The following is a 72089-nucleotide window of genomic DNA, read 5'->3' on the forward strand; positions in this document are numbered from 1 at the left end:
ACAGGAGCAGCGGTATGTATCTCGAAAACCCATGTGTTGAATTTCATGAATTTTGATGGCTTACGGGACATTGCGGGGATGAGGAGGACAGAGGGAGCACCCAGTGACAGAGGCACGTACTCCTTATGACAGACAGTGGACATTATGTAGTTTGCCATTTTGTAGTCAGCCTGCGGGTCATACTTAGGACAGACAGTCCGATTTTGTACTCCGATATTATTATGATATGTGATATGATATGCATCGATATGATGGGATGCAATGTGTTATGACTGATGTTTTTTTTTTGCATGTATGAATGACTTATGCACTTTGTATGAACATGTATGGATGTATTTTTATGTATTTTTTATGGATTTATGAAATGAAATGGATAAAATGCTTGATGTAATATGTGTGATGGAATTGTACTAACCAAATGGATGCAGGATGCAGCATATGTGCTTGGATATCGGAGCACTAGACCGAACTGACTATCCGACCGGATGGAAGAAATGTTAGTAAGAAGAAATGAGATAGAAGACAGTTAGAGATGATGAAAATTTTGCTTTCAGTAATGCACTTTGTAGGTGAGAACCTTTATTTTTATTTAGCAAAATGGATGCGTAACATCATGGCATTGAAGGCCAGAGCTGAAATGCAACCCGATTTGCATAAGACAGACACAGTATAAACAAACGACAATCACAATCAAAAAAGAAAAGGATCATGAGCCATCTCGGTCACTCTAAATCACTCAGTGACATCATCGAGCAACATAGGAACATGATCGAAGACAAATCAATAAAAAGATAAGATGTGCAAATTCAAACAAACAAACAAACATCTTGATCTTCATTGTCAAAATTTGAACGTGCTGATAGGACGATCATGCTGTCTAGTTTCAGGAAATGTGGTACCCCGTCTAAGACAGGACATAGTCTGGTTTCGAGTATACCACACCCTGTATAAGACCCATGATAATGTGACAAGGACAAATGATTTTTAATGCGGATATTTGATTGATAAGACAATTTGGATTAGTTTGAATGCTTGGTTTGAGTTGAAAAAGTTCATCTGTTAATGCGTGATTTCATTAAAGCACAATGTTGGATGGCAAGTGTCGTTGGATGAATGCTCAGTGATCTGTCGATGCATAAAGGGAACACCTTATTGCAAAAATGCATGTTTTTGGTTTTTGGAGTTTTACAATTTTTTTGTTCGTTCATTCTTTTTTCAGGACTTTATTTGATTTTTATGAATTTTTTCAGGACATTATTCGATTTTTTTATGGATTATTTCAGGACAATTTTCAATTTTTTTGAATTTTTTTCAGGACTTTTTTGAATTTTTATGAGATTTTTTTCAGGACATTATTTGATTTTGTTTTTGGATTTTTTTTTAGGACAATTTTCAATTTTTATGGATTTATTCAGGACATTATTCATTTTTTTTGAATTTTTTTCAGGACTTTTTTGGATTTTTATGAGATTTTTTTTTTTTCAAATTTTGCCCCCAGTGTCTAGCAAGGCAAGGAATATGACAGGTGAATAAATAGGCTTGCTGAAATGATGGTGGATAGAGGGAAGACAAAGGCCTTTTATTATGGAGACAACGCAGATGCAATTTCCAAGAGCTATTGCGTGATGGGACAAGAGACTGGATATGACAATGTAAAGCAGTGACATGGCATGAGGGACATGTCAAGAGGTTTTTGAAACCATGTTTAAATTTTGCGTCCTTATGTCAGATCAAGATCAAGGGACAAAAAGAGTGTATGGATAGCGATAAGATATGGATAGGATAAGCAAGACCAAGAATGGATAAAGGACATGGACTGAAGGTCGGGATTGGCTAAGGGATAGTGGCAGAAAGTTGCAATAAGCTAGGGAATATGGATGAAAGGTTATAATAAGCAAATGGATAAATGACCAAAAGCTATGATGGACTAAAAGCTGCAAACAAGATGCATGATGCTCATGACTATTCTCAGCCTTGTCAAGATCAAAGGTGGAAAGAGGAAATTGGACATGAGGGACAATAGGATAATGGAGGAGTATGACATGCTATGATAGGATAATGAAGGGCAATAGGATATGAAGGAGGAAACCTACCCCCAAGTGTGGTGTGCAAGAAGTTCATAAATTACGCATGACGCCTGTTTGCCAAGTTTTCATCACGGTACTTGCCCAAGGCGCCTGTTTGCCGGGTTTTCACCGGTGGACGAATTATTTTTCTTTATTTTTTTTCACTTTTTCACTTTTTTTTGATTTTTTGACTTTTTCAATAGAAGATGGACACATGATAGGGGATGGAAGAAGGACTCAAGCGTCTTTTTGTTTGGATAGTAGCCTTGAAAAAAAGAAAAAAAGAAAAAAAGACCATGACCTTTAAAAGTATGCTCAAAGATGTTGGTAGGATAAGGACATGGAAAATGACATGACACTAAGGCAAGGATTTATGCAAAGGATTGGATGGAAGGAATCGAAGGATGGAAAATATGCATTGGATAATGGGTAGGGTATTGGAAGAATTGGGCTTGAGTGGATGGAAATGAAGGCAAGATCAACATTGGCACACACCTTGAGGGGTGATGGACTGATGGAGGAAAGACGTATTTTGGATATTGAGATTTGGATGGAAGAAAGGCTTGGGATTTTGGGACATAAGGGCCCAAAATAGATGAAGAAGGTGATGGAGGAATAGACTTGGATGATTTGGATGGAGGAATAGCAATTTTGGATGCCAAGTTGGATGTTTCTTTTTGTGCTTCAAGGAGCTTCTTAGGGATCCACATGGTTTTTGATTTTTCATGCTTTTGTGGTTCCTTGGAGTGCATTGCTTGCACAAGGGATTTAGGAATCCATATATATTTTGACTTTTCTTTATTTTGCTCAGTGGGCCTTTGTGGCCTTTTGGATATTTCTTTTTCTTTATAGATCATATTGTTCTTTGTTTTGACATGTCGATTATATTGGACATGTTGATCCTTGAATACGTGTGGATTGCTAGACTTATGACTTTTATGCTTGTACTTGGCATTCAAATTGCTTGGAAGAGGGAATGAATGTCGGTGTGGATGGGAATGATATGGAGGCATGTGGGATGGATGGAAGGTTCTCCAAGATGTGTGCCTTTGCTGATGTTGCATAGGAGATGGAGGGATATAGGGACCTAGAATGGATGGAAGCGATGATGGGGAAGGTGGACATTTGGATTTTGACTTTGAAGGGATACCAACGCCTTGAGTGATTTATTGAGGCCATGACCCTTAATATTTTCTTTGATATGGAAGGGTTCTTGCTTGTGAGGGTCTACTCCTTTGCCTTTATCAATATCTTGACTTGTAGGATACTCTTTTCTTTGGGAAGAAGACGCAAGTTCATTATGAGGTGGATGTGATATGAGAGAAATAATGAGATCTTGAAGTGGATCGGATTGGACCAAAGTGGAAGAACCCATTGTTAATGTCAGGGGTTCATGAACATCTTGCACTGCCACGTTAGAATCATGAGGGGGATTAGGATCATGAGGGGGACTAGGATTGTGTAGTAGACATGGTTCAATGATAGGCTCTTCAAGAGATGGAATGGAAGAAATAATGGGATCGTCAAAAGAAATGCAATCTTGGAGTGGATATGCGGGATTAGGACGTGGAGATGGAGGGACAAGTGGATCTTGTGGAGGATCTGAAGGAATGATTTGATCTTGACAAGGAGGAAGATCATTGGAATCTTCTTTAAAGGTGCTTTGCTCTTGACTTTCAATGGGATCATCGGAAAGGATGGAAGGGATATCTTGATCTTTCTGAGGAAGTGGAATGTCAATGGGATTTGAAAGGACATTTTGCTCATTAAATGGAATGGGATCCTTTGGGATCGAATGGACTGGGATATCTTGATCTTGCCTGGGGAATGGAGTGCCAATAGGACTTTGGATAGGATGTACAATAATAGGGGAATCATTATGAGTGTTTGGGGAAATGGGATCTTGGTCAACAATTGGATGGGGTGATAAGGTTTCAGGATCTTGATCTTGATTTGCTTTAGGACTCATTTCTTTGTGCTCTAAATTATCCTCTTGACATGAGGTTGGACTTTGGATATGCATGGAGGATTCTGACAAGGAATCAATGCTTTGGCATGAAGGGGATGCACTTTGAACATTTGCGATGGATTCTGGCAAGGAATCAATGCTTGAACATGAGGAAGAGGGACTTCGAATGGGGTCCTCTAAAACAGGTAATGGCAATAAAGTGCATGGTGGCATTGGGTCTTGTATTTCTGAAACATGACAAGGATGTGCATCATGAATTGGATTATCTTGGCAATCAATTATGGATAGCTCTTGGATAATTGCAGCCTTGGGTGTATTGTTTAATGAGGACAATATGGAAGGTTCTTGTGAAACTTTTAAAGGTGTAGGGATAGATGCCACTGGAGAGTCAATTTTCTTGCGGGGGGATGAGGCATTGCTAGACATAAGTGTATTATCTTTATCTTCCTCAAAAGACTCACTTAGTCGTTTCCTTAAGAGCATTGCAATAAGGCCACCCTTCTTTTTAGGTTTTGACATGATTGGACTTGGAATTTGAACTTGTTTTTGATTTGATGTCATGTTTTGATATTGGACTTGATGTTGATCAGATTGGTTTGACATGTTTGAAACTTGGGTTGGTGTGTGTTGCAACCTTTGTTTTTGAATGTTTTGTGGCAGTTGTTGACATTGATATGTTGATTGAACTTGAACTTGTTTTTGATTTGATGTCATTTTCTGATATTGAACTAGATGTTGATCATTTTGGTTTGACATGTTCAAAATTCGGCTTGGTGCATGTTGCAAGTTTTGTTTTTGAATTGGTGATTGTGGTTGTTGACATTGATATTCCACCATTGGTTGAACCATTTGTTGACATTGTATAGTTGGTTGGACATATTGTTGAAATTGAACCATTGGTTGTGTTGGTTGCATATGTTGAACAATTGGTTGTGTCATTGGTTGTGATGGTTGAAAATATGATTGATAGTAAACACCTTCTTGTTCTTGTTGTGGAGGCACATAATGTTGAAATTGATGTTGTCTCCTTTCTTGTAATTGTTTCATCATCTCTATTTGGGAGAGGAGAGCTGGTATGTCTGATCGTTCAAGAAGAGATCTTACATTAATTGGCTCAAAATTTGGATTTTGACCTAGAAATTTTTGAAACATTTTGGACATTTGAGATCTTATCTTCTCACTGTTTATCACTTTTTGCTCCAATATCTCCTTTTCTTGAGCTAGTTTCTCCTCTAGTTTTTGTATTTGGACATTTAAATCATCATGATAAGTTTGACCAATATTGCCTTGTTGTTGGGTTGGATATAATTGTGATTGCCTTGGATTAAAATTTGATTGCATTGTCGGTTGATATGTCAAACTTTGTTGCATCATTGGTGCTTGGAACCTTGTTTCAATAGACATGTCACTATGCAAATGCAATATTTTTGGAATTTTTCAAGTATAATGTATGATATGCAATTAAATGCAACCTAAATAAATGAAAATGCAATCTATGTTTTTGGTGTTTTTGAAGATTTTGACAAACTTTTGGAATGCAAATCTAAGAGAGACCCTTAGGATATTGGAATGATGTCTAGACCTCAAAGGACAAAAGGACTTAAATGGCAAAGGACAAGATGACAATGTCTCCCCTATATGCTTGGATACTAAGCTAGGTTTGACGAAATGATATTGATGACAAAAGGACAAAAGTTTGATAATGTCTAGACTTCCCAACAATGACTTAGGGTTTATCAAAGATTTGGATTACTCAAGGATGACAAGACCTAGGTTTGACACTATATGCAAAAGGATAATTAATATGCAAATGATCTTAATATGATATGATAATGACTGAGGTTTAATGAAGAGACTTGGGATATGCTAATGCAAATGTATGACAATGTCCACCTAAGATGAAACCTAGGGTTTAATTATGAAATGATATTGCTCTTATGCAAGAGGACATATGCAAATGGATGACTCTTATTGGTATGCAAAAGAAGTATGACTTAGGTGAAACCTAAACTTGATACTTGATAATGACTTTGCAAAATGCAACCTAGGATGAACCTAAATGTAAGTGACATAAGAGTTGAGACAAGTTTTTTGACCAATGTTGGACAACCATGCTTGAAGTATGATCTTTGAATCTTGTTGAATGTTTGTTGGATGAATGTCTCTTGTGCTTAATCTTTATGTTATATCAATGTGTTTGCTCTTGAAATGGTATTCAACTTTTGACAATCAAAGAATACAAGATGTTATAACTTAGACTCAAGACAATCATGCTCATTTCCACATTCCCTAGGGTAGGCAAAGACATTAGGTACTTGAGAGGTAGACTCATTATGGGATTCAAGGAGAATACATAGATGCTTGACCCCACGGGCTCCCCTCCACGGCACTCACTTCTCAGGGCAGCCAATCATCAGTCCCCATGGAATCTCCCCATGGCGAACTTAGTATCTCTTCCAAGTATCCGAACTTGTCCTTCTCAAGCAACTAGAAGGGTTTTTGGCCTCTAAAAACAAGGTATGTAGTAAGGATTTCTATTAAGCGTTACTCCTTGATGTCATGCAAGCATGATTGAGACATTAAGCCCATCAAGATACCAAACAAATGTAGTCGCGCAAGCGCGATTTAGACCAAGAGGCCCTACTTAGATGTTGATATGAGAAAGAGTTTCAAGGGGCATCACTTCCCAAGTAACTGCAATTCCCACGTAACACTTCCTTCAAAGCTTTCGCCCATCAGGTATTTTTTTATAGTGAGTTAGAATGCCAAGGAATTCTAGCCGTACTCACTTTGGGTCGTCCCCTTCTCACGATTATCACTCGCTTGCTAAAGCAAAGTGGTCGGGAAGGCAGGCCCTCTAATGGAGACAAACAATCAACAACACAAGCATGGTATTGAAGATCTGGATTTCTGATCACCCTATAAAGAATGAGAGCATACTCTCCTACTCCAATGTCATACTTGACAAACAACGCAAACAAGGGTTCATTTCCACCTACTTAAAAAATCACTAAGTGCCTAATTAAAAATCTCAAACACACGGTTTGGTTGTTTCTCCAAGGCAACCTACAAAACACATGTCAGAAGTTTGATTTGTTGTCTTTGACCATCGAATCTGCATAACACATGTTAGTAATTTGATTTTTAGTCTTTGTCATGCATACGCCAAGATCCTGCACAAATAATCAGTACCAAAATCCAAAGCATAGAAAACAGAATGCAAAAAACATCAAAAATTTCAAGTAAACTGCATTTTTTTAACCTCTGATCTGGACTTTACACAGGCGCAGAAGATAGGACACAAGTGCAGGATGTTAAACACAAGTGCAGAAGTCTTCAACACAAGCGCAAGATGCTTCAACACAGGCACAGAATGCTTCACACAGGCGCAGGATGTGTCCAGAATGCACTGCACAGCTCTGTTTTTGAGTTTTTGACCTGCAAATCAACTTAGAAGCACTCCAAAACACAGTAAGATGGTTAGAAGGTTAGTATTCACGTCGAGTTCACCATTTAATGTAGCGTAAGAAATTAGGAATCATCACAAGATAAGTAGATCAATCAAAACACAAAATATGATAACATAATCAAAAGAATACTCATGAAATGAACCTAATTCCAAAGCACATTCAATAGAGGTATGGAAACAAAGCATTCAAAATGAAAATCATGCAAACCATATAACAATGCGGATGCTTCTTCCATGCGGCTCCATTTTTGTTCTTTCCTCTTCAATGGGTTTGTGGATCTCACCTACAAGTGCTCACACAATTGAAAGCAAAAGGCTCAAGAGTACTAGAAACGAAAATTCGGTAGTTTGATAGAAATTCGGGGTTCATGAAGGAGTTGAAGGGGTTCGAAGGATTCGAAGGATCAAGGATTCGAAGGGTTATTAGCTTTGATTCAAGAAAATCATCCAATTTATAGAAGAATTGGATAAGTGACAAGATTGGCATGATGCAATTCAAATAGAAATTGCAAATCAATATGACAAATTATGACAAATTATGCATTTCCATGCACAATTTGATTGATTGATTATGACACATTTCATGTCAAAATTGATTGATTAATCAATTATGACAATTTCATGACAAATTGAAATGCCACTCCCATAGAATTAGGAGATGAAAAAGGAGGAAATTGAAATTAGAAATTAAGAAAAATTAGAAAATTGAAATTGATGAAAATTAGGAATTTGAAATTAAGTAAATTAATTAATAATCTTTCATTTATTAATTAATTCACAAAGAGGAATAATTAGCCAATTAAATAAAGATTTAATTGTAATGAGAAGACCTAGGATTAATAAATAATTTAGTAATCCTAGAGGAAGAAATGACAAATTAGGTTAAATGACTAAATCATAAAACCCTAGAAGATGAATTAGAAATGCGAAAATGACAATTAGGTCTTGATTGAAGATAATTAATGTCATGATTTTGAATTGATAAATGATCAATGCAACAAAATGATTTGATCGATAAATGCGCCAATTGACGAGGAACAATGACAAATTGATCCAAATTGACATAATTGAGACAGACAACGATCGATGACAAATCGGTCGCAAAATGACAAAATTGATAAGAGGACAACGATCGATGACAGAATATATTGCAAAACGACAGGATTGAAAATGACCACGATCGATGATAAATCGATCGCAAATGACAAGATCGAACATGACAACGATCGATGACAAATCGATCGTAAAACAACAAGATTGATAAACCGATCGCCAGATGACAAGATTGAAAAGAGGACAAAACCCTAATTAGGATTGACGATGTCCAAAATGATGACAAATAAGCACGCACATTGATGCAATAGGATAAGATCGATTAAAATCATGACTAGATAGTGTTGTCGACAAGACCAAATTTGAGGACGAGATGATTGAAGAATGTAGAAGAATGACTCGATGCTCGCAAATGATAAAAATCAAGTGCGTGACATAGGAGAAATGTTAATGCGACGCAAAAACCTAAAATGAGGCAATGCGTAAATGTTAAAGTATGACCTCGCAAGCGTTGACCATTTTTGGGTGTCTACAATTTTAATAATAAATTTAATGAAATAGTACCATATTCATTGTGATGCTGTATGAAAATGTAGAGACATTTTAGTGATTATGTAGATAGAGAGCATTCTTATGAATATTTTGAGACCTCAACATTTTTTTCTCAATTATCAATGGATTCTATTGATGCTTACTTGTGATAATGTATAGATTTTGTATAACTATGTAGATAAAATTTATGATAATAAACTCAAAAATTCCTTTAAGAGCCTAAGGCAGTGGTCTTTGATTTTAATGATTTGGCAGTTGATCTTTGGGTTTTTGGGCCTTTTGGATGTGATGGAAGGGTTTAGTTTTGGCCCAAAATTCTCCATAATTAAATCTACCTTTTGGATCTAGCAACCATCTCCCAGCTCAAAACCCTCATAGATTTAGCCTCTTATGTCCAATTTGGACAAAAAAAGACAAAATTGACTTTCTTCGATGCTATAAATTAAATGGTAAGGTCCACTTTGCACCAAAGTGCACCCCAAAAAGACCAAGATTGATTATCTTTTAGATTTGAGAAGGGGATTACAAATTTGAAGCTTTGGTACTATGTTAGAGTCATCAATAAACTTGAGCCTTTAGGATTATCTACAAACCAAAATATTCACTCAAAGAGAGAGTAATAAGAGCAACAATGTTACTTGATTATGGACAAGATGAATTACATTGATGGTGAAATTCCAAAATGTACATATAATACCTTGCTTAAATAGGCAAGGTTAAGAGATATGACAATACAAGATATGTTATGCATCTTAATCCTATGATACGAGTCAACTAACATGGCAATATTAAGATCTAAGACACAAGAAGTAAATGACATACGATAAGATAAGATATAGTGCTAATTAAGACTTTTAGAAAGATTCCTAGGACCTAAGTAAGCTTAACATATGAATATGACCCATTAGGTGAACTAGTGATGTAAAATAACTTATTCGCATCAACACTTATATTCTCCTTATGTATTCCTTTTCATTACATTTGTAGTCTAGTGATATACTAATATAACTTATCTGCATGTAAGGACATGTCCCTATTCATCTTTAATCATTGGGAGATACCATGTATTACCTAATACATGACTACAACATACTTTTTGGAACTTGGGATAATCTTTAGTTTGTCATATTTCATGGAGAATTATCTTGATAAGGAATTAAATTTTTATTGTGTGACTTGGATACATTTCACATGCATGTTTGTGAGTGTTGCATACTTAGAGATGCACAATGCATTTAAGATTCACATGTACCTCAAAGCACAGGGTGAATGTAGTGGTGAAAAATGCAACCTAAATCCCTTTTCCATTTAGTTTGTGCTAGTAAATTGATACTTGTAAATGATGCCATATGACACATTCTCGCACAAAGTCAAACCCATTTACATAGCTTTTAACCAATCCTTGTTTGCATACAATTTAGTGCATGCTTACATTTCTTACTTCCATACAACATGTTCTTATTCATTTGGATTATTTATCTATCTGTAGCATCATAAAATTGCGACCTTGCAATTTTCGATCGCATTTGGGTCTTTGCATTGGCGGATGAATCCCTAAGCCTGATTGGAGACCCGAGACATGCTCAAACATTAGAAACTTGCATTTTCTGTTGCCCCACACTACCTTTCTGTCACTACTTGCCTTAAATTAGGGTAGAACAGGGGCGTGGTGCCCCTGTGACTACCCTATTTTGGGCCTCCCTTGACCTAATCTTGCATTGGGCTTGTCAATCATGAGCGGGAAAGGTTTTCCTATGTCGGCATAAGATGGAAAATCAGTTAAAAACCCCTAACTGGCAAGTATATACATATCATTTCCCCTCCTATTTGCATAAGTTCGGAAGCGAAGTCCAATAAGGGAAAATTAAGTTCAAGAAGTGAACTCAAGCATAAGTGATCATAAGGCAAAATTTCCAAGCGACATTGTCATCAAGCATTCAAGCATTTAATCATCCCTTCAAGCATTGAACATTTCAAGTCTCCTTTTAAGGCTAGGTGTTGCATTCAAGTCAAGGATTCAACCATTGAAGAGGAGAACTCTACCTATCCTTTCAATCAATTCTATCAACATTTCAATTGTATCCTCTCTTGAGGTGAACTTTACTTCAGACATTTCCTTTCATTTACTTGCAAGTATTTTCAATCACTTGGTTAATTCTAAAATGGGGTTTGACCTGAAGGCAAACCCCCAATCCTAACAACATTTTCTCTCTTTTCTGTGTGTAGGTTGCAGGTGCACAACTGTAACTATAGGTTTAGACTCCATTTTCAGAGATGGAAAAACTCTTTTCAACGCGCGAATTTTTCAGAGGACCAAGTACACTTTCAACCCGGTCCTGACAAATTTTGCTCAAATTTGCAGGGGAGCTTCGTCTCGACATCTTACTGCTAATTCTAGGTGCACAGCTTCATCTCGCATCTCTATCTCAAGATATAATCATTTCTTTGTCATCTTCATGCTTAGTTTCAATTCACTTAATTCAACTTGTCTATTTTAAAAGAGGGTTACTTTACTTTCCAAATTTATTGTAAATTCCCTACAACTCACTTAGCATTCAATCTCTTTCCATTGAGATTGGATCTAGTGAATTCAACCCCCTCTTTTAAATGTAATGTGCGTGAGAAGTTGAAGGGAATCCTTTGTGAAACTTTCTCTACTTTCTTGAGGAGGGTAAAAATTTCCACTTGATCTCCTCTCATCACTTTTCACCACATTACACTATTATCCATGTTGAGCTATACATTGATCTTTGAATTACTTCTCCATATCATGATTAATTCTTTTTATTTGATCTCGGGTACATTCTATCATCACAAGATCATCTTTGATAGCGTGAACATGTCTTGCCTATATTTATTTTTTGGTTGATTGGACCCCTTCATCTTTCCCACCTAGAGTTGACTATGCACACGTTTGCATGCTCTATTGTCACATGCTTATATAAAAATATTCATTTTCTTTCATTTTATTATCAAAGAATCAAAAGAACTCTCATTTGTTATAGAACATTTAAAATAACAAAACAATATGACACATTTAGATTTGATGCTTAAAAGGAGTAATAAATATGATTTCTACAATTTTTGTTGTTGTCTTTGATCGTTTAGTTAAAATTATCGATTCATCATCTTGACATGGTCTGAGATGATTTAACATGTTGGAAAACAATGGGATCTAATGAGGTGCAAACCAACAAATCTAATTACCCCTTTTTATTATGATAAATTAGATAATTTGGTTTTTAGATTATATAGAAGGTAGAGTTCAAGGATTGTACTAGAGTTCGAGGGTTTAGTTATAGTCTCAGTTTGCAACTACAAATTAGTTTTAGATTGGTAAGCTTGATCTAGAGTAAAATAAAGAAGACTATTCTAATTTTAAATCATATACTCAATTATCAAGACCACAATTCTTAAAACGACAAATTCTAAAATATTATATAATTGAAACTCATTCTTCAATCATAAACCTAAACAATTTACCGTTCTTATTTATTTTTTAGATATAATAAATATTTCTTCAATCATAATACTAAACACTTTACCTTTCTTTTTTATTTTTTAAATGGAGAGGGATAAGGAGATCAAGATAAAGAGGAAGGTAGAGATATAGATGGAGAGGGAGAGATAGAAATGGGTGAGATAAATATATAAACAAAGAAATGAAAAAAAGAAAGAATATAGAAAGATATTTTTATAAAAAATATCTTAGTCTCATTTATTATTATTTAGTCTAAATCAATTATACTTATATTTATACTTTTTGAAACCTTAAGAAAACTTTATTTTCTTTTCATAAAGATAATAAATATCTCGAAAAAGAAATGATTTATACATCTATGCAATAATCTCAAAATTAAGCAAGTCATGCACAATAAAAAAAATAACACTCTATCAAAATAACCTAAAACCATATGAATAGCCCATCTCCACCACCCATCGATTTCCAAATCTTGTCAATCAATTTTATTAAAAGGGCGATTATAGGTATCTTCCTACCCAATTCATTCAAGACCATTGCATTTAGCACTATGCCATAAGAGGAAGTTTCGTTGGTCTCTCATTTGTGCCAACACAACACCATTAAAAAACAACTTCATTTGGCAATCTCACATATAGATTAGAGGATAGGGCCCCAACCTAACCATGAGATAACATGGCCCCAACATGGTGCACTTATGATTGATTAAGTTGATTGAAATCATCCTTATCATACCCCCATTAAATACTGAAATCTTCATTCTTGTTTTTATCTTTTTCTTCACACATTACGTCTTGCTTGTATGTTTCACGTCCCTTTTTTCCAACCATCTTTACCAAATTGTAATACAGGACAAGCATGAAGCCCGAATGTCTCTGCTAGTCAATTAAATTTGTGGCTTTCTATCACTACCACAACCAGAATGTTGGGTGCACACCTCCTCTGGACTGAGCATGACATAACCCAATCTATTCCAATTGCTTACAGAGGAGGTTTTTACAGATGAGGATGTTAGATCCATTCTATCAACCTGATAAAGGAAAAGCTTGCAGTGGAATGTAGAAAGCACATCCTCCTAACAAAGTGGGGAGGACCCACCAAGAAAAATGTCACTTTAGTCAAGAATGGGTTGGTCACCCATCTGGTAGTCCTTGTAAGTCAGCCATGATTGACACAATTAAATAAGTTTTTTAAAAAGGTGTGGGAAGCAATAAGGCGGTGGGGCTGCACAATTAATACATTAAGTAATGCAATAGATAATATAATCGATAGTGGTACTAAAATAGGGAGATAAGAATAGGATATATGGAAATAAGAAGAAGAACAGGTGGGACCTTGGCCTGGTGCAGCTGCGTTTGCTTCGCATTGGGCCCGTGCATTGCAAGGGGAGGAATCACATGACAAACAACTCACTTTCCTTTCACCTCTATTTTTGTATGCCAAGGCACGTTACAACTTACAATACACCGCTGCCATTAACCTACCTGTTTGCTTGCTTTGTTTCTTTACACTTTCAGATTGGATTGATTCTCGAACAGATTCAAAGTGGGCTCTCGGGAATCGCCGTAGTTGCAGTCTTTTCGGCATTGGGTATCCGTTTATGTGATTGTTTTTAGCACCGAGAAAGGATTTGAACCAGTGGACGTTTTTTTCGATCTTCCAGCCCTCGTACGTCGTTAAATGATTCTGAGTGGGTGCTCGTGAAGACTCTTGTGGGGATTTTTTAGGCATTGGGTGTTTGGCTCTGTGATTTTATTAAATACCCAGAAAGGATTTGTACCTGGAGGCCCTTTTCTCAGCTCCAAACCATAGCATGACCCCGTGGGGGCTGGGCCCTCACGTGTGCAGTGGTGTGGAAATGGGGGCTCGTGCTCGTTCACAGAATGTTGTTGTTGTCATTGACATGATTGTTATGACATCGGTTCAGCTCGCTACAGGTCTGTAAAACTGCGGTCTTACAATGTCGTCTTTTAGGTAACTGTGAAAGCAGAGCAATGGGGAAACTGACTAGCGATGGGGTAGCCAGGGGTGAGAATACTGAAGAGCAGAATAGCGGGTGCTGTAATGCTTCTAGGGTTTGTAACAGATCGAATCTTAAAATAATTGTTGCAGTTGTTATTAGTGTGAATCTTCTGCTTGTCGGCATATATAACCTTCCCATGTTCAGAAAGCACAATGGAGAGAACACAGGAGAAAATCTGCAAGGTAAGATCACTCAATTGAAAATGTGGGCTATGTATTTCTGTTTAGAAATACGGTACATTGATTCCTCTTCATGGGTTAGTTTCTACATTTCTTTCATAATGCCAACCTAACTGTAGATCGGTGAGTTAGTAAAGCAGATTGCAGTTAAGATAATGCATCACTTGGGTCTTGTCCACCGTTCAGATCTAGATCCCCTAGTTTTTTTTTCCGTTGCGGCCATCTTTCTGTAATTTTAAACTGATATGCTAGCTATTGTGTTTGACTGCAATTTTCTAGATTCGCTGCATATTCCTGCAGCTGCCTAAATTTTGTCTTAACCCATCAAGAAGCACAAATGCCCAGAATAGTGAAGCAAGGTTATGGTTTCTCCAGTTGCATATTGAGAAGCCATCAAAATAAAAATTGCGGAAGCCACTTGAACCAGGGTATTTTTACATCAACAAATTCTTCTAAAAATGTAGATTTTACAATTGTCAAATTTATTCCCAAAACATTTTCACGAGTTTGTGTACAAAATGTACATGATTTTTTTTTTTGATCAGTGAATTGTGGTCCAGGGGTCCGCTTCTGAATATTGATTTTAACAAAAACGAATACATGGTTTTCTACATACGGGGGAACAAGAGAATGATGCCAAAAAAAGGCTTCCTGAACCTACATTCCCAAATAAGTTAATAACTGTTTTGTATAGTTATCTACATTATATTTTAAAGGCAAAACTAAGGCCCAAGATATGCCCAAAGATGCACAACCCAATGCGAAGCAAACGCAGCTGCACCAGGCCAAGGTACCAGGCACCTCATCAGCTAATCATCCGATGCAAGACTCAAGTCCACTACATACATTGCGTAGATTCCAGTGAGACCTTCTGTAAATGCAACAGCTTTAATAGCCTTCTTCCTACGTGCCTCCTTCATCTCTTCTGTGGTGTGCAGAAACGGAGTCTATGGGCTGAATAGTTTGCTGTCTTTTATCAGAGCGTCTGTTTCTGCACAGGAAATCAACACCTGCAATTGCATTTAATCAATGTTTCTTTAAGCCCTCCAAACAGATTTTTCTTGAAGAAGGAATCTATCAGAATGCTGACTGCCTTCTTCTTTTCGCTGAAATCCAACACACCCACAAACATTGAAGCAATGTTGGCATTCATCTGATATCTATGGTTGGCCCACCATATACATAACTATGATGATTCTGGCCTTACTGTATACATAACTATGATGAAGCAATGTTGGCATTCACCTGATATCTATGGTTGGCAGCTAAAAACTCCTCCGCTAAGGCGGCCCACCATATACTTGAGCACCTTCATCTGGCTCTCAATAACTACCCCAAGAAAAGCTATCTGTCTCTTCTTCAATATTAGCCTCACCCTCATGTCCATAGCATTTGCACAAGAACGAAGGGGATAAGACAGTTGTAGAGCCCAATTTGCATTATCAATGCTTTCTACTCTCTCAAGATATATTGTGATCTGCTCATGCCAATTAGCCAAGTACCAGTTCTCATGAGATGGAGAGTGTTAGTTTCAATTCAGTCCATTTCAGCTGGCAACTTCATATAATGATTGTTATATAATTAGTGTTTGGCGATGCTGCCATCCTTAATTGTTAGCCTAAAAAGCTGGCCTTATGTAATATACATTGGGATCTTTAACACTGATCAGAGATCGAAAGAAATACCAAATGAATTCCATTCCTTGACTTTATTACTCATGGTTGTAGCTTCTTTGTGGTCTATGGTGAAGTTGGCAACGAAGGCTGCTTCCTTATTCACCTCTCTAGACACATGTTGGATAGAGTACATTGTAAAAGATTCGAGTAGTGGTCATGCCTCTTGCAGGATGTTGTTAATTTTCCAATCAGGCAGTCTTTCCTTCTCACAGCATTAATGATTAGCATAGAATCTCCTTTGAACTGTATTGTATCTGTTGCACTTGCCTTGCAGATCTTTAAGCCTAAAAGGAGGGCTTGGGCATCTTCTTTATTGTTAATGTCTACCTTAAGTTTTTTGAAGCTGCATAGAATAGAATCCCTTTTGTGTCCCCAATGATACTTCCTGCATCTGAAGGGCCAATATTACCGGTGGTAGCCCTATAGAAATTCAGTTTCTATCAACCTTCAAGGGGTGCTTTGCACTTGATACCATCCCTCAGAGTAATGGAAGATTTAACTCCGGCTCTTCTTTGAAATGAGGTAAATGTACATCAATTTATTATTGTTTATGGTTTTCCTCCTATAATTTGTAAAAATAAGCCCATTCCTTATTTTTGAAATAGGAAGTCCTGCAAATCATTGAAGCAAAAATCGTGAAAAAATTGCATTTAATAGGAAAAATTGGAAATTGGCAGGTTTGTCGATTTCAAAATTGGTTTTCATGTGTAAACGTATTTAAATCGGTAAAAAGTTGTGGTAAAAAATGCCAGGTTCACCTGCACAATTTCACAGTATTTGGTCCACGATCGGAGGAAGCATGTTGTGGGTTGAGGGAGTGATGGCATTGACTTATGGTTCTTGTTCCATGCTAAAACGAACCAAAGAGCCAGTGTATGAAGGCATCAGTTAAAGGTCAAAATGGTCAGGGATCAAGAAGTAAGTCCAGCCATATTCTAGGTTAATGAGGTGTCCAAAATTATGTTGAGTTTGCTGTTGTTAGTTTTTACTTATTTATGTCTTAGTGATATAGGTAAATTATATCCCCTTCTAAAATAAACATTACTTGATGTTAGTGATATGATAGATACCTCATTATATCCACTGGACCACTGCAAGTGCAAGGATAGACTCATCTCTTCTGCTTAGTGGTGATGATGGTATTTCCAAGTTATTGCTTCACTTTTGAGAAGTGATCGGGCATGATAAAAGTGGAAGGAAAGCATGCCTCTGCACAAAAAATATTCTCTTGATTGGTTCACAAGTGTTGTGGTGTTTTTGTATTGGTGATGTGTCACTAATTCAAGGAAGCATGCTATGCAAATACATAAGCAATAGATTCATACAGTTTTACTGTACCTTAATAAGGAAATAGGGATATCTATCCACTATTCTATTCCCCATTAAGCATTATCCACTATTCTATTCCCCATTAAGCATTATTTGCAGCACTTTGGTTTTGGTTGCACTACATTTTCTCTTCCAACCCGCACAAGTGCATCTAAAAACAGATTCACTAAATAAAATATTTAGTTGGAGAATCATGCCTTGCCCTTGGTTCTCGTCTCCTGCATCAGAAATTTGCCTCCATCTTGGAGACATATGGTGACATCTTCACCTCAGGATGCTTAAGATGAAGTTTTCTTGCATTTCCATACATCTCCTAGAAGTTTCCCTTGAATATTACGTAGTCCAACAATCATGACATCAGAATGTTGATAGTGAGTTGATGGAAGAAATTAGGAAATGCTTTGAACGAGGTGCTTTATCGTCAAGACCTACAACCCTCTGGTATAGCTCTCTTTATAGTAGCAAGAGTCATTGGTACTTAGTTTGTAGGTTGACCTTTTTATAAATTAGATTATAATTGAAATTTTTTCAACTGTCGGCATCTGGTCATTATTTATGCACTATGAAGTATGTTTTGTGCAATGCAATGTAATCAGTGATATGAAAATAAACAACAAAAATCTATATTCGACAATTAATGAGCTAAACTCTCAATTTTATTTGCTCTCTATGTCTCTAAACTATGGAAATGCTTTTAAATTTCAAACACAAGAAGTTTATAAATTTTATCCCTTTTTTAACATTTTTTATGTTTTTTTAATTCCAATTTTTACCTGTTCAAATCCTGATTTTTTCAAAATTAATCTTATACTTTTGGTTTGATGTACTTTTCCCTAAAAGTTTTTGGCTGCTATGCTGCAAACTATTTTATATTCATGTAAGGCAACTATAGCTTCAAGTTTTCTCTGTTTTGAACCTACTAGAAGGCCTCTAGTAATACAAATTTATGCACACCACTTATGAAGAAATTTATTAATGCAAACTTATATTATAATTTATAAGTGAGAAATGTTTCATCCTATTACTAAAGAATGTCTGTCTGTGCCACCAAGCGGGCTTATCTGTATGCATACCTTTTAAAAGTCAGAGATGCATTTGAGTGCACACATTGATGACATTGTTTCTGTTTCAGGTGAAATATTTATTGTTTTTGGAATAATAATTTCAAGAAATATAATTCAGCAGGAAAAAATGTTGGAATGCCTGAAATAAAAAATTACTTTTCAGCTATGTGATATGTTTGGCAATTCTTGAAGAAAGCATTGTGATATTTTCTGTATGGTTCTTAAATGAATGTATTTGTTGGACAATTTCTTGCATCCATTTCTTTAGAATGTGTCTCTTTAACTTACGGTTGGCATCTGCAGAAACTTTTGTGAAATGAAGTATCAGAAAATGCACAATGGATTTAGTAATTGGTGTACTCTTTCTCACCAATGTCTTCTTGAGAAATTATAGTTGAAGTTGGGAGATCCAAGAGTTTTTGTCTGCACCTATGCCTAGTATTAACTTTCATGAAATCTCAATAACAGTTCATGGATGATGGATTCATTAATTTTGGCACCCCTGTAAGATGGATTCATTGATTTTGGCAGCAGCATCAAAAAACATCGATTTCTTTTGTCAAATAAAATCTGATTATTGAATTGTACACAAGGAATAGATCTTTATTAGTAATCTCCAACTAGCATTTAAGATGGATCGGGTAAGACGTGGTAGCAAATTTTGTTGAGAAACATGCTACTTTCAAATAGCTTGAACATTGTAGCATTCTTTTATAAATGAATCCATATTCAGTTCATTTATCATAAACTAGAGGAAACATTGAATGGCTTAAGTGAACTCATCTTATTAGATAGGAATTGAAGAGTTTAAACTGATGTGATCTCCAAAATTAGGATGAATTCCTTCTTTTTTAAATGCTCTGATATTACTTATATATATCTATTCCTTGTGTACAATAAATATGATACCATGTAGTGACATCTATTTTTAGATCATAAAGAGCAATGGAGAAAGAAACTTAAAATTTATAGTTAAAGGGAAATTTAAATTTTACTGTTAAGGAACTATTCTTGGTTTGTAAGGAACTCTGCCAAATTTTTCTGGAAAGATGGTTAGTTTTTTGAGTGTTTGTTTTTTACTCAAAAAACCAAATTTTAGGCTATAGAAAGGTGCAAATATTCAGCTGTTGAAACCTCCATCTGGAAAATGGAATATTGGAAGATATGTGATATTGCTGCTCTTGTTATAAAAGTTCCGTGTTATGTCACTAATGCCTGCCTTGTTGGTAATAAGGAGCTCAAATTTCAAATTTGCTAGAAAAGGTGGTAAGCATAGAATAAATGCTATTATTTAGACACTCCACCATCACACCATGAGAAACACCATCTGAAAGACTACAAGCCTATGTTTTTTGTACTCACACAATGAAGCATCTTTAAAATGGATAACCCATTTTGGTATGATGGAAAGGTTAATGAGGGATACTAGGATTATTTGGAAGTAATACCCCTTAAAAGTAACTTTAAACAAAAAATCTGGATACCCAAAATATGGCATGTGTTTATATTTTGTCTGATTCACTGGAACAATGAACTTGTTCAGCTACATTGTAAAAAAAATAAAAAAATTGACCCCAAGAATCACCTAATCACTTCTTGATAGGTTAACTTATGACATATTTAACAGTGAAAGCTTTCTGCAAGATGTTCAAAGTTAATTGGTTGAAGGACAATGTAGATAGCACACATTGGGGAATATGCCAAAATAAAAGCATTGAGGAATATGCCAAAATAAAAATCTTGCCTCTCATTATGAAGACTTTCAATCTTTTTTAAGGTTGAATTGTTCTCAAACTATGGTCATAGACACTGAAGGAACTGCCAGTTATAATTTCAATCTGAGGTTTAGTTGTAAGTTAATAATGTATGCATCTTGCCTCTCCAGAATGCTTTTCTTTGGATTATTGGATATATAAGTTGGATCGGGGCCCACTCCTGTTGCATCAGGTCTACAACAAAATGAACTCTACACAATGTCCTATATCTATACTGCTGCTACTCTTCCATCTGTGATCACAGCAGGACTACTGCTGCCACAATTTTTCCATCTACTCCACTTGCTGCATCCTTCAGCACTACTTGGCTACTTCAATGCTGAATTTTCCAGCACCATCGTGGTGTATTCTTCCTGCAATTCTAGTGGGGCTGCCACTCAGGATGACTTAAGTTCTAAGATTTCCTTGGGGAAGGTTGAACCGTCTCCACTATAAGAACCAAATGAACCAACCACTTGACTAAACCCTTGTTGACTCTCTATAATGTTTTTCAAACCGAATGTCTCTTGCATTTTCACTAAATTTGCTGACCTGGTATGGTAACGGGTATGGCTTGGGGTTTGGGTACACTGGTACAATAATTTTTCCTCCTAGTTCATGAGTGCGTGTGTATATATAAATAATAATATTCAACCTTGAGGAAGGTTGAAACTTGGTCTCTACTATAAGGAACCAAATGACCCGACCACTTGACCAAACTCATGTTGATTCTAACATAAATATATATATGACCTTGGGAAAGATTGAAACTTGGTCTCTACTATATAAATATATATATGACCTTGGGAAAGATTGAAACTTGGTCTCTACTATAAGGAACCAAATAACCTGATCAGTGGTTTTCAGGAACGTTGGTACACCACTTTTCCTTCCTAGGTACAGTTATGTGTACGGGTTCATGTGTGTATGTAATATTCTTAATTTGCATATATATATATATATATAATTTGCAAAATATATGATATATATTAAAAGAATATAAAAATAAAAAAAACTGCTATTGTTATGATCATGAAGAAATGATGAATACCAAGTATGGATACATGAGAGCTGAAGCTGAAAAGGGTTGAAGCTACAAAGGCGATTCCATCTGGCACGAGTATCTGGATAATCTGGAATGCAATCTGGCACACTCAAAAGCCCCAAGAAATGCATGGGAAAGGGATGATCAAGTCAGTGATGCTTAGCTGCTCAAGTCAATGATGCTTAGCTGCTCTTTGTAAATGATCAGATTGGGACCACTGAGACACAGCCCACAATGGCATCTCTGCCCTCCGCTCCACTTAGGCAATCAATGTCTTCAGGGAAAAATCTTTTCAGCAGCCACAGAAAAAGCATTTACTGTTGTTGTGATTTATTTTTAGTGCCATTAAACCATAGCATTTTCTTCCCCTGCCTCAAGCCCTCCTTTCTTCCTTTATTGACAAAATGCTTAGGGACGTTTTTTCTGGGTTTTTCTGATTTTGACACCCAGGTTGTGCTGAACCCAAGGTGAATTGAGGATTGTCCCAGACCTGAACCCAAGCCAGTACTGAATTTATGCAACATGGGGGCCTAAGTAGTAGAACTTGGTAACATAGATTTTCACTGAATGGATCAGATGTATGTTCCAGGTGAAATAATATGATCAGATGTCTGAAGAATCACACATTGTTAGCAATTTAATTAAGGACTGTTTTGACACATTTGCATAAGAAACCTTTGAACTGATGGATAACACATGAATTTATTTCTAATATGCAACCTTCTAGTCCATGGAGACCATTAAAACTAGTAAGGTTATCCTTTTGATAGAAAAGCCAAACTCTCGAGGTTCCAGAAGATGTGGGCTAGCGAAGCTTGGAAATAGGTTCTCAAGGTTTAAGACAAATTCATAGTGCTTATTATTATTCCAAGATTGATTTGTTTTGGAAAACAATAAAGATAGCTGTAAGACTTTTTGTAACCTTATTCTTAATATATGAATACAATTGGTGAAATCGTGGAGCATAAGAGAGACTGTGTTGTCAGAAAGGATAGAAAAGGCTGGTTTAAAGCAGCAGACTTCCCTCTAAATGTAGGAGGAAGTTTATCCAATCCTCTTATAATCTCCAATGCCGTTTCTACTACTGGTACTTGTTCCCTTAATGTAAAATTATATTACATAATATAATTATATATAGATCATTTTGTAGAAAGCTAAAGACAATGATTGGATTGGACGTTACGAAACAAGAGGTGCACATGGTAATCAGAGTACAGAATGGCGAAGCAGACCGAAGATTACAGATGTATCAGTTTTAACTTTTATGCCAGTGCAGCACGCATGGCAATGGATGTGGATGACTGAAGATTACATATAATTCAGTTGTATCATACCATTTACATTTGGGTAGTTTTGACGAGGGCTCTGCCTAGGTGATCTGGGTATACCTGTGATCTAAGTCACCAGGTTCGAATTCGAATTCGAAGTTTGACAACTTTGAAATTCGAATGAAGTTCGATTAGGGAAAAATTCGAAATGTATAAAATTCAAATTAAATTCGCCATATGTAATTTTAAAATTGTTCTAATAAATATATGTAATATATCTATAAAATTGCCTAAATAGTTTAACATTGATAAATAGATTTGAAATCGTTACAAAAAGATGACATATTTATAAAATATAAACCATAGGAAACATATGCTAGGGCACAAACGACGGGCAAAAATTGCAGGCGAGCTTCTCCTGCAGGCTGCGACTATCATGGGTCCACGACTACTTCTCCTGCAGGCCGTGACTCATGACAGATTGAAGATGTGTTTAAAAAATATTAACAGAAGAAGGCCAAAAATTTAAACAACCAAAAATTTTTATTTTTTTTGGAGTTCGGCAAATTTCAACGAATTTTTTTTTTTTTTTTTGAAGTTCGGCGAATTTTGAACTTCAAGGATGAAATTCGGCCGAATCTGGTGACTTAGCCTGTGATATATACAGGCCATCTGGGCCATCCCCATGTGGACTGCAGGGTAATCAGGCCCTAGATCTGGATCTGTGTTCATTCAGGCCAGGATGGGGGAGGGAACCTTCTAACATAGTTTCTGACTAACTACTGATATCCAAATTTTCTTGCTAATGGAGATACATAGATTATTGGGTTAAATACAAGTTCAAAAGTCTAATCGTGTGCATGAATGTTTGTTGCTTGAAGGTGTTCTTGTTAAGTGATAGGCTGTATGAATTAAATCTCGCCAATCAACTCTTTGGTTCATTTCAATTCATCTAGCCTTGGAGCCTAGTGACTAACCTGGGAAAATTAACAAGTTTGTGATCAAGAAATTCACCCATGGCCCATGAGCATTGGCCCATTTAAAGAGGACAACCTTAAACCAGATGATTGGGCATGCATCCTGCAGAGGTTGAAGTGGGTATAAGTTGTAACTTGTAGTGGAAAATTGCCTTCAATGTTGGAATAACAGTTACTCATGACTAGAAAGATGGGGACAATCCAGCAATGTGTTCCATTGAGGTTTGGTCATATCATTATCTACCAAATCTGGTTGTTGAAGATGTATAGTATGGAAATGAAGCTGATCAGACAAAGGCAGTTAAGGGAACTAGAGAAGAAAAATTAGAGCCTTTGAAACAAAGGATAGAAAACATTGACTCATCACAAGAGAACCTTGACAAGAAGGGGATTGGATTGGTGTAGAAGAGTCAAAACAACCCTTGTTCAAATTGTTCAGGATGCATCGCCTCAGTAGAAAGGTAAAGTACTTCTCTTCAGTAGAAAGATGAAGTACATCCTTCAGTGAGATGGGCAAAAGACCTAAAGACGAGCCATTGCACGGTGCAGGGACATGGACAGACAATAGGCCTATGACATTTATTCTCAAGAAAGTTGGAAAGGGAACATATTTGAAGCAAAGAGAATTTGTGTATTCACAAATATTGAGGTTTTAGTCTTTTGTAAAGTCTTGTGAGAGGTTTTCTAGTTTCTACAGTTTACAGTGGTGCTTGAAGTTGGTTTGCCTTTGTAGCTAGCACACCAAATGTTTGAGTAGACTTCAATTCTGCGTCAATTGAAGAAACTAAAGGAGATGATGGACGCAGGTTGGGTTCAACAGTAAAGGTGCACACGATTAGTTAACTTTGAAGGAATGTCTGAAAGAATTAAGTTCCTCATAGGTGTAAGCCTTGAATGTTACATTTAGGTTGGATGAGAGAGACAAGCAACAAGAAAAAAATTCGGATAAAGGGATTCTCACCAAAGGAATCCTGCATCTATTGGAGTTTATTATGAAGCCAAATTGAGTCAAGTCATCCTGATTGTACAAGTTCTAACTATCTGTCAAAAACATATTTTGGGTTGGGTGCCTGATGCGGTTCTTTTGCTTCCTTCTGCTGTTTCATTCTTAGAATCTTTTTGTCTGATGATGATCTTTTAGAGTCTTCTCATGAACAATATTGCTAAATTTAATTGACTATGTGAACTTGAAAATAAGATACTATTCTAGCAGATGCATAAATTATTTTTCCTATGTTAACAGATCAAGTTAATCTTCATAGCAGGCAATTTGTGTCTCACATTTGTTCTCCATGATAAACTGCATTAAGTATTGCCTGAGGGTAGCTTGGGAGAAAGTGAATGCAAATTTACATTTCTTTTCTTCTTTGTTCTTGACTTGCAAAGATGGGGTTGACTTGACTTTGCCCTTTAGTAGTATTAAGTATGCCCTATACTGATATGGACAACATTTCAGGTCTGCTGAGAATCACCTCCCATAGTTGGGAGTTAGGTTATGATAATGTTGCCTCTTAGATCTGAGCTTGCTTGACTCCAGAGAGTGATTCTTTTTCTTGGTTTCGGTGAAGGTCACATCATTTTTACGCTTGGAGTTGTATGGCTGTTTTGGGTTAGAATTGTATGTGTAAACATTCCAATCTCTGTTTCCAGTAGCTTTGTATTAAATCTAATCATTTTTTACTATTTTTATGGATGTTTGTCTTCTCTCTCATTGGGTTTTCGTTTTCAGGTTTTTAGGGAAATGGCCCCACCTTTTAAAGAAAATTTTGATGCTGCTGCTAATTTATGGGCACTGTTGGCAGGTCTCAACTGCTAATTTCTAGCATAATGTACCTATAATTTTTCAAGGCTACCAATACATGCATTTCATCTCCTAGGTTTTCCCAAGTTTCAGTATGGTACATTTTTAGTTTAGTCTTGCAGCAATGAAATGGTTGACTGCTATACATGCATGCATAGAGAGAGCTGCTTAATTGTTTTTTAATGGATGGTTATCCTTATAGATGTTTTAGAGGCCCCTTGGCTTATTTTTATGCTTGGTATTGGGCTTTTTGAATGATTCCTAAGGAAATTTAATCCCTAGGCATTTTTAATGTAGATGAAACTTGTATCTATGATGTTAGGTTTTAACCAATGGAACTGCATTGGCACGACCTATAAATTACTTTTTCATTGTCCATTTGCATTACTGTTGGTGGCACATGCTAATTGTGATGAATTTTGGTTGGTGTCAGCAGCTCAAGTACAAGCAAGCTTCATGCTCAAGAGACCATTATCAATAGTTAATGCAAATATTTTGGAACTGGAATCAGACATATGGGAGGAAATATTTGTTCCAAATGCAAAGGTACATCTTGTAGATTGTTTTAGAGTCATTCGGTTTGTCCAAGCTTCTATCTGTTTTGACTGATTGTAAATATCTTGAATTTGCATAGGTGAAAATTATATCATTAAGGCCATTAGCTGAATACAATGGAACAGATGTTGCTTTTGGGATTGTTCCAAATCAAGAAAATTCGTCAATTTCATCAGCTGACCTAAGTGTGCTGAGAGAAACTTTTACAAGCTTAGTTCTGGAGACGTATAATCTATCTCTAACACATAGTGTGTTTGGGAGAGCTTACTTCTTTCAAGTGTTAAGCTTTCCTAAAGGGATTACAGTTATACCAGAACAGGCGCATTTTCCTTTACTGCATATGCAGGTTCTATTCAATTTTACATTGAACTACAGCATTTTTCAAGTTGTTCAAAATCTTGCTCAACTGAAGCAGGAACTAGAGTTTGGCTTACGTGTCAAGCCCACGGAGGTTTGTAATCTAATTATCTACATTTACAATTCAGAACAATATTTCAGTATTCTAGTAGTATTGATTAACCATGGTGCCTAAAAATGCAGAATTTGTTTGTTCAACTGACAAATCTGGAGGGGTCAACCGTGGAGCCTTCTACAATCATTGAGACATCAATCATGCCAGTGGTTGGGAATGGTTTAGCAAAACCAAGACTAAAGCAGTTGGCTCAAGAAATTACTGGAGATCATGCAGGGAACTTGGGTCTAAATCATACTCTTTTTGGTAAAGTAAAGCAGATTATGCTTTCCTCTTATCTGAGAGACCCAACTTCATCACCTTCTCCTGTGCCAAGCCCTTCACCATCCCCATCACATTCGGCATGTTCATCGCCTGTGCCAACACCACAATCAAGTGCTTCACCAGTGCCTTCTGTACATCACCATCACCATCACCATGCCACGGCTCCTTCCAGTTATCATTGCCACCATCATCATTGCAAATGTGGGCATAAACATCATGCTAGATCTGGGGTAACTGGATCACCGTCTCCTTCTCCTTCTCATGCCAAGACTTCCAGGAAAAAGCCTTGCATTCACCACCATGTAGGAGTTGCTCCTGTACCTGCCATTGCATTGCCTCCACAGAGCATTCCTCCTTCCCAAGCTCGACCTTGTCATGGTCATCTGCCTTCTTTTCCGTTGGTGTCACCATCGACTGCCCCCTCACATCTTGATAGAGTTCCACCCATTTCAACTCCAAAACCTTCAGTGATTGCAGCAGTATCTCCAAGCAAGGCTCCACCCCCTGCAAGTAAGCAGGCACACGCTGAGCTTACAAGTGGGAATGCTCCAGTCCCGGCATTATCATCTTCAGGTGAGTTCTCTTGGGTTTACAGCAACTTTTTATGGTTTATATCAATTTCATTGATAGTAAGTTAAGCTCTGATTGGACCCTTTCTGAGTGAACATAATTTGTTGCCTTTTCTTTGCAGCTTTTAATTTTGTTCCTCCTATTCAGTTGATCATTTCTTCAGTGCTTTTAGTGGAAACCTTTTTGATTTATTTCTTACCGTAAGGCAGTGGAAGGCTTTTTGGCTATAAGGATCCAGCCATGAGGTGAATGTGTTCTGACTACAGCAAAATGTTTATAGCTACACAAATCAAGCAAAATCATGAAGGGCAATATAATGTTCTGCCCTTAGAAAACAGTCTAATTTGGTATCTGTATGATATAAATACAGTGCAAGCCGATTTTGAATGATTGTTCCTGTAACTGCTAGACTAGCAAAACTTGCCTGGTTACTAAGTTGTCACTTACTAAGTCCAATGGCATGCTGTTGCTTGAGAGCAGAAAGGTTCAGTCTCCGGTAGGGTGGGGTATGCTCCTGGATTTTCTCAGTTGATTGCATATCCTTGTGTATATAAGTACTTTTTTCTTTTACAAAGTGCTTGAAATTATGTAATTTCTGGTCAAAGCCACAAATTTGGCGGGCCATTGATTATATTAAAAAAATCCAATAATTTGTTGCATTTTTGTTGAAACTATACAACCCAAAGTCGGGGTTTGGTTTCACTTTGTTGGTTAGAAGTCAAAGAGAAAAGGTGTTTCTTGCAATAAGTTTGGGGTGACCTTCAAAAGGATGTAGTTGATATTGGCATTGTTGCTTTGGCTTTCAGAATACAAAGGATGGATTTATGTGTACTTTGTGTTCTGAGATGAAGCATTTCTCTTACATCATCTGATTCTACCTCCCAGCCAGTGTTTTGTGTATTGCAAATTGAGGTGTGTTAGTGACTTTTGGTTAGTTTGTGGCAAGATACAGATGCCATGTTATTTGTAATAACTAACCTTCAAAACCATATGCTCAAGAATGAGTGCGGTGCAAGATTCATCATTCAGCCAAAATTCACACGCATTGGGTGCTTAATATAATAGCTCAGCTTAATTTAGTTGTGTAATTTTTAGCTTCAGCATTTATGCTTGGGTGCTCAAATATAATGTCATAGGAGCTAGTGGATTATGATGGTGCTCAAATATAATGTCATAGGGGCTAGTGGATTATGATCCAACTACATCAGGGATTACTTCTGAGTTTGCACACAAATATTTGTATGCTTATCTGGTAGTTTGAAACAGTATGAGCTGCGATCTGAACTGATTAACATTGATTTTGAGTTAATCCCTAAAAGAAGAAAAACAATATCAAAATGTCGTTTGGGATTGGAAAATGATGTCAACAGAACACTCTGGTAGAGTACTGTCGATTCAACAATGTAAATCTTGGTGGAAATTCATAATACGCCAGAATGTTGCAAAATAATGGCCCGACTCATTGTCTTCAAATAAGGGCCCAAATTATTTTTGAAGTGTGTAGCCCTTGAACGCCACATTGCCTCGAACCTACCAATTCGGGTGTTGACTTGAGCCCCAAATATTTTGGATTGAATGTACAATCCATTAGAAATAAAACATGCGATACAGACAATACATGCTGTGGTAAAAACAGACATGGGCTGGAGATAACAGAAGACACGAAGTAGAGTTTTTATCGATTGCATCTATGTTTAGATCATGTCAAACTGAACAATGTGATTGCACATTTTAAATTTATCATTTGAAAATAATAATGGCGCTGATCAATTAGATTTACATCATTATTGAAGATGCTACTTCTTAGGCTTAATACTTAAAAAATTTCAATTCACTTTTTGGATCACATTCCGTGATACATCATCAAGAAGAGGAACATGGTTTTAATTGTGTATGTTTTTCAGTTGACATTTTGAATCACATGTTATCCATCATCAGATAGAGGAACATGTTTTAACTCTATATTTTTCAATTGAAGTGTCCGATGACATTCAGTGATCTATCATCAAGAAGAGGAGCACGTTCTAATTGTGTTTGTTTTCAATTGATGTTTTGGATCAGTGATCTAGAAGAGGGACATCTAATTGTGAAAAACTCATGCCATCTACCTCAAATTTTATTAAATCATTCACAAGTCAATCGCTTGATATATATATTTTTTAGTTATTTTTTAGTGTTGCAAGTTAAAAGCTCATCTAGTAATATTTAGAAGGCACTTTGAAATGACGAGTGTCTTTGCTTCTTAATTGTATATGGTTTTGATTTGATTATATTTATTATTTTATTAATAACCATACTTAGAAATATTATTGAATGGTTGATAAGAAAAATATTTATAATTTATGAAGAATAATTAATAGTATAATTTTTTTTAATAATATTTTAAATATTCATTAATTTTATTATTTTACTAATAACAACATAACTTTTATTGAATATAATTTATGAAGAATGATTCAAGGTTAAAAAAAATACAATAATATCTCAAAATTAAATTAATTCTAAATTTAAAACTATTTGTAAATAAATTAATATTTTAAAATTAAATATAACATTTATATATATTTAAATTGTATATTTGTAAAATTAATTAAACAAATACTAATTCCCTAAACCCTAATTCCCTAATTCCCTAAACCCTAAACCCTAAACACATGTTATCCATCATCAGATAGAGGAACATGTTTTAACTCTATTTTTTAATCGAAGTGTTCAATGACATTCAGTTAGATAGAGGAACATGTTATAATTGTGTTTGTTTTCAATTGATGTTTTGGATCACTTTGAGTGATCTAGAAGAGGAACATCTAATTGTGAAAAACTCATGCCATCTACTTCAAATTTTACTATCATCAAGAAGAGGAACACGTTCTAATTGTGTTTGTTTTCAATTGATATTTTGGATCACTTTGAGTGATCTAGAAGAGGAACATCTAATTGTGAAAAACTCATGCCATCTACTTTAAATTTTATTAAATCTTTCACAAATCAATTGCTTGATATATATTTTTTTAGTGTTGCAAGTTAAAAGCTCATCTAGTAATATTTAGAAGTAAGGCACTTTTGAAATGACGAGTGTCTTTGCTTCTTAATTGTATATGGTTTTGATGTGATTATATTTATTATTTTATTAATAACCATACTTAGAAATATTATTGAATGGTTGATAAGAAAAATATTTATAATTTATGAAGATTAATTAATAGTACAATATTTTAAATAATAGTTTAAATATTCATTAATTTTATTATTTTACTAATATCTCAAAATCAAATTAAGTCTAAATTAATTCTAAATTTAAAAATTTTATTGAATATAATTTATGAAGAGGTTAAAAAAATCCAATAATATCTCAAAATCAAATTAATTTTAAATTTAAAACTATTTGTAAATAAATTAATATTTTAAAATTAAATATAATATTTATATATTTCATATATATTTGTAAAATTAATTAAACAAATACTAATTCCCTAAACCCTAAACCCTAATTTCCTAAACCCTAAACCCTAATTTCCTAAAACCTAACCCTAAACCCTAAACCCTAAAACCTTAAACCCTAAACCCTAATTCCCTAAACCCTAAACCCTAATTCTCTACACTTTGTATAAAAGTACTCGTACATGCCTATTTTATTGGGTCTTTTATTCCTTTACATAGTGACGTTTTATTTAATTAATTATTTAATTGATTAATTAAATTTTTTAATTGATTAAATTAATTGATTAATTAATTATTTTTAATTAATTGATTGATTAATTTATTTGCATGACTATTGGTTTTATTGGTTTTCTATTTAAACCTTTCGATTGTACTTTCATTGTAAAACGATGAAAGTCCACTGATGAGAGGGTGAAATTCCCTCGAAACATGTTTGGACGTTTTCAATAAACTTATCTCTTCTGTCATGCTTTTCTTTTCTGGTCTAAATCTGAGGCTGCAAGTGATAATTTTTGTAAATTGTAAATTGTAAATTTTTAAACTTACAAACTATTGTTCCTCTATTTCCGTTCATAAATATTGTACGATAGGTTTATAATCGTTTGTTTTTGTATGTCATATTATTTTTTAATTACAATAATGTAAAGCTTAATCTTTAATTTTTTTAATATTAATTTAATTTCTATAATTAAATGTGAAATAAATATTTAAATCATTTTAAATAGATAATTTTAATTAATGATATTAAATTTTCCCACTTTAAAAGAATGCATTTTAATATTATAGTTTATATATATATATATATATATATATATATATATATATATATATATATATATATATATATATGATTGACAATCCTCTTCATGAAGGTTCACCAATCCAAATATATCCTATTCATGATGAAGTATATGACAATACCCTTTTATGAACCTTTCAATGATTCCTCTCCCAAAGTTTCCCTCCCTAATGAGGGAAAATTGATGCAAGCATATATTTTTGACACTTCTCTTAATGATCTCCCTCTTTGGGATGAACCATTAGAGAATGATGTTATTTATTCTCTTAATATGTACCTTCCCAATGAGAGTACCTTGGTGAAAGAGAATGATATTGTGGTAGAAGAGGGTGATATGATATATGTTACTGTAATTTTCTCACTTTAAAAGAACGTCTTTACATATTTGAAAAATATTTTTTTGTATAAATCATATTATTTTTTATTAATATTCAATTATTTTTAATCTAAATTTAACTCTATAATCAAATTTAAAATAAATATTGGAGATAATTTTAATTAATTTAATTAATGACATAATTTTAATTAGGAGTTGTTCAACCAAAAAATAGAAAAATAAAAATAAGACTATATAAAACAAGTTGACTACATCCTTTATATTCTATTTATCATAACATTTTAAGTTATGAACAATAACATATAATGTATGCATGTCTAAATGATGGTAACATATTGAGACCCGAAATATTACTCACATATATGATATATAACAATACATTCTACACAATTTTATTTTAAAAGATTATATTTTAACTTGAGGCTTATAAGAATTGTACAATAAAACATATAGCCTTACATCATAACATTAAGAGTAAATCTAATCTAGAATGATGAAATAATCTATACACCAAAGAGATGAATATGCATTTTGTGCCATTAGTAAAATAAATTAGTACTATATGTACAATCTAAAATGTTATATTAATGAAAAGCTTGTTTTCCCTAGAAACATTTCCTTTTATGTGTTTGACTTCTATTCATTTTTTATCCTTTTTTTTTCTCTGGTTTTTCAATATAAGAATTTCATAATATAGAGATAGGGAATGCGCTTTGCTAGGGTTTTGAGTTTTTTACTCTACATCTGCTTTTTTGTGTTAGCCTTGTGACATCACATTTATTGCGAGATTTTTTAGGTTTTTTAAGTCATGATGGAAATCAGTCTAACAATTGATGTTGGTATTAGTGTGTTGGTAGCTGGCGTGAATGGCTCCTTCGAACAAGCGATCTCAAAAATTTGTTCCGAATTTTTTTCATGAGGTAAGACTTTTGATAGTTCCCCAAACGTCATTTTTCTTGTATAAGATTTGGATTCTACATGTCAATATATGCTTATTGGGTATTTTGTTGGGAGGGCCCCCCATGAAAGCATGCTTCGAGATTGGGTTGCCAAGGCATGAGCCACTCATGGGATCCGCCTTGTTGGTGTCCAAAACCTTACCAAAGGGTTTTTTTTTTTTTTTTTTTCGCGTTGCTGATATTAACCATGTCCAACTTCTCTTTCAAAATGGCCCTTGGTATGTCATGTCTTCATTACTTGTTTTCCAACCTTGGTCCCATGATTTCTTTGTCTTTGATGAAAAGAAACTCCGAGTCCCAGTTTGAGATGAATTTCCAGGTCTTTCTCTGCCTTGTTGCATTTTTATCTTATATCATTGCTTCCACAGGGAAGGTTATTTGTGTCAAACCAGATTGGTTCTATCATGCTCGCCCTCAAAAGAGGGTTTGTATTGAGGTTGTTTTGTCTTGAAATTTAAAGGAAACCATTGATATTCAGATTGGAGGCCTTCGCCATTCTCAACAAGTTCTCTATCTGAATTTGCCTAACACTTGTTTTCACTGCTAGTTGGTGGATCACAAGATTAAGGATTATCCTCTAGCATGTACATATCAAACAATGACTATCTTCCTCTTATATATCTTGGTTGGGCATTACCTTTTTCCCTGCCTTTGTGGGCTGAGCGCTCTTCATTTCTTGTTTTGCCTGCCACTAACAACAATTTCATTGAATATGAAAGACACGTCACCCTCCACCTAAGGACTCATTAATGTTTTAAAGCAATGGTGTATGTGTTTACGCCAGTTAAGTATGAGTGTTCGGTTATACACATTCCTTCCTCATTCAAACACATGCAGTTTGAAACATTGCTTACACAGCATGGTCGATATTAATATCGACCCTTAAATCAATATAATATTTTGTTATCAATATTGCATGTAATGTATTTCATGCAATTGATATATGATTATCAATGTATGGAATACACTACATGCAATTTGATATTAGATTAACAATATAATTTCTCTTTCTAAAACAGTATATATATATATATATATATATATATATATATATATATATATATATATATATATATATATATATAACTTATTACTTGATTATCAATATCGTATGAGCTAAATGACATTATATATATTATAAATCTATATATGTATATCAAAATACAATATATACATATATACGTATATATATATATAATTAATAATAAAACCATATACATATATTTGCATAAACAATGTATATAAAAATGAACATCAAAATGCACACATAATCGATACAAACACTAAAATCAATCTATCTTTTAAAAAAATGACATCAATTATAACTCTCCATGTAAGATTACATCATTCATATTTAAACAAAACATTCCATTTTGAGCAATTTAAAATATTCATTTATGCAAGATGCATTCTATGCAAACTAACGTGGCGTGTGAGATTCCATCTCCATATCGAATTCAAAAAGCTAAAACAACTCTACCTGAACCAAGTTCTTGCCTTCATCCACCTTCACCTGTTCCTGCATTCACTTGCACTCGATTGTTCATTAGCAATGACAATCCCCAATTTTCACAATAAAATAATTTAAATCATTCATTTGCATTTAAATTTCCATTTCATTTCAAATCTAATTTCAATCTCAATTTTATTTCTATTGAAATCCTCATAAACATAAAATATATATCATTTTTCTAATTTAATAATTGCAAAAAAAAAAAAGATAAAAACTGTACAAGACATCCTTCCCCATTTGGAAGAGACATCATCTCGATGTCTTATTAATCCAACATAAGCAAATAGTATCTCAAATATCATGAATTAATAACCAAACATCATAGTCTCAAATCAAAACATAAGCAAAAATAGTAGCATCCATGCTATCCAAGTTCACAACATGTGAATCAAAATCAGAGTATCACTGTATCTCATGCAATAAGCAAATACTAATCTATGAAAGAAAATGAGGAAATTGACGGTCAATCGTCTCAAAACCCTCCCATGTAACACTATTCCTAGATTGGACCTTATGCTGAGTAAAATCTCTGCTACATAGCTTAATGCTACACCGATCTAGGATTTAGATGGGCTACGGGCTACACAAGCACCACCCTTGGATCTTGTACCTGTAAAGATCGCCAATCAAGAATATGAGATGCACTAGGATGATATGGTTTCAACAAAGAAACATGGAAAACATTATGGATTCGAGCTAGAGAAGGTGGTAAAGCTAATCTATAAGCAACTGAATCAATGACTTCCAGCGCACATCAAAGGGTCCCACATATCTTGATGCTAACTTTGATGATTTTTCAAATGAGATATAGCTCTTATAAGGTTTAACCCTAAAAAAGACTCTCGCAACAAACTGTCTGAAAGTCCCGTTTCTATTAGCATAGCTCTTCTGTCTATTGACTGCCTCTTTCAACCTACTCCTGATCAACTTGATCTGCTCATCCATTTCCTTGAGCAAATCAGGACCAATAATGATTCTATCTTCCATTCTATCCCAACTAATGGGTGTGCGACACTTCCGTCCATAAAGTGCCTCAAAAGGTGCCATCCCTAAAGATGCATGAAATGAGTTGTTATAAGCCAACTCAACCAATGTCAAAAATTCCTCCCACTTGTACTACTGATCCATGCAGTACATCCGTAGAAGATCCTCCACTATCTGATTAACCCTTTTCATTTGGCCATCTGTCTGAGGATGATATGCCAAACTAAAATCCAATCTAGTTCCCAAAGCTGCATTCAGTGTCATCCAAAACCTAGATGTTATCCTGGTATCCCTATTTGATATAATGGTTTCTGGTACACCATGCAATCAAAATATCTCTTGCACAAATTTCTTCGCAAGAGTAAATGATCCATCCTTGAGATTCCCATGTATGAAATGTGCAGCTTTTGTCAACTTATCAACAACTACTAAGATGGTATCATGATTTTTCTTGCTCAAAGGTGATCCCTGGATAAAGTCCATATTGATTACTTGCCACTTATACTCAGGTATGCCATGTTGAAATAAAAGTCTTGTTGGATGAACATGCTCAGCTTTCACTCACTGGCATTCCAAACATGTGCCATATACTCCATCACATTTTTCCCGAGTTTAGGCCAAAAATACAAAGATCTCAACTCCGCTACCATCTTTGTTACTCCAGGATGCCTTGAGGAAGGTGTATTGTGTACCTCATGCAAGATCAACTCTATTAAGTCTCCGCCTTCAGGAATATACATTCTTCTTTGATGTCTCAAAATACCATCAAGTTCCAACACATATCCATCAAATCGATGATCTGAAGGATCTATCCCCAAGGCTTGTTTGACCCTTTCATAATGTTCATCTTCAGGAAGATTTTGTAACACTTGCTGCTTCAAATTTGACCTTGTTGTAACCATAGCAGATAGATGTCTTCTTCCGCTAAGAGCATTTGCTACTCTGTTTTCCTTTCCCTTGATATATTCAATACCAAAATCGTACTCACTTAGGAACTCAAGCCACCTTCTCTTACTTGCATTAAGGTTAGGCTATGTAAAGATGTACTTCAATCCTAAATGATACGTCTTCAGCTCAAATACCTTCCCTTGGAGGTAATGCCTCCACATTTCTAATGCATGAATAATAGCCAAAATCTCTAAGTCATGTGGTGCATAGTTCAATTCATATTGCTTCAGTTTTCTAGACTCAAAAGCAACTACTTTTCCTTCTTGCATCAACACTACTCCTACACCTTCACTTGAGGCATCTGTAATTACTGTGAAGTTTCCATTAGGATCTGGTATAGTCAAGATTGGTGCTAATGTCAACTTCTACTTCAAAAGCTGAAATGCCTCTTCGCACCTTTCAGTCCATTCAAGTGTCTTTCCCTTCTTCTAAAGAGAAGTAATAGGTGCTTCTATCTTAGAAAATCTTTCCACATGCTTCCTATAATATCCCACAAGACCCATAAAAATTTGAACCTTTGTAACACTCTGAGGTGTTGGCCAATCTACAATTGCCTCTATCTTTGCAAGATCAACAAAAATTCCCTTTGTAGATATGACATGACCTAAATAGTGCACCTTTTCCTGAAAGAAAGCACACTTCAAAAACTTACCAAAAAGCTTTCAATCTCTTAACTGTTGCAAGACTATTCTCAAGTGCTTCTTATGTTCCTCTTCGGTCTTGGAATAAATCAAAATATCATCAATGAATATAAGCACAAAATCATATAAGTAATCTCTAAAGATACAGTTCATAAGGTTCATGAACATTGTTGGGGTATCTATTAGACCAAAGGGTACTACTGTGAACTCATAATGTCCATATCGAGTTTGAAATGTTATCTTAGGAATATCCTCTTCCTTAATCCTTAATTGGTGGTAACTCGATCTAAGGTCGATCTTAGAGAATAAGGTAGCACCCTTCATCTGATCAAATAACTCATCTATCCTAGGAAAATGATACCTATTCTTAATGGTCACCTTGTTCAACATTCTGTAATCAATACATAATCTCAAGGTTCCATCCTTCTTCTTCACGAAGATTACTAGAGCACCCCACAAAGATACACTTGGTCTTATGAAACCCTACTTAAGCAACTCCTGCGATTGAGCCTTGAACTATGTGCTGCATGTTGATACCTCCTAAAGCACAAAACTATTCAAATTGAAGTAAAGTGGAAAATTGGATCCTAGTGACTCCCCACCAAGGAGAGAAAAAGGAATCCACTAGGATGATTTTCACTTGGGAAGAACTTTACATTCAAAAGAGGGGTTGAATCCACTAGATCCAAATCCGAGGGAAACAAGGATGTGGATTCTGAGTGGATTGCAAGTGGTTGAAGTGTGATTTACCCTCTTTTGTAAATGAGAAAGTTGACTTGTTGACTATGTGGAAAAGAGAGGGGAAATGAGTGAAATGAGGTGCTACTAGTTCAGGATCGCATTGTAACTTCGGATCTGAGCTAATTAAATTGACGCGGATTTGCCCTGCAAATTTGGAGAAAAGTCGTGGGGACCGTGGTGGGAATGCATATGGTCCGCCACAAAATCCGTGAAACGAAAATGGTTCTTTCATCTCTGCAAATGAAGCCCAAACCTGCAATTACAACAGCGCACTTGCATCCTACACATAGAAAAGAGAAGAAAAGGGGGGTTGTGGATAGGGGTTGAGGCAAACCTCGGTTGAGGAATCAACCTAGAAAGAAAGTAATTGCAAATGCTTGAATGTAAACAATGGAAATGTATACCTTGTAGATCTGCAACTTGTTGATGATGATTGCTTTGATTCTTGAATGTAATCACAAATGTTGTATGAAATGGCATGTAACATAACAAAACCCTAACACACACACATGCTTGCAAATGAATGTTGTAATGTTGCCCCAATGGATGGATGAAGAAGACCTAAATGCTTGAATGCTTGCCTTGAAATCTTGTATCTTCTCCTTATGTTCTCTATCTCTTATCCTCTGTTATCCATCTATGCGCTATCCATCCATCCTTGAATGAGGGTATTGAATTCCACTTTATACATGCCTCAAGGATTAAATTTCAACGACCGAAGAACGACAAAGAGGAATAACAAACCCCAAAGACAAGAAGTGCATAGGAGATCAGGCAACCCACACATAGGACCACCCTAGGAAGTGAGGATAGGGGTGCCATGCCACTGTCCTAGGGGGACAAGGGTGCCACACCCCTATCCTACCCTATTTTGGGGCTCATATAGGGTCTAGAGCAAATACAAGACATGAAGGAGGAAGGGAGAAAGGTTGGAAATGTAGAAATAGGTCCTGGTTAAGGAAGGGGATGCTGTCGCTAAGGTGAGGACCCCAAATGTAATTAAAATTGCAGGGGTCACAATTTATGACACTACAACTGATTATTAACATATTCACCCCCATTATCTGTACATAGAATCTTGATGAACTTCCCAGATTGTTTCTCTACAAAATATTTGAAATCTAGAAAATTCTTGAAGACTTCAGACTTTTGTTTGAGAAAGTAAACCCATGTATATCTAGAAAAGTCATCAATAAATGTCAAGACATATCTAGCCTTGCTGAAAGATGGTTGTGGAAATGGTCCTGTCAAGTCACTGTGTACCAACTCCAATAGCTGCATAGCTCTCCATGATTTTCCTTTATCATACTTCTCCTTAGGATGCTTACCAAGAATACATCCCTGACAAACTCCATCAGAAAATTGAATAGAAGGCAACCTTGAAACCATGTTCTGTTGACTGCGCTGTTGCAAGTAACGGTAGTTCAAGTGGCAAAATCGTTGATGCCACAAACAACTCACCTCATCCACATGAGTGAGTAAAACTGTCGAAGAAGAGTTAGGAACAAAGTGGGAAAACTGATACAATCTAGAATGATGATATGCTTTTCCCACATGAACAATAGACCCATTATGCATTTCATTGATTACCATTGTATCTGGTGTGAACTCAACTCGCTTGCCAGAACTAGTGTGAGTAATCTAATAAAAATATAAGAGATTAGTTGATAAATATGGAACACAAAGGACATCTTGAAATGTTTCTCCACCCACATCAACAGACCCTCTCCCATGCACTTCAACAAGAGTGTCATCACCCATTAGTATGGTAGGCATATAACATGGCTGTAAAGAGGTGAAATCATCTTCTAAAGAATCCATGTTGTGCGAAGCACCCAAGTCAATTATCGAAGAATTGGGTTGTGAAGCAACAACAACTAGGGCCTTACCCTTTCCTTTCCTCTTACTCTTATATGTGTCCTTAGAAGATCCTTCTAATGAACTCTGTTTAACTGAATCAAGCACCTTGATATTATTCTTTTCAAGAAGATGTGAAAGATGATCAATTTGTTTCTTTAAACACTTATGTTCATCATGACCAAGCCTCTTACAATAAGAACACTTGACCTTCTCCTTCTTAGGTTGTGTTACCGCGCCATTTATCCTTCATAACAGGATTAAATCACCCTATGAAATTTTATTTGAAGTCCTCGCTTTTCTTGGAATTCCTCTGTCCAAAACCTTAATCCGCTTATAGATTGTTTTTAAATTGGAAATGCCAAGTTTAATGATCAGTTTTGTACCCCGTGAACTCATTGAATCATTTTGAAGTAGGTTCATGAGGTTCATTTAGGTTCTGTAGGCTCATAGGTATCTAGGAGGTTTTCATACTAACATTTGCTCAAAGTGTTTTTTGCAGCGGTTCTTTTACGGGTCGTGTTCGATGACATATTATATCATCTCTCTCCAGGCGGTGAACTACTTGAACCTAGTTCAAAGGGTTCGGGGGTGTTCAACATGTTCAATATGGTTCAAAAGGTCAACAACACTTAACATAGTCAATCCTTTCAGAAGAGAATTTTCCTAGGTGGTGTATGTCTTGAACTACTTGAACCCTAGTGAAGTTTGTTCAGTTTGTTCATGCGTGTTCAATCAGGTGGGTCCCATGGGCTAAAGGGTATGATGGTATACTTATTGCCAAATATGAGGAAGGGCGAACCATATCTTGGGTGACGTCAGCTATTTAAGTTTCTGAGGCAAGTAATCATTTCGGGAACTGGCGGTTACTTAAAAAACGCCACCATGCATTCAATGCGTTCGTGCGATGTCCAATCCACAAGCTCAGCACATTCAAATTGACGATTGGAATTAATGCACTTAATAAGTATGTATCATTGTTATTGCTATAAGGTAAGAAGGAATTAATCCTCTGAAAATCTATTCTTCATTGCTGCGGAGTCGTTTTTCTTGGATAGAAGGTTTGTTTGTTGGTAGTCGCCAGATTGCTCTCAATTGTGAAGGTGAGTTTGCTTTTTGCCCTCTCCAGTGATTTTTACCTGCAGTTCCTCTCTCATAGTAGAATTTGCTGAGAAAATAAGGCTGGTCATTTACGAGTTATGAAGTCCACGTTGCACCTTTTTGGGAATGTCTTTAGTCTTGCATGTACAGAGCCTATAGTCAGTGACATAGATTTAAAAGGGGAAAATATTGAAGCTTTAAAAGAAAGGCTGTTCAAGGGGATCGATGGTTCTTTTGGTCTGGATATTCTGAGTAGTGGTCTCATAGAGGCGACAACCTTTCCCCTAGCTGTCCCTTGCCCAAAACTGGTTAGAGAATATATTGCTAGGTATGATCCAATTGATGAGACTATCAGGAGAGATAATGGTGAAACCCTCCTTGCCATTAATCGCGAGATAATTTCCTCTATTTTCAGACTCCCCGACTACCAGTTCTCGAACTTTTCTCCCGCACAATCCTCACGGAGTTCAACTCTGACAGGGCCGGGCACCGGAATAATGTAGCAAAATATTGGTTGAAGGTTCCCCAAAGGGGTGGTTCAAGATTGCCCAAGAATCCCAACAAAAACCATATGCTTCCTCACATTCATGACATCATGTTACTATTACACCGAGTCAGAGGCTCGGTGGAAGCCTATAGTTTAGATGACTGGATTTATTGCTAGGTGCAGCTGGTATTAGAAGGAAAGCAATACCTCAATTGGGCAGAGTTGATTGCTGATTCCATGAGGGAGTAGCTAAGTATGGCCAAACAATTTAAATAGAATTTATTCATGTCCTCATACCTAACATATTGTCTGGCTTGTGTTAAGGAGATAGTGGGGATACCTAGGTAGCTCACTGAAGGAGAAGGAGAGATCTTTGTATATGATTTTTATCCAATGTTACAAAAAGATAATGCCTTGCAAGACTTCAGGAGGGTACATAATGCCTTCTTGGGAGATTTGTGCTACGAACTAAAGAACATGAAAATCTGAGGATGCACAGGCATTGGTGAAGAGATTTGGTAGCTTCTTTATCCAGTTCCCTCGCTTTTGCTACATAAGAGTAGGTGGTTTTGAGGAAGAGCCCTTTAAGCTTCCTCGTTTCTGTTCACATTGCTTTGTCTTAGCAGAGGTTTGTAGGCAGCTGGCTATTGTGATTAAGAAGGCACAGCCCAGGGATAGATGGGAGGATCACTTCCCTATTCAGTTGGGGGCTTTATCCTGCAGTTCGATGTCAGATGCTTTGAGCATTGGGGTGGATTTGAAAAACTTTAATTTATCACTGTATCATGAAAGAAAAGGTTTTGATAATAAGGGTTTCTCTCGAAGTCTTGGTCTAATGCCGTATCTCCCAATTCCACAATTAGAAGACTTCGGGGAAGACTGCAGTGATGAACTCGAGGTTTTCAAAAGGGAAAACATGAGAATGGTGCTGGAACAAGTTATTTCACTGCAGGTAGAACTTGACATAAATGGGCTTGAGGAAGACTATCTAGAGTTGTTTGAACCTGGATATGTAGCTCAAGCTGAAACCGAAGTGTCTTGTATCAACTGGGATGAGGAAGAAGAAGACGATATTCAGATAAAAATAGAAAGGGTGTTGGAGAGAACCACATAATGGGTTAGAAGGAAAAGGGCAATGAAATTAGGCACCAAGTCTAAATCCGTGAGAAATAGTGAGGTTACTCTGCATTCACCAAAGTCTTTTTCTAATCTTGCTTCTATGCCTGTTCATGCAGGTAAGGATAAAAAGTCATCTCATATTAAGCACAAGCCTAACCCGACTCTGAACTTCCCTGCTCCTCGACATACTAGGTCACGAAGTGCCGCGCAAAAAAGAATGAACCAAACCAAAGAGGCTAAGGCAAAGGATAAAATTCTTGATGCTTAGATATTTGAAGTTGAAGATCTTGACAACGATATCGTTAATACCATGGATTCCCATGCGGTTACCCTAGCCATGACGCCACCCTCTAAAGTGATCGGGAGAACGGCCAGTTCGAGTGCAACTCCTAAGTGGTTAACCACCTCAGTAAATAAAAAGCAGAGTTTCATTCCCATGACCATTCCAATTCAGGACATGGTGGTTACATACACAGAGAAGGACCCCAAGCCAAAAAGGTTCAAAACAACTGCTCACCTGGATAGCGATGAAGGAACTGGAAAGTGGATTGCTGAGATTGCCTCATACAAGCCCAAGGATGAAGATAAAGAAGTCAGTACGAAGGATTTTGTGGTCACCAAGGTGGAGCTTGGAAACATGAGTAGAGATTCAGATAACCATTTCTTCCAGGTATCAGCTAAGAAAATGTTGACCAGGTCAGAAAAAGACGGATGGGAGAAGAGAGAGCTTAAGCGGCACATAAACATTCTCGCCCAATTCATTGATAGTATTGGTTGCTTCAGAGCACTTCCTGTATCCCGAGCTACGTAGAACTTTGATCCTACTTCACCAGAAAATAAAAAACCAATGAGTCAGGTTCAATGAGCTAAAAGCATTGTAGAGGCCATTGAGGGATGGATTGAAGGAGTAATCAAAACCAGACTTCGCCATGGGAGAAAGAGGAACATAAATGGGAGAATGTTTTGCCTATGCTCACTAGGATAGAAGAATATGGAGTCACCAGATTCCTGACAGAGCATTCATCAAGTTGATAAGTGATGAATGCCAACTCTTCGTATTGAAGAAGACCATAATGTGGCAGGTACTCACCTTTAAATCTATAATCTCCGATGCCAAGACTTTTTTGTATGAACTTCAGGACCTCCAATGCAGTCTAGTTCACGATAACAAAGTGGTTAATCTGGACCACGATTGGCAGAGCCGCAGGACGCGATAAAGACTTTCAGGATATGCATGGAGAAGATCAAAGCGAAAGGCAATTTCACTCCAGAGGATATAACATAGGTCGCTCGAATCGAGTCCATGATATTTTTTGGTAGCGATCAATTACCAAAGCATACCGAAAAGATGGTGAAGCACAGATGGAATAAGGAGGCTGCCAAGGCAAAACTCAACGCTATGAAGAATCCAAACCAATCCATAATACATGAACTTGCAATCATCCACGATGCCCAGAGAAGTGGAGAAGAAGTTGGTGATGGAAAGGAAGCATGACGTGTTGATTGACACTCCGTTTTTATGTATTTTTCATGTTTATGCAAATGACTTAGAGACATCTGTCCCAAATATACTTTGTTGGTTTTCATAACTGATTTGAGGAGGTTGAGTTTTTCAGGGAGATCTCCTCCGTTTGAAAGACTATAAATTAAATTAAGATAGATAGAATAGGGGTTAGTTTTTGGTTAGAATTTTGTGTTTTTGCTTAGTTTTCTTGCTGGTTTTAGAATTTCTGTTTTGTTGAAGGAAGTCATCAGACTTTAGAAATCTGAAATTGGAAAGGTTTATAAATGTATTGTTGTGTCTTTGTTACATGATATATATATATATATATATATATATATATATATATATATATACAAAAGATTGCATTGTTTTTGGGAGAAGGGAAACCTTTGAGTTTTGAATTCATGTAGTGATATATCTTTGCATCTATTGATCTAATCAAACAATAGTGATCACCTTTCCAGTGCAGAACATTATTATTATTCTGAGACTCCTTCATGTAGGTTTCAAAAGATATGGGTTTGAAAAGCGATTTTATTTCTCTTATCTGTTTTTATTTATGAAACCGTTGAACTGGTGGTTCGAACTTTGTTTCGATCATTTCCATTTCTTATATTGAAGCATTTTGAAGAACAATTTTTCTCTGAAATATGTATAAATCATTAGCCTCTCATCTAAGAATGAAGTAGGTAGCCTTACGTACTTTCAAGTTAAAAGTATACCAATTGAAATTAATTAGATTATTCCCTGAATAACTAATGGAGGGAGCTGTACCTATCAAAAATTCAGAGGGAAGTAGTATATGTTACACTTACCCAACTGTATGGTGAAATTTTATCTTTTAAGGAAGGCGATAGAGTGTGAAATTCATTAATTTAAAGAAAGGTAAAATCCGTTCACTAACAAGTTGTTCACCTTTTGATGAAGAGGTCTGATTATCGGCTTTTCAAGTAGCAGTTTTTTTTATCTTTCTTCTTCTCTCCTTGGTTCTTTTGTTTCTTATCTTGCTTACTAGACCCTTTATGTTCTTTTGTGCCTTGATTTACAGCTAAGGCATGCGACTTAGAGGGTTTTATTGTACCCATTTGAACCAATTTTGTTTTGCTCCCTAGTGAAATCTGTAGCAAATTCATCTAGAGAAGGCATTTTGAATGTGGTACCTAGGGCACATTTTGTAGCATAGAATGTACAAACAAGCACTGAATAGTTAGGACCAAACTTAGAAAGAATACTCAAGATAAATTTCTCATCATCTTTCTTAGTTCCACATTGTTCCAACTGCAATCTTGTAGTAAGTTTAGTGAATAAGTCTTGTATAATATCAAAATTGGTTGGATTCAACCCTATGAGTTCATTCTCCAACTGATGACCTCTTAGCTCATCCTGCTTACCAAAGAGGTTTTCCAAAGTAGTCCACACTGCATTTCATGTAGTGGTAGATTCAATATGAAAAAGAAGGTCAAGAGAAAATGACATATACAGAGTACCAAAAGTTTCATCACATTTATTAAACCATTTAATCTTTTTTGCATCATCCTGAGGTTTAGTTTCAAGTCCCATTGTAACATGATGATATCCATGTCTTTTTGGATATATTATCATCTTATATTTCCATTCAAAATAATTATATGGTGCTAAAAGAGGAACTGTAGATGCATCCATGATAGCAAAAAAGAAGATTGCAAAGATTCAAGAAGAGTGCAAGAAAGAAGACACAAGAGATAAACCCCACTTTCTACTAGTCTCAAAAATCACCCCTCGACCAAATATTACAAGGTTGACACTTTATAATTAGTGCGTTTGCAAGGCCTTTTATCAGATTACAATGCTTTTAAGGCTCCAATGGCCAAAAATAGAAATTTTAAATACTAATAATTTTGATACAAGATCTGAAAAAATTAGCCTTATAGCTGCTAAATTCATCTCAATACCTTTCCAACAACTATTCATTTTTGAAAAACAGAGTTGCGAGGTGAAACATATGACCTATTCAAGGAAAAAATAATGCAGCTGATTCAACTTGCAATATCTAATGAAAAAGGTAGAATATTTCAACGAGACATGCAATAATGGAAAGCGCTTATTTCCATCTTTCTATCAAGTACTCAATTGCAAAAATCCGACACCTGAGGCAAAAGTTAAGCAACTTTTAAGAAAAGGTTGCTGAATTTGCCTGCTAGAAAAACGGCTTAGGACCTGTTCAAACTTGATTTATACAAAAAAAATTAATTTATGGGAACACCATCAAAAACCCAAAAGTTTTTCTATGCTAGGAAAAAAACACAGAAATTGTTTTTCCTAAAAATGAACAAAAGTTGGAATACTAAAGCCGAAATGAAAATAGCTCCAGTAAAAACATTTCACTCTGATTTTTTATCGTGTCCTCCAAACTTTGATTTTGGTGAAATAAAAGTCATTTTTGACTTTTTCAAGCCTTTTGGACACTCTGTAAATGATAAAGAAGCCTTCGATATTACCAAAATGCTCCATTCACGAGATCTCAAGGAACACATATATATAATAAACCTGATTAATCTAGAAGCTTATTTTCCTTTAAACTGTTCCGATTCTCCAGGTCATACGAGAATGCAGGAGAACAAAATACTTGGTTTTTAAGGAAAATATAAGCTATCTAATAGTCTCAAATCTCTTAAATAAATCAGAAAAACAATGAGCTATAATAGACATTGCGACTTTGGTACCATGTTAGATTCTGCGAGAAGCGAGAACCGAGCCAGGATATGATGTCGGTCGTAGATCACATGAAACTCCCTCAAGAAACATATGATCGAAGTTCAAAATAGCTGAATGAAGATAATTATGATGTGAGAGAAAAAATAGAGACAAGATAATTTTGGAGAAGACTCTCACCGAACAATCACTGAACTTGTGAAGGTGAGAGTACAATGCTTATTATATAGAAAAATAATAGCATATACATCCAAGGGGTGCATTAATTCCTATTCCCCATAAAAAGTGGGAGGTTTTACATTCTTGGTAAATGCCAAAACATGTGGCATAACCTCCTTACATGAAGACAGGAAAGGAGTTGAGAAAGTTGACACATAAGGCCAAAAGAGGGCGAGAAACTCAATTACCCCATAACCCACTTAGGAAATGAAAAAGTAGTGGTTATGAGAGGTGGCACAACAAGCCAAAAGACGGTGTGTAACTCAACCCATGCGAGGTGGAGAGTTACACATATAGCTGAAGTATTTCGCCATGTGTCCTCATATTAACCACTCCTAATAGCCTAAGCAAGCTTAATAAAATATGTGTAGGAAAAATAAATACACCATAACATAGGGAAAAAAAAAAAGCTACACTAACTGATTTGATTTAAAAATGGCCTATGAAGTAGAGCTACTTGAAGACATTCACATTTCACCAATCTTCAACATTGCAAATCTCTACCAATTTCATGGAGTATAATCTGATGGAAAAAACACAAAAGTCTCACTTAAGACCAACAACCACAAAGACAACAATAGTAGTAGAGCATATTCTAGATAATTGGACTAAGTGAAACACTTGGAACAAGGGTTATAGGGAGTACTTCGCCAAGTGGAAAGGCAAGCTGGTAGAAGCCGTAACATGGATCTCAAAGATTGAATTAGAGTGACTTGGATCATTTCCACAACTTGCAACATGCGAGACACACTTCAAATAATATTGAGGGTTTGATGTAGGAGCATCTTAGAGAACTTGATTGCATATACCACATAAACCAAATTTCCTTTACGAATTAGAACATGGATAGTATGACAAGTCCACTACATCATACCAAGGTGGAAACAAGTGGGGACTTATTGTCTGGAAGTTCTCTTAACCAGAAGTTTGACTTGTTGAAAGAAACCAAGAACCGGACTTATAGAAGATCTACTGTACACATTTCTTCCATACCTTGTGGAGCCTACACAAGACATTGAATAGTAGATATTGTTGGCTTGATGATGATTGTAATATATTCATCATATGTTGTCATTGATGAAACACATACCCACATATATGTTTATATTGTCTATCGGTATAACTTCAAGTTGTTTATTCTACAACCGGTATGCTAGAGGTTATACTTAGAGGTTTATCTCTAACCGGTACTTTGTGGCAACGGGTATATGCATAGAAGACAACCAATGGATACACATTAGTCGACATCATCATTGAAGATCAAGCAGAGATTACATCAGAAGATTAAAGGATAACAATTCATATATTTAACTCTAACCGGTATTGATTGTTCCAACTGGTATTTGTTGATTTTGTGATGAGTTATTGCACTGACAAATTTTGGCAGTATTTTTGTGATGAGTTATGATCACTTGACCAAATACACTGCACTTAGGAAATTGTGTTATGATTTCTTTGGGCTGACATGAAATCTTAATGTCTATATATTGACATTACAATGAGTTATTTCATATGAGTGAAAGTGATGTGTTGTGTGCAAAAGTCAAAAGAGTTAAGTTGCAGAGTATGCAGAAGAGCAATGCTGAATATGTTTAGAAGGATCTAATCAAGCAAGTATTTTGCTACTCAGACAGATCAAACTATGATGCTAAAAATGTGGTTAGTATAAGAGGCATACACATATAATGAGACAATAAAAACATAATTGAAAGCTTAATTGAAAACTAAATCAAAGATGCAAACCATAAGCCTTCTTTGAAATGTCCCATTTTCCTCTATTCTTGAGGACCTTGAAGGTGTTGGATTGATGGGCTCTCAACGGAGAAATGACCTCCAAAGTGACAACTCAAGAGTTGAGTAGCTAATTGATCATGATTAACTATGGAGATGATATAAAATGCATGATTCAAGAAACTAGATTAACATGCTATGATAAATCCAAATGCTAATTACTAGATAATTGAAATGCAAATGCCTATAGTAACAATGCCTAAATTGATATGAGATGAGATCCTTATTGCTCCAAAATGAGGGGTATTTATAGGAATTCCAAGGCCAAAGTTGAGGTGGCAGGAATCGACGGTCCGGATTTGATCTGAAGATATCAAGGGCCAAGATGGAGGAAGTTGGAGAAGAGGTTGGAGGAAGGGACACTTGTCATCTCTGTGGTGACAAGTGTCAAGGAGCCTTGCTCATGAGAGGGAAAGTGTCCAAGGGAGGAAACATGTGGCAAAAGTGTCATGTGTCTCAAGGAGAGAATATCCATACCATGAGAGGTTAGGATAAGGTGGTTAGAATGTGCAAGATAGGATAAGGTTAGTTAGACCCAAGATTAGATTGAATGGGTTAGGTTAGGGGATGGTTAGGTTGGGTGGTTAAAGTTAGGAGTCATGTGCTCATTTGAATTTAGAAATTCAAAATTAATTGGAAAATGACAATTAATCTCAACAAACTTGAGTTTGTTAATCTTAATTAGGGATTAGAAGAATTGATTAGTATGGCGAGACATTAATTAATTTAGAATTAATTAATCAAAGGGGGATGTGAGATGAACTATATAAATAAATCATGTAGATTTATTTACTAGTAGATGAATAAAGAAATTAATTAAATTGCTTGTGAATTCAATTAATTGAGAAGGGGAATTAATCAAATAACTACGTATTTAATTAACTATCTTCAGACCATTTTTAGGTGTATACATTTTGCCCCTTTTTGAAGCGATGTGTGACGACACATTGGTTCAAAGAAAGCTCGATTGATGATGTTGCTGATATTGATTTTGATAGGATGTAGATTCGATCTTGATTTGATGTGGATTTGGTTTCGACGTGATACTGATTTGATTTGGAGATGATAAATCTCGATATGATGTCGATTCGATTTTGGAGATGATAAATCTCGATATGATGCGGTTTTGATCTTGGAGATGATAAATCTTGACATGATGCCCTAGACTCTGATTGATAAAAATTGATGCAAGGATGCCCCCTCAGGAGATGAATCGGATAATTTTCGAATGTTTTTGAATTTTTAGCGATTTTTTGATTTTTTTTTTTAAATTGTTGAAATTTGTAAATTTTAATGATTTTCTGATTTTTAGAGTCAATCCAATTCATTTCCTGATAAGAAATTTAAAAATGCTGTCCGGCCAAACTGATTAGTTGATTAACAATAAGTGAAAAAAATCCCACTTAAATGCCCCATTATGAGTTTAAAAAGGTGAATTCCTTTTTCCACTCCTCATTTGTGCACTACAGTTGTTGGAGAAAATTGCTCTGGAGGAAGGAAATGGCGATCCCGTATCACTAGCATAGGTTCGAGCGAGTTCGGCGATATGAGAGTCCTCCAGCATATGGTCCACCGGTACGTACTTTGAGAAAATCCAGCTTTGTTGATTTAAAAATAAAATAAAAATTAGCTGTTAGCATAAAATTTTTTATTTTTTTTTGCATTTTCGCTAGTTGGGTTGGGAAAAAAATTGCATTTTTGAGATGGGTTTTTCGATTAGTGAAATGGGTTTTTCAGTTTTTTTTTTTTTTAAAAAATTGATTCGCATCTCAAAAAAATTCTTTATACATGCATTTTTATTTTTTTTAAAAATACATTAAAATTTTTTTTTTTTTTTTTGAAAATTTTGGGCGGGAAGGGAGGAGGCGGGGCGGCGGCCGCCACCGGTGCCACCACCGGCGCTGCGAGAGGCGCCGTTGGCGCCATCGCGGGCGCTGTGGGCGGTGCCGCTTGCGCCACCGCAGGGGTTAGAAATTCTTTTTTTTTTTTTTTTGAGTTTTTTAAATTTTTTGGTTTTTTTGATTTTTGGTGATTTTTTGATTTTTTGGGTTTTTGATGATTTTTCGATTTTTTGGTTTTGATTTTGATGATTTTTAGATTTTGATGATTTTGACGATTTTTGACTTGATTTTTCGATTTTTTTGGTTTTCTGATGATTTTTTGTTTTTTAGATTTTTCAATTTCGATGCGTTGATTTGATTTTTCGGTTTTAATGAATTTTTCGATTTTTGAACGATTTTTCAATGTTGTCATTTTTTTCGATTTTTTGATGTTGTCGATTAGGTGATGATTTCTTTTCGCGATTTTGATGAATTAATTTGATTTTTCCATAAATTGATTTGATTCGTCAGATTTGCTGTCAATTGGATTTGATTTTTTTCGATTTTTGAAAGGGTAAGATTTGATTTCTGATTAAGCACTCCTGATTGATAAATTTGATGACCAGTTCTGATTATCTCGATGCACACGCGAGATGAGAGAAAATTGATAATGACCTCATGATAGATGAGCGTCATTGATAGGGGTCCAACGAGATTTGATAAAAATCTCAATTGAGTAAAATAGACTGATAGATAGATTGATTTGATAGATAGATAAATCAAGAAACTGATATGATGAGTTGATTTGATTGCAGGAGCACTTTTCCGTTCTTCAGTCTCGGGAACGTTTCCCGAAGATGTTGATACCCCGTCTTAGCCAGGCAGAGCGAGACCACATTGGCAAGTGTGGTTTAGCTTCCCTTCTTGACATGCCCGACCTTTGATAAACCGGGGATTACTGACAGCTTTAGCAGAGCGCTGACATAGTGAACATAACACATTTCACTTGCCGACTGGAGAGATGACGGTGACACCTGAGGATGTCTACTGAATTTTGCGTATCCCGGTGATGGGCGATTTAGTATACTATGATCTGAGTGAGCGGGGTGGGACAGAGGCACTTTGTCGCGTGTTTGAGGATGACGAGATAGGTGGGTACCATATTGCATGGCAGGAGATGTTAGAGCTAGGGTATGCTACGTTGCCGACTGTACTTGCTGGATTTATTGGCGGCTTCCTTTGTCCTAATCATAGGTCAAAGGGATTATCTGTTGGATGGGGTCGTTTGCTTGAGTAGATGGTGACAGAGGGTACCCAATTTTCATGGGGGTCATGTATGTTAGCACACTTATATCATGACTTGCACCGAGTTGTCTATTAGGGGTCAGCTGTATTATCAGCAGGGGTGACTGTGCTTCAAATATGGGCCTAGGAGCATTTACCTATTACACGACCATTGGCTGACAGAGATAGGCCTGTAGGGAGGCCTTATGCGGAGGGGTATCCCGGTGTCATTGTCCAGCAAAAGCTGGGCAAATTAGAGCACTGGAGACAAACCTTGGATGACCTAGATACTGTGATATGGAGGCCATACAGGGATTGCGAGATTTGGCCCGAGGATGCATTGGAGATGCCATATGTATTCATGACACGATATCTGATTGGTTCGACACCTTATGTCATCGAGCGATTCCCTTGTATGAGGGTGTTGAGACAGTATGGCAGGATACAGGGGATGCCATAGGGTACAACTCATTATGCTCGTCGGAGATTGGATGTGGCTACTTGGGGGCCTTCTATTTCATATGATAATGCCTGCGCAGAGTATCGATCATTGGGGCCTATGGATTGGGATTATCTTCCAGGTGTGATGGATAGCAGGATGACACATGAGTACGCCATGTATTGTATTGCACATAGGTTTTCGAGGCTGACATGTCTAGATGAGCTAGAGCCAGTGTTAGATGAGGATGATGAGAGGCCATGACGCAGAGCTCCTAGACGATGGAGGGATGGTAGAGATAGAGATGATAGCGGAGATGGAGATGGATATGGAGGAGATGCAGGAGGTCAGGGTGCTGGTGATGATGATGGAGGAGATGATGATGGGGGAGATGGGGGAGATGATGATGAGGGAGATGGTTGAGCAGTGGCAGTGGCAGCGACAGGCACACCAGGAGCTAGCAGTTCTAGATCTGCTAGGGATATATATACAGATTGGATGGCCTAGGTGGTTAGATGCAGGAGATCAGGTTCCAGAGCAAGAGGTTCCCTCGGTTGAGCAGGTACCTACGACAGTATCACAGGCTGAGTAGCCATAGGTAGAGGCACCTCGGCAGATCCTCATTAGGATGCCATCGCATCAGCAATAGGCTCAGATTATAGACTTACAGGCTCAGGTTTAGCAGCTAGAGAGTCGACTAGCAGAGAGGGACTCTCAGATGGCCTAGCTAGAGACTCAGATGGCTTCTCTCCTAGTCGAGAGAGACGTAGCTATGGATAGGTGTCGACAAGCTGAGACATAGGTACAGTTGTCAGGAGGGTCTACTTCAAGGAAGAACGCCCTGAAGATGATACGCTAGGGGATCTAAGAGGCCAAGTATTACAGGACATTATACTTTACTATTGTTCCTCCTAAGCGGAGGGCTCTAGGATTTTCACAGCTGAGCAGGAGATCGGGACAGAGCCAGACTGAGAGTCGAGGAGTGACAAGGCCACTTCAGAGAGCTCCCCCAGGTGGGGACTCAGGTACAGGGGTATTAGCTGGTGCTACTCTACCTGCCGCATCAGGACAGAGTTCTGCTCCGTGTCCGAGTGGTCACACTGATATGGGACATTGATCTATTTATGTACACACCTTTTTGTGATGAGATATTGATGATTCTTGTGATGTATATTTTGTGATGTATCTCATATATTTTGTGATATCATTGTACCTTGGACATTGGTCTTGTTTTGATGATATGATATGCAGTCGATCCTATTTGTTCTACATGTCCTATGAGATGATGGATGCATTCTATTTGGTATATGATTATGATGTGCAGTTACTTTCATGATGTATGCTTTAATTTCTATATGCTTATGAATTCTAGATGATGTATATATGATGATGCAATATTTACATGATGTATGCAAATATGTATGGTGATGCTTATAATTTCTATGTGATGTATGTGCGATTGCAATGCTTTCCATGTTTATGATATTTTTTTGTCATGATTTTCTCATGCATGTTAATATGAGATGGATGCAATGCAATGCAATGGTGTTATTTTATATGATTTGAGATTTGATGAATGTCATGCAATGATTCTATTAAATGAATGAATGATTTGATGCTTTATATGAATGATGCCTTGGTATGCAATGGTTACATGAGATGAACTAACTTATCATGTAGGATGAATGAATTGATTATTTTTGTTATTGTCCAATGTACTCAATCATGTAATAAGAGAGATAACACCATGTTAGCTTTGGCCTTAGAAAAGATGAGCATTGTGGTCCCATGTAGAATGAAATGCAAATCTATCTTAAAATGCAATGCAATGCAGTGATCGGACCGGTCATAGAGTCATTTCTTTGTTTCATCATTGAGCCTCTAAAATGTGGGAAGTGAGTGCAAACATCAATGGTATAATTGAACCATGATGACCTGAGCATTACTATCCTGGGTTTTGATATTGCAAGTTAGCACAAGCATCGATGTTTAATTGAACCAAGATGACCAGAGTGTTGCTTGCGTAAAATAGGCAGTATTAACCACTTCTATATGCAAGTCTGAAATGTCTTCCATGATATTCTGATGATCATTTCCTTAGACAAATTTGCACATATTAATGATTAATTTACAAATAGTAGACAAGAAAAATATCATGTTCCTTTCTCGTTCCTCTAGTCAAAAACATCCTGGAGTTACTTAGAAATCATGATAGCAAAAATCCAAATAAAATTGTTGAACCATTATTACCAAAGTGTTAAGATCATGAGTCAAGATATATCATCCATTGATATGTGTTTTGTCATGTTTAGATTGATATGTGATAGTTAATGGTTGATAATGTGATCTTATGTTCAATGTTGGATGTGTCTTAGTTTTTCGCTTGACAAGCATTGTCTGACTATTGTTCTACCTACTTTGATTAAGCTCAAAATGATCAAAATTTTTTGTCTCTAGCCAGGTTCAGGATTTTGCCCCCAGCCTAGAAACAAGCCTTATTATGATATAGTCAATGATCCAAACCATGATGAGGAATCATCTGGGATGCCTGCATATGTACAAAAGGCTTTATGATGAATATGAACAACGCTGATGGAAATGAATGCAAGCGGAAGAAAGCGCGAACCAATAGATGGCAGAGCTAGCCGACATATAGCGCCTGTTTGCCAAGTTTTCACCATATGTTTTTATTTCACTTTTTATCATATTTGATTTTTTTTGTTTTTGCTTTTTCACTGTTTTTTTTTTTTTTTGTTTTTTTTTTGTTTTGTTTTGTTTTGTTTTGTTTTTTTCTATTTTTTCATTGTTTTTGGATTTTCTAGACATAAAACTTCTTCAGATGCATGCTATTGATGGGTTCTTCGAGCTGATCTCCATCTTGTGTTGATAGCTGATATGCCTCTGACCCAAATACTGCTGTGACCACAAATGGACCTAACCAGTTTGGTTCAAAATTTTCCTTTTTTTCTCGATCTGACTGATTTTGTGGATTTTCCTTTAGTACTAGTTCTCCCATTTGAAAAATTCGTGGTTTGACCTTGTGATTATAACTTCAGCACATTCTTTGTTGATATACCTTTAAATGGTCAAAGGCATTTTGTCTTCATTCCTGGATCAGTTCTAACTTTGGTAGTCTAGACACTCTTTGTTCTTCATCTGGGATGAGACCTTTTAGTGATACACGTAGAGAGGGAATCTCTACTTTGATAGGCAATATGGCTTCTGATCTGTATACAAGAGAGAAAGGTGTGGCACCTGTTGGTGTGCGGATACTGGTGCGATAGGCCCAAAGAGCAAGGTTTAGTTGAATATGCCAATCTTTCCCAACATCGTTCACTATCTTTTTGAGGATTTTCAGAATAGTTTTGTTAGATGCTTCTGCCTGCCCATTCCCTTATGGATAATAGGGTGTGGAGAATTTGTGCTGGATCTTAAATTTCTCACATAGCTCTTGTACATCCTGATTCTTGAATGGTCGCCCATTATCAGTGATAATGGTCATTGGTATTCCATAGCGACAGATGATGTAATTCAAGATGAATGCAACAATTTGTTTTCCTGTGATATTTGTGAGAGGTACTACCTCGATCCATTTTGTAAAATATTCTGTAGCTACAAGGATGAATTTGTGACCATTTGATGAAGAAGGATTTATTTTTCCTACTAGATCAAGACCTCAATGACAAAAAGGCCAGGATGTTGCCAAAGCATGAAGTTCTTGTGTTGGTGCATGGATCAAGTTTCCATGGATCTGACATTGTTTGCACGTTTTGGCTACCTGAAAAGACTCTCGTTCCATAGTCGGCCAATAATAGCCCAAGCTTATGAGTTTTTTTTGAAAGGGTAAGACCACTTGAATGAGTGCCACAAATGCCATTATGGACTTCCTTTAAGGCCTTCTTAGATTCTTCTTGGTCGAGACATCTTAAAAGAGTACCGTCTAGACCTCGTTTAAATACGGTATCTGCGACAAGAGTATAATGAGAGGATTGGCGAATAAAGTTTCTCTTTTGATTTTTTGATAAGTTATGAGGTAAGATGTTATCTTTTAGGTATGTATAAGTTTGGCCATAGCAGGAGAAATCATGTCCTATAAGTTGACAAATGGTTTGGGAATCAAGACAATTATGAGACGGGTAAAACAACTCTTCAACCAGGAATTCATAATGCTCTTGATTTTCCTGTGTTTGTAATAGAGAAGCAAGTGTGGCCATGGCATCTGCTACTTTGTTATCATTTCTTGGAATTTGTTCAAAAGTGATTTCAACAAAATATTTCTCGAAGTCATCTACCATCTTTTTGTAAGGCATGAGTTTGTCATCTTTTGTTTGATAGTCATCATTGATTTGATTGATGACGAGCTGAGAATCTCCAAAGACATGAAGTTGTGTAATGTGCCATTCCACAGCCATTTTGATACCCATAACCAAAGCTTCATATTCAGCGGTGTTATTGGTGCATGTAAAGCTTAATTTGTATGCTTTCGGGATGGTGTGACCTTGTGGTGTGATAAATAGAATTCCTGCTCCTGATCCGTGCTGTGTATATGAACCATCAAAGTATAGTTGCCATGCTTTTGTTGTGACTGTTAGGATATCAGCATCAGGAAACTCAATCTGTAGAGGATGATCATCTTGAAGTGGTTCCTCTACTAGTTGATCTGCGATGACTTGTCCCTTGATAGATTTTCTATCTACATAATCAATATCAAATTCACTTAGGATCATGATCCATTTTGCTAGTTGTCCTGTCAATGTTGCCTTGCTGAGCAAATATTTCAATGGATCGATTTTAGCTATCAACTTGATGGAGTGAGAGAGTAGATAGTGTCTTAATTTTTGAGAAGCAAAAACTACCGCCAAGCATGCTTTTTCTATTGGGGAATAGTTGAGCTCGTATCCCACTAGTGTTCTACTGATGTAGTAGATGGCTCGCTCTTTTCCTTCATTATCCTGTTGTGCCAACAAAACTCCTAATGATACTTCAGTGGTCGATACATAGAGCAATAATGGCTTGTCTAGAATTGGTGACATTAGAATGGGTGGTTGCATGAGATATGCCTTGATCTTGTTGAATGCATCCTCACATTGATGGTCCCATTTGAAATGAACATTTTTATGTAATAGATGGGTGAATGGTTGGCATTTATCTGCTAGTTGAGCCACAAATCTTCTGATTGACTGCAATCTTCCTTGTAGTGATCTGAGTTGACTTATATTCTTGGGAGATGCCATTTCCATGATTGCTTTGACCTTAGCTGGATCTACTTCGATACCTCTAGCTGAAACAATGTATCCCAATAGCTTTCCTGAAGTGACACCAAAGGCAAATTTCTTAGGATTTAGTCGTAGCTTGTATTGTTCTAACTGATCAAAGATCTTTTCTAGTATTTCAATATGTTCTTCTCTGTTGTATAATTTTGCCATGATGTCATCCACATAGTCTTCCATGAATGTATGCATCATGTCATGGAATATTGTTGTCATAGCTCTTTGATATGTGGCACCTGTGTTCTTTAATCCAAAAGGCATGACGTTCCAGCAGAAAGTACTCCACGGACATGTGAAAGTTGTCTTTTCTTGATCTTCAGGTGCTATTTTAATTTGATTGTATCCGGAGAAACCATCCATTAGAGAAAACATGGAGTGTCCAGCTATTAAATCTACAATTATGTTGATGTTAGGTAAAGGAAAGTCATCCTTTGGACATGCATTATTAAGATCTCTGAAGTCTGTGCATACTTTGATACTTTTGTCTAGCTTTGAAATAGGAACAATGTTTGATACCCATTGAGGATATGCTATAGGTCCAATGAATCCGACATCTAGTAATTTTTTTTAGTTCTACTTTAACCAAGAGAGCAATATGTGGATGCATCTTTCTTAATTTTTGTTTGACTGGTCTGGCTCCTGGATTGACATTCAAGTGATGCATAATAAGCTCTGGATCCAACCCTGGCATGTCTACATATGACTAGGTGAAATTGATTTGTCTTCATGTAAAGAATTCCATATATTCTTTCCTTTCCTTTTCTGTTAGGGAAGTTGCTGGATGTAGGATCTTGGGTTTCTCTGATGTCCCAATGTTAACTGCTTCTGTTGGTTCAATCAAAATTGATGACCTTTCTTGATAGTACTCAGATAAAGTGTCAAATCTCCCATCTTCCAGCACCTCGAGGAGGTTTTCATCATTAGATATGTCCTTTCTTTTTACTTTTTCCTGATCTAATGTTGCCAAGAAATGGTTTTCAACATTAGACCTGATATTGTTTTCTTTATTTTCGCTTTTGCGACTAGGAGATTTGGCACCCACTTGACTGGAAGATGCATTGCTGAATTCTTGGTTGAAGTTGTTGCGGGTTCGATTGCATTAAGATATACAGATATGGCATAGTCATTTGGAAAGGTATCAATGGCAGCATGTCCTTCATTTTCCCATTCAATAAGTTCAGGGTGGAGTAGAGGTAAAGGATCATCTGGTTGAGATGTTTCGAGAGTATTTAGTGTCATGATTGAGTTATCAAAGTTTTCAATATGTATGTCAATGTCCAGAACAGTACCCTCATTAGAATGACCTCGCCCAGGAAGTTCTTGATCGTCCTCAATTAATTCCAAGTTAGCCGAATGTGATTCTAATTCAAGTGAACTAGTTCCTAACGTTTTTCCTGCATACGTGTGAACTACATCGACTCCTACATCTTCTTTAAAGCAATTTTCTTCAGCTGATTCTTCAGAATCATGTGAATCCCATTCCCATTCGTCAGAATCTGTCTCACTTGCAGCTTGCAATCTACAAATTTGTTCATATAGCTTTTGATGTGTTTCTTCTGTTTGTCTTGCTATATCTTTCCTTCTCTCATATTCAACTTCTTCTGGACTGAGATTGAGTTCTGTCAACTTTACTATTAGTTCTCCTTGATTAGTATTAGGTTCATGCTTGTTTTGATTGAGAGTTAATGCTGCTTGGGAGGTATTATTGGTTTGTTTCTCTTGTTGATTTGAGGATTGTTTCTTTTGCCATTTCATGTTTGGTTGTGATCATTGCTTTGCAGATGCTTCTTCCCTTTCAATTGCAAGTTGTTCTTGTCTGTTTTCATATTCTTCTTTTTGTTGGTTAGAAGATGTGTCTTCTGGTAGAGTAACTTGTCCATAACCTAAGCCTGCTTTGTCTGTAGCTTGTTGATTATGAGGTTGGATAGGTTCTGAGATACCTTCTTTTCTTTTTCCTATAGGACTTGTTCCAGTGTATCCCATCTTTTGAAGAATGTTGAATCCTTTTCCATATTTTTCTGTAGGTATTCTGACATTGTTGACCTTTTGTTGAATTTCTTCATCTTTGTATAGCCACTGTAGCACATCTTTGTCTTCTGTCTCCTCTAACAAGGTTCCAACACTAATGAATGCTCCATCAAATATCGGAAGATGTTTCACAATTGGTTGTTGTTTAGAGTTTGATGGTTTTTCAAAGGATTTAGGAGAGAGTGGTAATTGTGATATTGAGTATTCTCCATTTCCTTGATCTCTTAACTGCATTTGTTTTTCCATACTTGATAAAATAGAGGCAAATGATTGTTCTTTGGATTGTGTGTTCGAAGATGATGCCTCCCTGTTATGAGGAACAATGACTTCTTGAGCCATTTTTAGATTGCTGCAATATTGGAATGGATTTGAATCTGCAGATATTGTGATTTCTTGTCCATCATAGGGAAATTTGACACACTGATGATAGGTTGATGGGACGACTTGCAAGTCATGTATCCATGGTCTCCCTAGGAGTATATTATATGATAAGTCCAAGTCTAGAACTTGGCATGCTGTATTTTTTTGTAAAGGTCCTACTTTGATGGGTAGTATCACAATTCCCTTGGAGGAACATTCTTCTTCATCATAGGCTTTTATGGTGATCTTTTTACGGGGATCAACTGCATCTTCTGAATATCCTAAGGCACAAACAAGACTCAATGAAAAAATATTTAGGCCAACTCCACCATCTATTAGAACATGTTTAACTCATGTTTTGTGAACGAGCACTTCAATATGTAAAGGAGCATTGTGGGGGTGTTGCAAGGACATGTCATCTTCTTCGGTAAATGATAAGCAGTGAGGAGTTGTGAGGTGTCCCACCATGGTTTGGAATTGATCAACATCAAGATCTTTGGACACTGTGGTATCTACTAATGCTCGTTCAAGAATCTCTTTGTGTGCAGGTGATAGTTTTAAAAGTTCTAAGATGGATATTTGTGTGGGTGTTTTCTGTAATTGATCCACTAGATTGTATTGTTTGGTAGTGGATGACGTGTGTAGGACTCGGAAAAACAACTTTGGCTTTACTTCGTGTGATAACATGAGCATGTTCGTGATGTTGTTGTTCTTTAACGACGATTACATTTACCACATTGTCATATGTATGAGCATAGTTTACCTTTGCTTTACCTTTACCATTTTGCCCTGTTGATGATTCACCCTTCTCATAATTAGGAAGCGGAGTTTTGAAATCTATGTGAGATTCATTTATTGTATGTCCATCCACAATTATTATTCCGTTATCAATCAAATCTTGGATGACATGTTTTAATCATTGACAAGCATCTATTTTGTGTCCTTTGTTTCAATGGAAATCACGATAATGGTTGTCATTCCACCAAGCAGGTTTTACCTTGGGTTCAAAGTTTCTTTCTTCTGGTAATGTAATCAATTTGTTTGCGAAAAGTGTTTTTAATGCAGACCCAAGGGGTTCACCAATGTTTGTAAATTGTCTTCGAAAGAAAGTTTTGATAGTTACTTTTTGGTGATTGTTGTCTTGTTGAGCTGCTGCTAAGTGATTGGATAAATTGAAAATTGGTTGCTTTGGTTTTACATTGTTGTTATCCACTATCCCGTCATTGACGACATTACGATTTCTATTCCAAAATTTTGGTTTATCATTGTGATTATTGTTGTTAGTGTTGCTAGGAGGGTGAACTCCTTCTTTGAATATTTTCAACTCACCTTTCTTTATCATGGTTTCTTCCATTCTGATTCCATTATTAATCATTTTTGCAAAACTTTGATTTCCTTGCATTTTCAAGTAATAACTCATTTGATCGTTTAAGTTGTCTATGAAAATGTCCATTTTTTCATACTCCGACACTGTATGAGGATACCTCGAAGCTAACCGCCTCCATCATTGTAAGAATGTCATGAAGGGTTCTCCGCTTTTTTGTTTTGTGTTACACAGGTCTAGCATGGTTATTTCATGTTGAATGTTATAAGCGTATTGGGATACAAACTTATCCATCAACTTTGAAAATGATCTGATTCTTGGTGGAAGTTTTGAGAACCATTCCATGGCTAATCTAGTTAAACTCTTTGGAAATAGTCTCATTAAGTATGTATCTTCATGTGCAAACTCCATGCTCATTGTGCAAAATTTTCTTATGTTATCTTGAGGGTCAGTGCTTCCATCATATTTTTTGTACCTTGGAGTCTCGAAACCTATAGGAAAAGGTATCATGTTGAGGTTTTTGTCAAATGGATAAGGACATATTTCTTGAAGCGAGTATCACCTAACATTTCCTCTTTGCATATCTTGGATTTGTGTTTGCAATGTTTGTAGTTGTTGTGTGAGAGTCATGATAGGATTATCAACATGATTTGTTCTTGTATGACCATGATTTTGCATTCTAGGAATATATTGATCTCTTCTTGTATCATCTCTATCCTTTCTTGTATCTTTGTTGGATTGAGTGTTATTTAGAATTTCTACCTCCTCCCTTGTGGGAATGTAAGTTTCCTCATTGTTTCTGGTGTTGCTAAGAATTGACATGTTATTAATTTTAAGACCAAAGATGTCCTCATATTGTTCGTCATTAGGAGGAGGACCACTTTTCTTTTTTTTCTGTATGCGGGAAAAGTGGGCTGATAAAACTTAATATGTGAAAATATTGTTAAATACTAGTCCACACACACACACAAGACTTCTTGATGCAAGCTATGGAGTAATAATGTATTACTCAGCTTCCCAAGGTGGGTCCCATGGTTCTCTATCTCACAATGTCCCTCAAACCAATGTTTTGCTCTCAGATTACTGAGCAAAATGGTTCAGAGATGGCAAATGCAAGAACGAGGGATGCTCTGATAGATTTTTAGTATGAGATGTATTCTAAGCTATGTTTGATTCTAGAAATGCAATAAACTAGATAATAAGATGACAGGGTTAGTATGAATACTATCCTAGCATACTATATTTAGTCTATGATTGAACTAAAATGATAAAGAAATTATTCTAAGATGCATATTTAGTCTACTTCCTGATCTAAAAGAGAGTCTAAATGATGAGCATATATGAAATGAGAAAGCTTGAAAGAATTTGAGCATAAGTGTAATGCTTCAAATTTGAAAGATGATTGTTAAAAATGGAGGAATGAGAGCTCTATTTATAGCAAAAATAGGGCAATGGATGGTCAAGATTGAATGGTTTAATCAAGGGCCAAGTTTGAAAGTTGTGGATCCATGTGCACAATTGGCACCAATGAAATGGTGACAAGTGTCAACATAGGGTTGGGTTGAGAGAAGGGGTTGGAGGCATTAAAGGCCTGAGAAGATCTCATGGTTATCTAGAGGCTAAGGGTCAAGCTTAAATTAGGATTACCTATTGGATTAAGAGTTAATCCAAAGATAAACCTTTGTGCAAATGTTTAAGAGATAATCATGGTCAAAGCATTAAAGGCCTGATGAGACCCTTGGGTTGGATGAAGGTTGAGTCAAAACAAATGTTTTAACCATGTAGGAGGGTTTGAGTTAACCATTAATGGTTATTGGAGACTTTGGGGATTAAGTGGTTGAAAGTTGGAAGCCTTCAATGGTTATCAAAGACTTTGAGCGATTTAGTGGTTGAAGGTTGAAAGCCTTTAATGGTTATCAAAGACTTTGAGGTTTTGAGAAGTGACTTCCCTTTGCTTAGGGATGTGACAAAGTTTAGAGGAGGGTTAGATTAATTAGAAGTGATTAGAAGATTCTAGAAGGGATTAGAAAGGGGTTTGAGATTTTGCAAGTGGATGGAGGGATAATAGGATTTAATTGAAATAAAGTATTTTATTCAATTTGGTTGCAATTAAATAAATTTGATTTATTCAATTTGGGATAACTATTTAATTAAATTTTAATTTAATTAAAAGTGGATATGGAGAATTTAATTGAATAAAATGATTTATTTATTAAATGGATATAGTGAATTTAATTTAAATAAATTGAGTAATTTACTTAATTAAATAGAGGAATGTGGATAATTTAATTAAATTGGATTTAATTAAATAGAGAAATGAACATAAAATATTCATTTAGGAATATGGTCATTTTTATATGTCTACATTTTGGCCTTCTTTGAAGTGACGTGTGTGCACATGTTATTTCAAAGAAAATGATGCCTTATCATGATTTATGATCAAATGCAATTGTTGTGTCGTTCTTTTGATTTGCCAGTCGTGCCCCAGATTTGATGTGATGCCCCAGATTCGATATTTGATGGTGATACCCCCTCAAGAGATGAATCAATATTTTGAAAAAAATAAAAAATTTTGATTTTAATTTGATGAGTTGCGTATGATGTGTATGATTTCGTGCATGTAAAATATGTGTGAATTGATTCATCTCCCGATAAGTTACAAATGTTATGGTATAGGGGAGACCGCGACCATATTACAGGTCCATTTGGCTAACCCTAATTTCATTTTCCTCCTATAAAAGGGGAAAAGGGCTTGATTTAGATTCATTTGTGCTTTGTCGACTTTGGAGAAAGAGAATTTGCTTTGGAGAGAAAATGCCTATTCCTTATCACAGACACCGTTTTGAGCGCGTCTGGAGGTACCGGAGACCTGTAGGGCGTGGACCACCAGTAAGTCAACGTTTTTGACCCTTTTTTGATTTTTGATTTTGTCGTTTTTAGTCAGTTTTTGAATTTAAAAGTTCGGGTTTAACGTTCTAGCGCGTCTAGGGTCTAGAGTAGCGCATACGAAGTTTAGAGTAGCGCATCGAGTTCAAATTTAGGGGTCGCGTTCGAAAAAGATAGGTTAGCACATAAAATTATTAGGTTAGCACGTACATGTAGAATAGCACATGGAAAGTGTTGGGTAGCGCGTCGCATCAACAGGTTAGCGCGTAGGGGTGACCTAGCGCATAGGGGCCGCAGGGGTTCGCATAGGGAAGGGGGTTTAGCGCGTAGGACTAACCTAGCGCATAGGGCTAAACGGGTAGCGCCTAGGAGGGGTAGATTAGCGCATAGGCAGAGTCTAGCGCATGGGGTGGGTTAGGTAGCACATGGGGTGAAAATTGTAGCGCGTAGACAGAGTTTAGCGCATAGGTTAGATAGAATAGCACGCAAGAGAGGCAGCCTAGCGCGTGGGGGTGTTTTAGCGCATCTGAAAATTTTTGCAGTATTGGCTGATTGGAAAATTTGTTTTGTCTACCTATCGTGTTTTGATGAATTTATCCAATATGAGTGTTTGTATAACTTGTTTTGATTTGTGATTTTCCAAGTTATGTATAGATATCAACGTGTTTTGTTAATCAGAATATGATGTATTTGCGTGTTCTATTTCAAATTCAATGTGTGTGAAGCCTGAGTTGTATTACAAGCCGATATGGGTTGGAAACTTGAGTTGTATTACAAGCTGATATGGGTGGGAAACTTGAGTTGTTTTACAAGCTGATATGGGTGGGAAACTTGAGTTGTTTTACAAGTTTTGATATGGTTTATGAGAACTTGAGTTGTTTTACAAGTTGATATGAAATGATAGGATTTTGAACTTTGATATAGATGAGCAAATTGTTTCATGTTGTTGATGTTGATTTTGATTTTGATATCTTTGTTTTGATGTGGAAACTGATATTGGATTTGTGTTGTTTGTTGACAGGAGCAATTGGGCATGGTACAATCGAGGGAGAGATTCCCCAGACCATGGACATTGATACCGTGGTTGTCGCAGGCAGATTTGGACATTATTGAGAGATGTGGATTGACCTCTCTCTTGGACATGCCTCGGTTCACTGTGAACCGAGGGCTTTTGACAGCTTTGGCAGAGAGGTGGCATAGCGATACGAACACCTTTCATTTTGCCACTAGAGAGATGACAGTGACACCAGAGGATTGCTATAAGATTTTGCGCATCCCTGTAGTAGGGGCACTACTACCATACAAGCAGTCCAAGGAGGGTGGCACAGAGGCACTGCACTAGATATTCCAGGATGATACTGTCTGTGGTTATGAGATCCCCTAGCAAGAGTTTTTGGACCTGGATTATGCATCCCTGCCATCCGTACTAGCAGGATTCATTGGGGGATTCCTTTGTCTTGATCGCAAGTCAAAGGGATTCTCGGTGGGATGGGGGTTAGTGTTGGAGGAGATGGTCACACAGGGCAGGAGGTTTGCATGGGGGTCAGCGATACTGGCGCATCTTTACAGGAGTCTGCATGAGGTAGTATACCTCGGTTACGGCAGTTTGTCAGCTGGCGTGACCCTATTACAGGTATGGTGCTGGGAGCACATTTCAGCAGCGAGGCCACTGGTAGACAGGGATAGGCCCATAGGTGCAGCATATGCCTACGGATACAGAGGTCTAGTTGTCCAGCGTAAGCTGGGCAAACTAGAGCATTGGAGGAGGGTTTTTGATGACATAGATACGGTCACCTAGCGATCGTATACAAGATGCGAGGTATGGGCAGAGGATGGGCTGGAGATGCCCTTTGTATTTATGACGAGGTATCTGATTGGGAGGACCCCATTCATTATTGAGCAGTTTGTGGTGACCCGATTTTTGAGGCAGTTCGGGTGCCAGCAGGGTATTCCTCAGGGAGCGTACCTGTATGCACAACGCCAGCAGGATGTGGTCGATTGGGGGCCACCTATTTATAGTGCCGTGGCAGTGGAGGAGTTTGTGGGGTTGGCCGGGTAGATCTGGGACTATGCCCCAGAGATCCAGGATGCAGGGATGACAGACGAGTTCGCTCGATTGTTTGCTGTGCGGGCGGTGGCTAGGATCTCGGATCCGGAGGAGATGAGGCCATCATTTGATTCAGATGAGGAAGAGGGAGATAGGGGAGATGATGGAGATGATGGGGAGGATGGAGGAGGAGGAGGAGTTAGAGGAGCCAGAGGGAGGTGGGGAGGTAGAGGTGTGGAGAGAGCGGTGCGGCAGGGGAGGATAGACAGGGGGAGAGGTGGATTGGCTATCGGAGCCAGGAGAGAGGGGAGAGTGGGGGAGGTGCTAGCTGCAGTGGGGGGTGAGGAGGAGCTGAGTAGACCAGCATAGAGGAGGAGGACGGATGTACTCCCACCTCCAGTACTGAGGACAGGCCGCGTGGGAGGGGTTCCTTCAGCATAGGTACCGTTGCGAGTTTGAGTGCCAGGTCATGTGGAGGATGCGCAGATTCGGACCTTGCAGATTACCGTTCAGCAGCTGCAGGTGCAGATTTTGACCTATCAGCGGCAAATTTCTAAGTTGACCACTGAGAGAGATACTGAGATAGAGCGGCGAGGACGAGCGGAGGAGGTAGTGTCCAACATGCAGAGAGCAGCGGCTGGTGGTCCATGAGAGACACCTTGAGAGAGCTGGCATTGAGAGCCTAGGAGGCAGAGTACTATAGGAGGCATTATGAGGCGGTAGTACCCAGGGATCAGCGAGTGGAGAGTTTTGCTCAGTCGAGATCCAACTGATCTCGAGCTACTGGGTCACGGTCGGAGAGCCGAGGTGTCACTGGTCCATCGAGACAGGACCCTCCTGGAGATCTAGGGGCGAGTGCATCTGGAGTGAGACCATCTCCGTCAGGGGATAGTCATACTTGAGAGACATGGTCTCTGTTGTATTTTTGAGCATTTTGTCATTCCTTTTACTGGACATAGTGTTTGGACACGTTTTTGTGGATTTTGATCATTTTTGAGATATATATATATATATATATATATATATATATATATATATATATATATATATATATATATATATATATATATGGCACCATTTTTGATCATGTGATGTGTTGATATGGATGCATTTATTTTATGTGATGATGTAATGCATAAATATATGATGTAATGTATGATGCAGGATGTATGCTTTTTATATGCTGTGAGATGTATCTTGAAAATGAGATGTATGTTTTAATATTGTAGCGTCGTAAATTGTACGCACTCGCTAGGGTGGTACAATTTCGCACCTAGTTTAGCACCCGCCTTAGTGCATTTTGCATTCTGCATTGCATTTCTCCTTAAGCACTTAATTAATCAAATTAATTAGGTCTAAGGCCCTATTTCATCATTTTCTACATCATAAAGTTGGGCCCTTTCACTAAAGCGTGCCCTTCGCATTTTATTCTTCCAATACACCACTTAATCAAAAACCCTAATTAAGTCCTATTTCGAACTTGGGGGCTTGGTTTCGGGGTCTAAACATCTCGAAATCACCTGTAACTTCGGGATTCTCTCTAAAATCATCATATCCGACGACCCTGAAAATTTGGTGAAAAGTTGTCGGGACCATGACGCCCGTGCAACATGGTCCCTGACATTTTTCCCGAAATTTTGGGAGCACGATCCAATCATAAAATAAAGCTTAACCCCAAGAAATTGGCGGGATATTCAATCTCTAGGTCGGCCAAAATATGAATTTACGACCTAGGGTTTCATACATAAGAGCTCTCTTTTCTCATTTGAAGGGATGGGATTTTTGTTTCCAGGAACTTCATATGCAGCGAAAGAGCAGATCTTTGAGGACTTCAACAACACTCAACATCATTTTATCAAGCATCTATCAAATTCATTCATCCACTTAGGGCTTGGAAGACATTGAAGAACAATAACAGATTACTGACTGAAGATTGGCTTGTACTCCTCCCTTGAGGGTTGGGTATGATTTCGTATTGTTTTCATGTCTTTGCATAAGCTTTGATACATCATTTATTCATGCTTTAGATCACATTGCATCTTGATTTAGAGCATTTACATTATCATTTACAAGCAATTAGGGTTTACTTTCTAGGTTGCTCTAGTTTGCTTTCTTGCATTTTGGACCTTGCATACACACTAGGTCTGCACACACAATACATTTTACAAAACAACTTGGCTATTTGTGGAGGTGGAAATCACCGAAGCGGGGGTTTGATTAAGGAAAAACCCTATATAGTCGCCCCTCCCCCTTTTCAGATATTATTGCAGGTTTCGGGATTCGGACGACGCCGCGGGACACAGATCCGAAGAGAGAAGGCTGAGGCAGAACCCGGTGTGAAATTGCAGCTCAGAAGACCGGGACAGGGGTGCTGGGCGCCCTGGTCCCTGGGACAGAGGCGCTGGGCGCCCTGGTCCTCCGGACAGACAGCTTTCCGACGACTTTCCGACAGTGTTTCAGGGTGCAGAACAGTGGTTTCCGGTGCAGTTTTCAGGACAGTGGCGCCCGCGCCCCCGTCCCGAACATTTTCAGTCCGATTTCGACTCTGGGTACATATCTGCATTCTTATTTTATCCTTACACTTACAACTGTTCATTGTTTAATCTCAATTCTGCAATCTTGTTATTAGTTCATACTTGCATTTTGAGATTAGGGTTTGAACTTGCATTACTTGATCTTACAATTTCAACAAGGGAATAGAAATCCTAATAGATATCTCGTGGCTCTCTCTTTCACCAAAAGAAGTAGCCAATTGTGCGATATCTCTAGGCTCTTTCGTATTCCGTAATGTGTGTCGAAAGGTAGGATTAGGGCATGATTAACCTAGTCTCACTTTTTTCCCCTACACATTTTGGTGAACCCGACGTGAACCTTTTATTGCTTCCTCTTGAATTGCATGTGTTAGATCTAGATCTAGATTTAGTGTGTTTTCATTTCATTTCATTAAAAGAGGAAAAGAAAAAAAAAAGAGAGAAAACTTGTGTTTCTTTGTATTGTGTGTTTAAATTTTATGCAATCCTTTCAAAATGTCAGATTTTTATTTGCAAAATGTTCATGCATTTGATGATTATTATGAGTATAGCCAAGATGAATTAGATGAAGCTTTAGATGAGTTTTTAAACCCTAAGGATGCTAAACCTTCATTTTACCAAAAACTCATAAACCTTGTTACTATGCCATTTAGGTGTGATGAGAAAGATAAGTCGAATGATTCCTCTCAAGGATACATTCCTATCCACTCTTCCCCTGAATCTAGTAACATGGTTGTTTTCAATAATCCCCTCTATGAGGAGATGTCTCCTTTTGAATCAAAAGACAAACCTTTTAATCGATATGATCATGCTTTGTTGGATGATGCTCTTGATGACTTTGTGGCTTTGTCAAAACCTTTAAACAAAAACAAGACCTCTAAATTGGTTAACATGATAAATTTGAATGAATATAACAAACCTCTCTTTGAAGTCCAAGGTGCTTATCCTTCTCCCACCTTTCAAATTCCTAAGACTCCTCTCCTTACTGTCCAAGGGAGGTATGATCATGATTCCTTTTGTACTCCGAATAAACCAATCATCACTGTACAAGGAAGAAAACCTATAAGTCCTTACAATTATGCTAAGCAAATAACTAGAGAGAGTTATCATGCGGTTGCCCATACCTATCATACCAGAAATAATAGGCAACCTAATCCTCCTCCTGTTATTCCAGTCTCTCTTCCTAATCCTCAACCAATTCTCCCTCAAGCTCCCCGTATTTCGCAAGTTATGGGTAAGGAATATGATCTCATAGAACAACTCAAAGCTACCCCTGCTAAGATATCCCTTTGGGATTTGATTCAAACTTCTTCCGCTTATCATGGAATGTTACAAGATGCCTTGAAAGATTTGAATGTTCCTCCACCGAATACATCTAGTAATATAGCATCTTTTGTTAACTCCGTGATGAATCCTAAACCTCAAATTGTGTTTACGCAAGATGAGTTGCCTACTGGTGAAGTCCAACAACAATATGATCCCTTGATGATTGTGGTTGTCATGAAAGACACTGCTATAAGACGAACACTAGTAGATAATGGCTCTGGCCTTAATGTATGTAGCATCAATCTATTGCATAAGATGAATGTGGATACATCTCTTATGGAGCCTGACTCTCATTCCATTCGTGGCTTTGATAATGTGGCTAAGACTTCATTGGGTATCATCACCTTACCTCTCACAGTAGGACCTGTTACTTTGCCTACTCCTATCCATGTTATGCCAGGAAATTTAACATACAACTTGTTATTAGGGAGGCCTTGGATTCACAGCATGCAAGCTGTCCCCTCTACATTGCATAGACAAGTTAAATTCATTTATAACAATAAGACATATACTTTGATGGGAGATACTAATTTTCAAGCTTGTCTACAAACATCTAATTCCAGAGGAGATTCTTCTAAGCCATCCTCGTCTAGTGATGACTCTTTAAACAAGAAACCTATCGATGAGTCTTCGCTTTCCGATGATCAAAATCCTTTGGATGAATCTAGAACTCCTGAAGAAAATCCTTCTCGACTTGAAACTACACATAAAAAGGATTTTGATCCTGAGAAGGTTCTCGCAGAAGATGATTGGGGATCTCTTGATTTTAATCCTACCTTTGTGGGTGAATATAAGATTCCTTCTAGAGAACTTAAAGTTGAAAAGAAGGAAGAAGCTGAAAATCACAAAGTTGAAAAGAAAGAAGAAGCTAAAAGTCAATCAACCTTACCTGAATCTATGAGTAATAATTTTGTGGCCGCTTCTCAAACTTCTTCTCCTCACATCTATAATTATGAAGAGTTTGATTCTTTGTCTTATGAAAAACCACCTTCTCTTCCTGAAATGGCTGATCGTTATGGTCGTGGTTTTCGCATTTTCGCTAAGCATGGGTATCATGGAAAAGGTTGTGGTGCTAATGAACAAGGGATAAGAGTTCCTCTAGAGACTAATTTTCAACATTATGCCTTTGGACTTGGTTATAATCCCTGCAGACGTACTAAAGCCTCTAAAAGACCATGCATTAGTGTTAATGCTATCTCTACATCTTCATCAATACAACACCCTGAGTATATTGATGAGGATTCTTCGGGTGATTGTGCTCTAGATATCTTCCCTACCGACGACGCTTTAGCTAAGTTCTTGGGAGCCTATGACACTCTTCCTCGTTATCATCACAATAGGGGACTCCCTTATTGTTTGAACACCGAAGCCTATTTTGGAAAAGAGATTGATAACGATAAGATTGTGAAAGAATTCCCTCAGTTAAAGGATACTCCTCAACAAAGTAATCTTCTCATAAGTGACACCACTGATGTTAAGATGGATCCTTGCAATAAAGAGAAAGTCATTAAAATTGGGAAATGTTTGGATGAAGAAGAACAAAAACAATATGAAGAACTATTGCATGAATTCCCTGAGATCTTTGCTTGGGCATATTCTGACATGCCTGGTATAGATCCTAAGATCGTTACTCATAATATTGTCTTAGTTCCTGATGCTAAGCCCGTGAAACAAAAGATTCAAAAAATGAATCCTAAGGTGGCTCTGCTTGTTAAAGCTGAGATTGAAAAATTATTGGAGGCTGGATTTATCTGCCCTATTGACTATTCCCCATGGATTTCAAATATTGTCGCTGTGGCTAAACCATATAACAAAATAAGAATGTGTACCGACTTTCGGGATCTAAATAAGGCTTCTTTAAAAGATGATTTCCCTCTTCCAAACATTGACATGATAGTTGATTCTACGGCAGGACATGCCCTCTTATCCTTCATGGATGGGTTTTCAGGCTACAATCAAATTTTCATTAACCCTCAAGATCAATTCAAAACCGCTTTTACCACTCCTTGGGGTACGTTTTGTTGGATAATGATGCCTTTTGGACTTAAAAACGCTGGTGCAACTTATCAACGAGC

General features: G+C 36.8%; 1 protein-coding gene across 2 annotated transcripts; it reads left to right on the forward strand.

The window, feature by feature from the left end:
* The first annotated feature begins 13413 nt into the window (after nt 1-13413).
* On the forward strand, nt 13414-28398 carry LOC131056845 (uncharacterized). Of its 2 annotated transcripts, none has more exons than XM_057991114.2 (5): nt 13414-14795; nt 26140-26252; nt 26341-26712; nt 26802-27570; nt 27689-28398. In XM_057991114.2, exons 1-5 carry the CDS (start codon nt 14585-14587, stop codon nt 27769-27771), a joined length of 1548 nt encoding a protein of 515 aa, XP_057847097.2. In that variant the 5' UTR covers nt 13414-14584; the 3' UTR covers nt 27772-28398. The 2 variants fall into 2 exon arrangements, with proteins under 2 accessions (XP_057847097.2, XP_057847098.2); XM_057991115.2 differs by having other exon boundaries at nt 13419-14795; nt 26143-26252.
* The last annotated feature ends 43691 nt before the right edge of the window (nt 28399-72089 follow it).

This window comes from Cryptomeria japonica, chromosome 2 (genome assembly GCF_030272615.1).
Source record: "Cryptomeria japonica chromosome 2, Sugi_1.0, whole genome shotgun sequence".
Lineage (NCBI taxonomy): Eukaryota > Viridiplantae > Streptophyta > Pinopsida > Cupressales > Cupressaceae > Cryptomeria > Cryptomeria japonica.

What these genes read in the sequence shown, in the direction of transcription:
- LOC131056845 (XM_057991114.2), top strand. Translation starts at nt 14,585, where the DNA reads ATGGGGAAACTGACTAGCGATGGGGTAGCCAGGGGTGAGAATACTGAA. An exon ending in CACAGGAGAAAATCTGCAAG is followed by an intron (nt 14,796 to 26,139) that starts GTAAGATCACTC and finishes GGTTGGTGTCAG; the next exon opens with CAGCTCAAGTACAAGCAAGC. An exon ending in CCCGGCATTATCATCTTCAG is followed by an intron (nt 27,571 to 27,688) that starts GTGAGTTCTCTT and finishes TTTTCTTTGCAG; the next exon opens with CTTTTAATTTTGTTCCTCCT.